Source organism: Puma concolor, chromosome B3 (genome assembly GCF_028749965.1).
Source record: "Puma concolor isolate L17-30 chromosome B3, mPumCon1.1.hap2, whole genome shotgun sequence".
NCBI classification, from domain to species: Eukaryota; Metazoa; Chordata; class Mammalia; order Carnivora; family Felidae; genus Puma; species Puma concolor.
Window position 1 is genome coordinate 10,939,454 of NC_141672.1, and position 69,127 is coordinate 11,008,580.

Genomic DNA, 69,127 nt, shown 5'->3' on the forward strand with positions numbered 1-69,127 from the left:
GAGTAGAAGTTGGCAAAATATTTAAGAAAAAACTGAATTGAATTATTATCATGTATGTCTGGATGTTTGGTTATGTAACAGAATGTATACACACAAAAGGCTTAGATTGGTATACATTTATTTCAAAAAATATTTTTATTTCTTTATTTATGGCTTCATTTCAGCAAAGTCACTGGCTCTATTGCTGTAATCAAGATTACTACACAATGTGTTCTAAACAATGTATTAAACGATGAAATGTAATTAATTCAAAGTATCAAAAATGTGAATGTACTTTCCTAAAAGTGTAAATAAAAAAATGTAACAGAAACTTAAACACTGTTCCTGTTTTCAAATGATTTTGTTTTCTAAAATATTGAAAATTATCTTTTATCAAATGACAAAATGCAAATTAAAATTATACAAATTAAGATGTAAAGTTTGAAATCATTATTCAGATAAGGCAGAACTTAGTTTTTAAATTTAGTTAAATTTTAAATTGTCTTTAAATTTAGTTAAATCTTACTAAATATTTTAATAAACATAAAATCATTTGCAAACCTAGTGCACTTGGCAATGTGAAAAGTCAGTCCATCCCACACTTAATGTGCTTTGTCTGGGCCTATGTTGTACAAATTTTGGAGTAATGTAAATTATTTAATATTGAAAAATATTACTGGGGCGCCCGGGTGGCTCAGTCGGTTAAGTGTCTGACTTCGGCTCAGGTCACGATCTCACGGTTCGTGAGTTCGAGCCCCGCATCGGGCTCTGTGCTGTCAGCTCGGAGCCCAGAGCCTGCTTCCGATTCTGTGTCTCCCTCTCTCTCTCTGCCCCTCCCCCGCTCACGCTCTGTCTCTCTCTGTCTCTCAAAACTGAATAAATGTTAAAAAAAATTTTCTTTAATTGAAAAATATTCCTCAGCTGTCATGAACAACTATTTGGGGATATTATGCTGATTTGCGAGTACTTCCAGAAGCACAAATTATAGCACAAGAAGAAGCAGGAAAGTGCACGTTTGTGCTTCCAGAAGATGCTACATCATGATGCAAATATCTGTTGAATTCTTGTTGAGGGAAAGAGTTAGCGAACCGATGTATCTGTCTTTCCTCTTACTCGCTCACTCGACTCGGCACTCGGAAACAGCGTCCTTCTCCAGAATCAACAGGGACACAACTCATAGTCCTTCCCAACATCTGGGCACCCCCATCTTTTGTTTTGATGACGTGACACAAGAGACCTGGAGACGCATTTCTGTTTTCCTAAGGCCTGAACGGTGTTAGTCACGAGAGCGGATGTTCAGACGTACACTGAGCGCCGAACTCCGAATGTTCGTTAATACATCCGTATGTGTGGGGACGCACGCTCACCTGCATGTATATGTGTGTGTGTCTGTGTGTGTCTTTATATGAATAGAGGGGGTGGGGGAGAGAAAGAGAGATACCACTTGTGGCAAAATGCTAATGACTGGTAAACCTAGGAGAGATGTGTATGTTTCTAAGTTGTGCTATTCTTTCAACTTTTCTGTGTTTGCTATTTTCCAAAATAAAATGGGGTGGGGGGGCGGATATTTCACTTGCTTCTTCCTTCTTTTACTTGTAGGCTGCTAGAAAGTTCTGATTTGATTCCAGCACTTGTATGGGAGTATCCCCAGAATGTCTGAGCTGTTCTCCCTTGGCGAGTGGTAGCAGGACTCAATCTCCGAGCACTGACTGGGTCTTCAGGAAGCCGTGGCGTATCCCCGGAATCAGCAGTCTCTCTGTGAAGTGATTTGGGTATCGGCGGGTTTGGGGGTTTGCCAGGTGCGTGAAGGGGGAGGGTGAAGGGGGAAACAACTGAAATGAAATGCAAGGGTGTTGGTTACCAAAATTGGATGTGGACTCTCAGCCGGGTGAGGAGGGAAATGAACACATGAGAGAGTCCGAAGGAGGGAAGATTCCAGATCAGTGACTGGATAATGTAATAGAACGAAGAAGTGTTGGAGTGAGCTTGTTGTCAAGACGGGGTAGTGGTTCAAGGGCGAGAGCCTCGTGTGGCTGACAGCATCATGCGGATGGCGGCCGGTTATCGGTCATGACCGAATCTCGGATGCAGCCATAGGAACGGGGGCCCCAGGGGGGTAGAGTAAAAGACCACTGGATGTGTAGGCATTGTTGCCAGAGAAGGAGAAGGAGTTATATAGCATGTTGCCTAAACACAATAGGAACGCACTACTAGCCGCCCGACTTGGGACAAGTCGCTTCACCTAAGACTCAGTTTCCTCATGTGTCAAACGAAGATAATAACCTTCCCTCCGCGGGTTCAAGCACAGAGCACAGCACATGGTACGTGACGAATGCCAATGAACACAGCCCATGACCATCGGAGTGAATCATCTGAAATTGCCAATAGTCAACCATGTTGACTTACAAAAGTGACAATTTTATAGGGTTTAATCTAACATTATAACATTTTATTCTTTTCAATAAAAGTCATGTATTGTATTTCCAATGCAGTAGGGTTTAATGTTTACGGAGCTGTTGTATAATTTCTTCATTTGAGGGTGGCAAAATGGTTTCAGTCAAGCCTTGAGGCTCAAGCCACTCGAAAACAGTACACGGCCTGCCTCTAGAGGCCCACGCGCCTGTGGCCCAGGCTCTGCGTGGCTTGAACTCAGGAACTGATTTCTGCCAGTTGTGGACGGGCTTCTCTGTCTGGATGTTGGTCAGCCTCAGGGTTGGTCCCCAAAGGCCTAGGCCCGGATGATGAGCTGTGCCATGGGGGTGAGGGAACCAGGATGGAAGGTTGGAGAAGGTCCTAGAGTTAGTAATGGGGCCTCGAGGAGGAGCTGAGCCATACAGATGCCTCCAGAATGCGGCTCTGCAGCCGGGGTCCGTGATCACGGCTTTTTGGGCAGACGGTTCTGAGTCTCTGAGGACTTCTGAGTCAGGCTGCGTTCTTATTGTGTTAGAGAACATCCCTGATGAGCTGATTGCCATGAGCACAGAACATTTTATCCTTGGCTTTGCAACTTTCTTTGTATTGTCCCACTTCCTGTCGAGTTCCTCTGCTTGCTGTCTGTCAAGACCCAGGATCGAAGAAGAATTTGAAGATGAACATTGTATGCACGTGAAGGCATTATATCAACACAGCAGGTGGTTTTCCACAACTGCATGGGATTAAAATATCACCTGTTTGTGTTTTGGAAGTCACTTAACATTTTTATGTATTTTAGGGGAGCAGAAGGAGATGGTCACGAGAAGGCGAGGGCCTATTCTTAAAAATCACCGATGTCTATTTGCCGAGGCAACTAACGTGTGCTAGATCTTGAAGGGTGGCACAAACATGAGACAATAATAATACTGGCTATAGTTTATGGTGTCCACTATGTGCCAGGCAGTGAACGAGACACCTCAATTATGTGATCTCACTCAGCACTCATGAAAACCCTTTGAATCACAGCCCAGAAGATGAGAAGAATTTGAGACCATCCGGACCAACTCGGATATGTGTCAGAGAAGTCAGCGAACAACAGAGCTTAAAAAGAGGCAAGGAGAACGTACCCAGTGTAATTTATTTGTTGAGTGGATGACTTACAGCAGTCACTGGAATTTTAAGAGGAAATGGAGCCTCCAGTAACATTCTATCTGAAAGGAATCTAGACATTCCCAAGTGCCGTTGATGAGCACTTCGTAATAGGGGCTCCCATCAAGATGGCGTCCTAGTATCAAAGGACAAGCTTGAGAAGGCCAAGCCAAAGGGCAGAGAATCTGCAGTGAGGGGTCCAGGGGTAGGAGAAAAGGGGTGCATGTCAGCTATAACAGAGACCGGTCTCTGGCAATCCTGACTAAAGGTTTCATTGCTTCCTTGATGGTGAGCAATGAAAAGCACCATGAGAAGTCCCCAGATGTGCCCGTGATGTATATATTTTTGCTTAAATTCACTGAATATAGTTCTTACTCCAAAACACAGGGTCAGTAGTTCCCAATGAACTTTATTCTTACATGCAAAAAATTCCAAGTTAAAGAACTTCTCAAAGTGGATTGGGTCCACCTCGTATGACTAATGTAGTAGAGATTTCAGCGCTCGGCATGGGCAAATCAGAAGATACTTCTGGACAGTCTTGGTCACCTGTAGGTTTTAAAACTGACAGATACGGGAGTGGAAATAACCCATAGGGGGATAGAGGGCAGATCTAAGGGACAGCGTCTGGGGGCAATAATGGTCCCATGATCAAGTACAAGTTTCAAGAGGAGCAAAGGTCTGAAAACAGTTAGTGGAAGGCAGAGGCTGCCAATGGAGCACCAGGCAGAGACCCCAGCTCTGAACAGGTAGGTTCAGGCTGGGGGGTGAGCCAGAGCCCAGGAGAGCCGCGTGCATGGACACACATTGTGATGTGAATCAACAGGTCGGGACATCCGAAAGACAGCATCTCCTGCAAAGTATTAACATAATAATAATAACAAGAAAAATGTAGTAGGTATTTATTTTATACCGCCAACTCAGATGTACAAGCGTTACGCTTCTTTATTTTAAGAATTCACATTTATCTGACTCTGTGTCCCCATCCAGCTGGCTGGGAATTCATTATCGATCATTATCAGGAAATGGGTGTGGGTAGGTCGCCCTCTCCCTTAGGTAGCTGAGGAGGAGGCTTAGGCGGGAGGCAGGACATCGTAGACAACCGTCAGCTCTTCTGTCCTAATGATGCTTCGGGGATGCTCATTGTCAAAATCTTTATTGTCATGGTCATGATGCCTGAACCCTCCAGCATCTGCTTGGGTGGGAATCCATTGATGGCTTTGGATTGTGAGATTCTGCATAAATCCTTCAATGACGTATGCAATCAAATCTGGGTCTTCCTGATTCTGAAGTTCCTTCTCATGCGGAGCCCTGGCACAAGGTCCTTGGAGTGGGCAATGTAGGAATGGGGTAGACCTCTGAGTGGGAGGCCTATCTTGGTCCCCCAGCCCCTGCTGAAGCACATAGCTGTCTGATGTAGCATGACCACTTTTGCCAGAGGGTCTCAGGTTGGAATTTCTCACTTGAAATTAGTGGTTTAAGCAGAACAGAAAATTCTCCCTTTGGGCAAAAGCCTTTCATGGCCTTAACTACCGAGAAGAGAGCTGTGAGTATAATCTTCACGGGACCCTCTGTCGAAGATAAGAAGGAGAAAAATGCATTGACATTCTGGAGCAATTTGATGGCTTTAGTTTTGGGGAAAAAAAAAATCTTTCAGCTGAAATGGAATTAGAGTTGACCTTTTAAAAAAAAAATTTGGTCTTGGCTTTTCTGAAGAAATGTCTTCCAATTCTGAAATATACAAAACTCAATGCAGCGGGAAAATTATGGGCAATTGCCTTGAACCTTCTTGGTATGAGATTTCAGAGCATCTAGGGTTACATAATTGTTTCCAATAGTCAGAAACACACAAACACTTAATTTCATTGTTTGATGGGTCTTCGTTGTGGTCCTGTGCTGGCGAATTCCAGAGAACTAGTTGCACGCAGAGTTTTTTGTTTTGTTATACATATATCGTTTCTCACCTGTGTAAGTCCACCAATGGGATAACTTCCTAGAAATGGAATTGCTGGATTCCAGAGTATGTGTACTTATATTTTGAGAGATTATGACATATCCCTCCACAGAGACTGCTCTAATTTATATTAGGACAGATCTAGGAATATAGGAGGGTCCCTATTTTCCACATTCTTATCAACACAGCGTCGACTTTTCTCATCTTTACCAATCTGACAGATGAAACAGAGCTTCTCCTTTGTAGTTTTAATTTGCATTTTTCTTAACCTGAATGATATTTTCATAAGCGTAAGAGCCAAGTTAATTTGCTTTCTTGTGAGAAATTGATTAATATTTTTGGTCAGTTTTTATATTGGGTCACTCGTCTTTTTCTTATTGATTTGTAAGAACTCTTTATGTATAAATGAAATTAGTCCTCTTTCCATGATATGAGTTCTGAGTATTTCCTCCAGTTTTTTCCTTTGTATTTTAACTCTGCCCATGGCAGTTTTTGTCATGCAGCAATTCTTTGTAGGAATTTAAACTCACTAATCTCCTAAAAGTTGGTTTGGGGGTCTTAGATGTTAGTTAGAAAGGTGTTCTCCAGTCATAGGCGTTTTAGGATTTCTCATGATTTCTTCTAGCATTTTTAGGGCTTCATTTTTTACATTTAAATCTTAAATGTCTATGAAATTTATCTTGGTGTATGCTGTGAATGCACCAGGTAGGGTAAGGTAATGTATGCTGCAATGTTCATTCATGTTCCATGTCCGTTTTGTATTAGCTCAGGGCTCTAGGACCCAGCGGACAGAGACCATCACTGGCTACAATGGCAAGAACATAGATATATGGCGATACAAAACCTGACTCTTTAAGGGTTCCTCTTGAAAGAAACACATTTACGCTCCCATTTCGTTGATCAAAGCAAATCGTATGGTCAGAAGGAGAGGAGAGCCAGAATATTTGTGAACAGATTCAGTGATTACTGCAAGAATTATGGATCCAACTCTTTATTTCCAGATGCCAACGTTGTTCTCTCAGCTGTATCTAATGACGAATCCACCTTTTCTCCACTGATCTGAAATGCCTTCTTTATCGTGGTCTAAATTCTGTTACGTATTTTGGACTATTACAGAGTTTCTATTCTGTTCCAATGATGGGTCTGTCTATTCGCGTGCTGTATGGTTTTGATATTATTCAATTATGATTTTCTAATTTATAATTAGAAGCTGTTTTAGTATCTCGTAGGACTAGTCTCCCCTCGCCAGCCCCCACCCGGCCCAGTATTCCCTTTTTTTTTTGAGGATTTTGTTATTCTCGTCTATCTTTTTCATATGAATGTTGGAGTCATCCTATTCAGTGACCATATCCTGTTGGTGCTTTTTGTTGGGTTTCCATTAAATTGGTATCTTAACTTGGGGAGAACTGTCATTTTTATGAGGTAGGCCCTTCCTGCCCAAGGCTGTGTTGTGTGTTGTGTCTTTCCTTCTGTTTGTTCTCATGTTCTTCAGCAGCATTTATTTTTTTTTTAATTTTTTTTTTAACGTTTATTTATTTTTGAGACAGAGAGAGACAGAGCATGAATGGGGGAGGGTCAGAGAGAGGGAGACACAGAATCCGAAACAGGCTCCAGGCTCTGAGCCATCAGCACAGAGCCCGACTCGGGGCTTGAACTCACGGATCGAGATATCATGAACTGAGCCGAAGTCGGCCGCCCAACCGACTGAGCCACCCAGGCGCCCCCTTCAGCAGCATTTAAAATTGTCCCCATCTACTGCCCACATGCTTCCCGGCTAGTTCCCGACCATTTTGTTATCATACTGCTACTGTGTGAAAAGGGACTCCTCATTCTTTTTCTTTCTTCTCCCTCTCCTTCTCCTTCTCTCTTTCTTTCTCCTAATTTGCGGGCATGAAAGTCCTTGGTTCCTCCGGTCCCTTTCACAATTATTAACTTGGAAACAACGATAAGGTGGGATATAGGCGTGACCCAATGGTAACATAAGGGCGAGTCAGAGTTGTGCACAGACATTTTTGCTTTCCCGTGTTTCACCTCTAGAGATCGTAGGACAATGAACTTGAGCCACAGGGTTGTTGTTTACAAAGTTCGTTTGTCTGGAAAGTTGGCAAGAGGGAGGCAGGTTAATCCCAAAGGAAGAAAAGCAGTTTACTTGACAACTCCCAGCTTAAGCCATATCAGGCGTGTCCTGGGTGGCGAAATGAAGGAGTGCTTCCCTGGGCCGGATGACTAATGCAGTGCCTGCAACCCACCGGGTGCCTTATCGGGTATTTTTGGAATAGAGTCAAGTCTAACCAGAGTTTAAGCACCGGAAGGGGGGCTTCAGATCAGCCAGAAGAGTGGTTCTCCGCTCTGCTAGCATGTGAGAATCACTAAGGGAACTTCTGGAAAGCACTGATGCACGGGCCCATTTCAGACCAGTGATGTCAGAAGCCGTAGGGGTGAGGCCTGGGGCAGGGGGTGGGGAGGTCAACACCTTGCAAACGTCCCAGGAGATTTTACTGTGCAGCGAAGTGGGGAACCACCGCTCTAGACCAACGTTGTTGCTGAGCAGATGAGGGGTGGGCAGTGAGAGGTGGTGAGGTGTCCGTGGTCAAGCTGAGAGCCATTACGAGGTCTCCCGGGTCCCCAGCCCAGGTAACGGGAGCTCTGCCTCCCGAGGCTGCCAGGCCTACGGGCTCCTAAGTGTTTGAGGGTTAGAACTCTTTTTACCCTGTCGACAACCCCAGGAAGGAGGCATCAGGCTATCCCCATGAAATGGGAAGCCAGTTGGGGCGCCTGGGTGGCTCAGCTGGTTGAGCATCCGACTCTGGATTTTGATCTCGAGGCTTGTGAGTTCAAGCCCCACATCAGGCCCCATTCTGACAGTGCGGAGCCTGTTTGGAATTCTCTCTCTCTCTCTGCTCCAGCCTCTCTCTCTCCCTCTCTCTCTGAAAACAAAAAAAATTAACTTAAAAACAAAAAAAGAAACAGGAAGCCCGTTCTGCAGCTTGCAGAAGGGTATGCAGTCAAAAAGGGCAGAATTCAGGAGGGAACCCCTGCCTGCCTGACCCTTGTGCCCTGGGCCAGCCTCTTATTTACTCGGGCCATGAGGCCTCGGGGCACTACCAGCCACATCCCCCTCCCTGGGGAAATAGTGAGTTATATAATACGGTCATTAAGAATTGTTTACATTTTAAATATGTTTAGCGGTGCAACCTCTTTGTCAGTTGAAACCTGACTTCAATAACGGGGAGCAGGGCCGCCCAGCTGGGGGCAAGCCGGGGTCGCCGAGCCACCCGCTGGCCCCCTCTGCCCTGTCGCGCCCTGGCGTGCTCCCCCTAGGGAAGCGTTGTGCTTGAAAAGCAGGGGCATCAGATGCTCTAACATTAGATGAGCAATAATAAAAGAGGAAAAGAACGAGAGGAAATCGTTATCCGTTCATCTGCCGGTGGACATTTAGACTGTTCTCACCTCTTGGTTATTGTGAAATAATCCCACGATGAACAAGGGAGTGCAGACATCTCTGTGAGATTCTAATTCCGATTCCGACCCAGAAGTAGGATCGCTGGATCGTAGGGTATCTCTACTTTTTTTCTTTTTTTTTTTAGTAAATTTTTAAGTTCATTTATTTATTTTGAGAGAGACAGAGAGAGCACGAGCAGGGGAGGAGCAGAGAGAGGGGGAGAGGAAGAGAATCTCAAGCAGGCTCTGCAAGGTCAGTACAGAGCCCGACGCGGGGCTCGAACTCACGGGCTGTGAGATCATGACCTGAGCTGAAGTCGGCCGCCCCACCGACTGAGCCACCCAGGCGCCCCCCCCCCCCATGGTGGTTTTGATTTGCATTTCCCTGATGACGAGTGGCATTGAACATCTTCCCATATGCCCGCTGGCCGTGTGCACATCTTTAGTGTCTTCTTGAATGTCTAGTCAAGTCCTTTGTCCATTCTTTAGTAGGGTTATTTGCGTTTTTGCTTTTGAATTATAGGAGCACCTTATATACTTTGGATATTCGCCCCTTATCAGGTAGATGATTTGCCAATATTTTCTCCCATTCTGTAGGTTTCCTTTTCGTACGTACAATGGAATATTATTCAGTCCTAAACAAGAAGGAAATTCTGTATTCTGTGACACCGCGGACGAACCTGGAGGGCATTATGCTGAGTGAAATAAACCAGTCGCAGAAGGACGACTTCCGTAGGATTCCACCTACATGAGGTATGGAAAGTAGCCAAACTCACAGAAGCAAAGAGGTGGAATGCAGCTGGCCAGGGGCTGGGGGCAGGGGGACACGGGTTACTATTGCTATCGAATGGGCATGACTTGTGGTTATGGAAGATGGAAAAGGCCCAGTGACCTGATGCACACTGCGGTGTCTACGGTTAACAGTGCTGTATGCACACTTCATTCGTTAAAAGGGTTGATCTCGCTCTAATAAGACAGAGACGGAGGGATTCAGCTGGATCTCCTCACTTTGCACCGCATTTCCTCTAGAGTAGCACGTGAGCTTTTTGTGTCCTTGTTTTGCCACCCCCAGATCTGGCAGACGGAGCCCCCCCCCCCCCCCCCCACTCAGGCTGAAGGAGGGCCTGGTTTTAAGGGCCACACCTTCGGGGCTCTCGGGTTACCCACCCGGCCTCTCCTAACGAGCAGATGGGCATCTGGGGTACGCGTGTGCACTGGCCATATTGGACCACTTTTCTCTGCCACCCCTCCCCCAGGCTCAGGGCAATCAGAGGCCCGGATGCCAAGCCTGGTTTGGAGAGATTTTCTCCAGCAGGCCCCGTCCGCCCCTGCCCACCCCCCTCCTCCCAGTGCTGGCAGCTGCAAGGGGACCTCTAGACCTGCTAAGTGATGGGACGGTAGGGGGCAGGGGGGCCCGCTCCAAAGTGCCTCTGGAAACAATTTCTTCTGCCCTGCTTTGGGAGTCTGTGAAATTTTCTCTCCTGTCTCCCTGTTGCCTTTCTCGGCCTCTGTCTCCGGGGTCCTGCTTTCCCTCTTGGCCCAGCCTGCTCTCCGTGCACGTGCGCGCGTGTGAGTGGAAGTCGGAGTGTGCTCTGTGTTAACATCTCTCTCCCCGACTTCCATCCCTCTCTTCTCTGCTCCTCGTGTGGGAACAGCCCAGGTCTGCCGGGGATTCCAGCCAGTCGGGGTCCCCCGATTGCCCACCTTGGCCTCAGGGTCTGGAGGCTCCAGGAGTGGCTCAGACACGGTCCCCTCTGCTATAGGCATGACAGGTGGGCGCTAAAACCAGAATGCCGGGAGAGATGGGTCACAGGGCCCAGCAGCCTAAATCTTTCCTCGATTCGCCCTCCGTCACATTCTCACATTCTGCCCCGGTGTGCCCAGCTCCACCATGGGCTCCTCGGGGGCAGGGTCCGTGTTAGACTGCCCTGCGCGTGGCAGGACGACCTACCCCCAGCATGGCCACTGTCGTGTGCTTGCTTGGCCGGGAAGGCCGACAACTTCAGCGAATTGCATTGTTGCAGGAATCTGGCATCAGAGGGCCGAGGGCCATGTCACCGGACAGCCAGAGGGCACCTCCCGACTTTGGTATTGCAGACGTCTGAGCTCATGCCGGGGCTTGGACCGGATCATCCATCTGGGTGTGGATGGGGGACAGGGACTTGGCCGGATCAGGTTCCTTAAACCCCAAAAAGGGGGGTGGGTGGGTGCATTGAGCAGGACACCCCCACTTCACCCTCTCACAGAGGCTTGGGGCTGTCAAAGCTTGGAAGGGGTGGCTCGGGGGTAGATGGAAATGCCCCAAAGCCAAGAGCTATGAGCTGTGGTCCCCCGGGACCCCATAAGCCTGGACAGGGAGCGGTTTAGCAGGACTTCAGAGGGCAGGGTCCCAGGGAAGAGCCCCAGATGGCCGGAGGAGACTGTCTGCCAACCCCGGAGGATGGGGCTCCGAACAGATCTCCTGCATCTGGGGAACTCAAGGGACACAGCACTGTTGACCCCAGGGGTGGGGATTCAGGTCACCCCTGCTGCGTCTGGAGCCCCACACGGGCCTTCATTCAACAAACATTCCCTGCTACAGCGTCAGTCCCAGAGTGCCTACACGGGGAGTGTACTCTCTCAGGGCTGCTGGGACAGACGACCACAAACAGGGGTGGGGCTTGGAACAAAAGAATTGTATTCTCTCACAGTTCCGTGGCCCGGAAGGCTCAAACCCCGATGTCAGCAGGGGCCACACGCCCGCCAGAAGCCCGAGGGGGAGAACCCTGCTCGTCTCTGGCTAACGCTGGCCGTCAGCATCCCGTCTCTGCCTCGGACTTCACGTGGCCTTCTCCTCTGTGTGTGTGTCTCCTCCCGTCTCCTAGACAGACTTGTCATTGAATTCAGGGTCCACCTGAAAAGTTCAGGATGATCATCTCAAGATCCTTGATGACATCGACGAAAACCCCGTTTCTACATAAGGGATGTTGACAGGTTCTGGGCGTTAGGACGTGGACGGGTCTTCTCAGGAGCCATTGTTCAGCTCACTCCAGATAGCGTTAACAGAATCCTTTTCCAGAGCACTTCTGTGGCCCAGGGACTGTTCTCAGTGCTTTCCTCCACTGGCCCACCTCACCTTCATGCTTGTGGGGTGGGCACCAACATTACCCCATTCGCAGGTGAGAGGGCCTCCAGTTTGCAGAGGTGAACTGAGGGGCAGGATTTCCCAACCCGCCACAAAGTGCAAGTAGAAATCAGGGAGACCGTGAGCCCAGCTCCTCCCCACTGAGCCACCCTGGCTGAGGCTCTGGTGGGTCCTTGGAAGGGTGCAGAGAGAAGCCCTCGTGACAGGCCTTCGGGCTGCCATCTCCCTGGGGACTGTTGACGTCTGGGTGTAGTCTAACCCGGTCCACACAACAGAGGAGCTCAGGCGAAGCAGTTGGTTAGAGGCTGAGTTTTCCTCCTGCTCACTCTTCTCTGGAAGGCTGAACTTGCCCAGGGGCATGGGGGTCATGGTGGGTGCCCCTATAAGCCACAAAACAGCCCCATCCCACAACATTTCTCCTTATATGCCCAGAGTCACTGTCCGAGGGGCTTTGGCCCTTCACGGCGGCCACCTGAGCAGTGAGTGGTGATGTCAGGGCCCCTCCTCACTGGGACCTCTGGCATCAAAGACCCCGTCTTCTCCACAGGGTGTCCTGCAGGGACAGAGCACCCGCCTCTGACCACGTAAGTGTACGAGCTCATGCCCAGTCCCAGCATACAGTGGGTACTCAATAGAAGCTTGGAGAATGAATGACGGATGAACCATTCGGCTGGGAAGGCCCTTCTCTGCTCTGGAACCCCCTCTGTCTGGCATGAGGAGTCCAGGCTTTGTCTATATTTTCTTCCTGACATCATACCTCGCATACCGTACACCCCACCCAGAGGGGACAGATGGGAGACCCTGGCTGCCTCCTAGCCCGGCCCTCTGAGGGCAACGTACAAAAGACGGCCAGTTTTCGTACGTATCTGGAGACTCACAAGCTCTCAATCAAGCCAAAACCAGCTGCAGAAGTAAACAGAAAAAGGATACGTTCAAAACAGTAGAATTGAAAATCCCACCCACAGCCGCAGTTTCGTGTGACTGCAAATCAGCAAAACACCGAAGGTGACCGAATTTAATTACTGTCGCTCATGTCTGGGTGTCTGTTGAGGCACCAATAACGTTTAGATGGGAAATAAAGACACAGGTAACTCACAAAGCTTTCTGTATTTTCCATAACATTGATCGTTTTTGCCTTCAGTCGACAAAAGTCACTAATTATCTTGTTATAGTAGTGATTTGTTGCACAAATTGGCTCTATTGGCAGAAATCGTCTAAAGGACAAGTCTTGAAAAGCTTTTGTAAAATCTGCTCAAACAATTTTGAACCGGGTGCTGTGATTTTAAGCTGCTTTGTAGCTGCCGCTTCTTCTCTCTGGGGACAGTCACATGTTTGCCTGGAGACTTCACAGGCCAGGGCTGGGTTTTAACCAGAGCTCCCGAGACTGGCTCCTTATCCTAGGGTCCAGCCTTGGGGGTCCTGTAGACTGCCTTCCGTGCTGCCTGCCCCTGTTGGGGATGATGAAGAAGCTGGTGACGTTCCTGGTGTGGTCCATCTGGGGGGCACGGAGGAAGGGGTGGAGGGACTTCCGTTTCATCGTGGGGACCCGCACAGCTCTGTGCTCATCCACAAAGAAGTCCCTTGGGCTCGCGGCATGTGGGTCAAAGGGTTGCATCCACCCAGCTGAGGGGAAGAGAAATACCGGTTCGCTCTCGGAAAGAGCCAAGAATGGGCTCAGGGGTCACCTTCTGGAAGCCCTTGTGAATGGGAATCCACACTCTGGACGCCAAGCCCAGCTTCGTAGCTCACTCCTGGCCTGTCCTTTAATACCCGTGTGATGCTGGGGGTGCAGAGCCCTTGGTGGCCCTGAGCGGCTGTCTCCTTGCTTGTAAAATGCAGATACTTCTAATACAGCAGCATAATAGTTTCATGCTAGTGTAATCCTACTGCTGGCATACTGTTGCCTCTCTGGTCTCCTCGACCTCTCTCAGAGGTGGTTAATATTTTTATTTATTTTTTAATGTTTATTTATTTTTGAGAGAGAGAGAGAGAGAGAGAGAGAGAGAGACAAAGGGGAGGGGCAGAGAGAGAAGGAGACACAGAATCGGAAGCAGGCTCCGGGCTCCGAGCCGTCAGCACAAGAGCCCGACCTGGGGCTCGAACTCAAGAAGCGGGAGATCGTGACCTGAGCCGAAGTCGGACGCTCAACCGACTGAGCCGCCCAGGCGCCCCAGAAGTGGTTGATTTTTAAGAGAAAAGACATCGCTGTGATACACGCCGCTCGGAATGCCAGTGCGGCTCTCCTGCCTGGCTTTGAGATGCCAGGCAGGTTGCCTAACTTCCCACAGTTCTTCAAGTTTCTCATCTCTCAAGTGGACGTGATGTCTACCTTGTCGGGCTGTGAAGAGAATTCCACGCAAATGACACATGCACTGGGCCTGGCATATACTTAGGGGTTTCATGCTTGGTGTGTGTGTGTGTGTGTGTGTGTGTAAACACGCTTACATATAACGTATGATAACTATGCCCAGATGTGTGTTTGAGTAATGCTTTATTGGATCAGGAAAATAACCTTCCTTCTTCTTCTTTTTTTTTTTAAATATAATGTATCGTCAAGTTGGCTAACATACAGTGTTATGTGTCCTCTTGGCTTCGGGCGTAGATTCCCGTGGTTCATCGCTTACGTACAACAACCCAGTGCTCATCCCAACTGTGCTGCTCAGTGCCCATCACCCGTTTTCTCCTCTGCCCCGTCCCCCCATCAATCCTCAGTTTGTTCTCTGTATTTAAGAGTCTCTTATGGTTTGCCTTCCTCCCTCTCTGTTTGAAACTATTTTCTTCCCTTTCCCCTCCCCCACGGTCTTCTGTTAAGTTTCTCAAGTTCCACATACGAGTGAAAACAGATGATATCTGTTTTTCTCTGCCTGACTTATTTCACTCAGCATAATACCCTCCAGTTCCATCCACGTTGTTGCAAATGGCAGGATTTCGTTCTTTCTCCTTGCCAAGTAGTATTCCGTGGTATGTATAAACCATATCTTCTTTATCCATTCATCAGTTGACGGACATTCGGGCTCTCTCCATAATTTGGCTATTTTTTTTTTAATGTTTTTTTATCTTTGAGAGACAGAGAGAGAGAGCATGAGCAGGGAAGGGGCAGAGAGAAAAAGAGACGCACATACACAGAATCTGAAGCAGGCTCCAGGCTCTGAGCTGTCAGCGCAGAACCCAGTGCGGGACTTGAACTCATGAGCTGTGAGACCACGACCTGAGCTCAAGTCAGACACTTAACCGATGGAGCCACCCAGGCGCCGCTAATCTGGCTATTGTCGATAGCACTGCTATAAACATTGGGGTACATGTGCCCCTAAGAACCAGCACTCCTGTATCCTTTGGATAAATCCCTAGTAGTGCTATTTCTGGGTCGTAGGGTAGGTCTATCTTTAATTTCTTGAGGAACCTCCACACTGTTTTCCAGAGCGGCTGCACCAGCTTGCATTCCCACCAACAATGCAAAAGGGCTCCTCTTTCTCCGCATCCTCGCCCACATCTGTTGTTGCCGGAGTTGCTCATGTTAGCCATTCTGACAGGTGTGAGGTGGTATCTCATTGTGGTTTTGATTTGTATTTCGCTGATGATGAGTGATGCGGAGCATCTTTTCATGTGTCTTTTGGCCATCTGGATGTCTTCGGAAAAGTGTCTATTCACGTCTTCTGCCCGTTTCTTCACTGGATTATTTGTTTTTTGGGTGTTGAGTTTGATTAGTTCTTTATAGATTTTGGACACTAATCCTTTATCTGATATGTCATTTGCAAACATCTCCTCCCATTCTGTCAGTTGCCTTTTAGTTTTGTGGATGGTTTCTGTTGCCATGCAGAAGCTGATCTTGATGAGGTCCCAATAGTTCATTTTTGCTTTTATTTCCCTCGCCTTTAGAGATGTGTCGAGTAAGAAGTTGCTGTGGCCAAGGTCAAAGAGGTGGCTGCCTGTGTTCTCCTCTAGGGTTTTGATGGTTTCTTGTCTCACATTTAGGTCCTTCATCCATTTTGAGTTTATTTTTGTGAATGGTGTAAGCCAAGTGGTCCAGGTTCATTCTTCCGCATGTTGCTGTCCAGTTCTCCCAGCGCCATTTGTGAAAGAGACTGTCTTTTTTCCATTGGATATTCCTTCCTGCTTTGTCAAAAATTAGTTGGCCATACATTTGTGGGTCCAGTTATGGGTCTCCATTCTATTCTATTGAGCTGTGTGTCTGCTTTTATGCCAATACTAGACTGTCTTGATGATTACAGATTTAACCTTTCTTCTTTAAAAAAAAAAAAATACGCCTTGGGGCCCTAAGTGGCTCAGTTGATTAAGCGTTCAACTGTAGATTTCAGCTCAGGTCATGATCTCGTGGTTTGTGAGTTCAAGCACCACGTTGGGCTCTGTGCTGGCAGTGTAGAGCCTGCTTGGGATTCTCTCTCTCTCTCTCTCTCTCTCTCTCTCTCCCCCCTTCTTCTGCTCTCTCTCTCTTTCAAAGTAAATAAAAATTTTAAAAAAATCTGTCTTATCTGTAAAATGGGAATTTTAATCTCAGTCTTGTCTGCCTCCTCCAGGTGAGAAATCAAGCGAGATCCTGGGAGGCAAGATCCCTCGAGACCCACAAAGCCCTGTACAGATATGAGGCGCTCTGGATTAACTTGCTGAATGAAGGGGTGTGATTGAGGAATGAGGCATACAATTCTCTTGGCTCTTTTGCAGAACATTAAGGACCTTCCTGCCCTGAGATTCTTCCTGCTCTAAGCCACTTGCCCAAGGTCAAGGAGCTAGTAAATGGTGGAGTCAGGAATTGAACCCAGAGCCTGGGGGTGGGGGGGGGTGGAGTCAGGAGGAGATGAGAGGAACACCCAAGCAAACATCTGCCCCCGAGGCAATGATCCTGCTCCCCCCCACGCTCACCCCTGGGTCCTGGAGGCGCCGCAGATCTCAAGTCAGCTGAGTCTTCTCCAGCTGCTTCCTGTGGGTTGGGAGGGGGCCCCCTTGACCTTTGAGGGGGTCCCTTTTGTCCCCTCCATCCCAACCCTCCTGCTTCCCGCTCACACAAAGAGATTGGGTCTCATCCGACAGCTCAGAGCACTTCCTCCAGGTGACCCCTTTCAAATCCTGGTTCCACCATCTCCTGGAGTGTGACCCTGGGTGACTCACTTAGCCTGTCTGAGCCCCATTGCTCATCCCTGGTCTTGGACTAGCAGAACCCTCCTGAGGAGAGCAGGTGCAGGAAGCAACCTGGCAACCCAGGCTGGGCTCAGGCTCTGCTTCTGTGTGGGAGCGAGAAACCTTGGTCAAGTCACTTTACCCCTTGGGGCCTCTGTCTGCTCTCTGCAGGGTGGAATTAAGAATCTCCTCGTCACAGCGCTATAGGAATTCGACGTGATTTTGCACCATACCGACCCAGCCCAGGACCTGGCACAGGGAGGACCCCCAGAAGACTTGAGGCCTCCCTTCCTGCCAGACACTGTGCCCAGCACAGGAGCACAGATGCCCGAGTCTTAGTTCCTGCCTGCGGGGAGCTTGGGCTATAAAGTGCAGGGAGCTGAACTTTGTAGTGTTGTTTTTGTTTTTGTTTTTTAATTGTAATAGCCAGTTCTCCAGGAAAGCCGATAGAACGTTCCACTTTAATGCAGCACGAACAGAAACAATATATACTCAGCAGAAAGTGTATTTAATGACACTGTTGCAACTCAAATGCCTTGTCCTTCCTGAGCTGCCTTGGTGGCAGGGATGGTTTATAAAGGTAGCCCGCCCACTGAGTGCGGAGACAGGGTTTACACGGGTTAAGATGTGTGAGCCAGGCTTAATTCTCCCCCAGATTTATTATTCCTTTACTTTTCCTGTGCTCATCCACTGCCTGGACATAAACACCCACACAGTCCCTTTTTATTGATTTCTTGGGGTCTTCAATTATTCTTCTTGATGTGCATTCAAGGGAAGATACAGCAGGGGTCTGGCATGAGATTCGTCGCATTCATTCGTTCCATTTTGAAGAATAAGTCACAGTCCTGCCCTCAGGGATTCTTCTGTTGCAAATTTTTGTCGTGGAAGAATTCAAACAAATACAAAAGGTCGAAAGAACGACATAAGGAAACTCACATACCTGTAGCAGCTTCAGTTACGAGGCATATGAAGCCAGTATCATTTTTTCCTCACCCCCCAATCCCTTTTCTCCCTTGGATTGTTTCGAAGCAAATCCTATCCATCATTTCGTTTCACTTGTGAGATTAAAAAAAAAAAAAAATCACAGCCACAGCAGTGTATCACACCTTTAAAAAAAAGGTGCTTACTTCCTTCACATCAAGCCATTGTTTCCCCTAACTGGTTCCTCAATATTTTCTTCTTCTTTTTTTTTTTTTTTTTTTTTTTTTTTTTTACAGTTGATGTGTTTGAATTCAGATCTCACACAGCCTTTAGTTAATGTGTCTCCAAGCCTCCTCTGTGTCTGGGGAGGTGAAACTCACATAACATGAAATTAACCATTGTAAAGCATACAATTCAGCCTCAGGTCCATCCACAATGCTGTGCATCCACCTCTGCCATCTAGTTGCAAACTATTTCAAGCACCCCAACAGAGACCCCATACCTGTTAAGCAGTGCTCCTCATCTCCCCTGTCCCCAGCTCCCCAGCACCTGGCAACCACTCATCTGCTCTCCGTATCTATGCACTTGCCTAGGCTGGACGTTTTGTACAAATGCAATTACCTAATTCGTGACCTTCTGTGTCTGGCGTCTTTCACTTAGCATGATGTTTCCAAGGTTCCTCCGTGCTTTGGCACCCCACGTATGCCATTCCTCTTTGGGGCTGGGTCCTGTTCCAGAGTGTCACCTCTATTTCACCGTCCCTCCCTTCCATGAGTAATTGATCACTCAGTCCTATCAGTGATATTTCCAAAGTGTGTCTGACAATGTCCCTTTTCCTCCGTCACACACCCATCTCCTGCTCGGTCTACTGCCGCCTTTCACCTCACTTCTTTCTATCGCCTCCTCGCCGTGAAGGCAGAGAGCAGTGTAGAAATGTGCAAAGGAAGTATTTGCTCCAAGGAAGGGAGTGTATTGAAGCCAGAGGTCTCAGCGCCGATCACATCTCTGGCTCCCACATTTCCCCAGAGCTTCACACACAGATCGTGGAGGTTCGGGGAGCACTAGCCAGCCTCCCTGGGTCACTCCGCACTCCAGAACTCAGTAGGGCTTAGGGACGAGGCCAGTCGTGAGCGGTTTTAGCTTTGGGACCCACGAGTCTGTGCAGTTACTCCTATAACAGCTGGCTGGGTCCTTGTCTTGGAACACATGGGTGTGAACAGGCGGCTGTAATACACTCTGGGCGAGGAGAGTGTGTGCTGTGGGTCACGGCTGGGTGCGGCGTACCTGCTTTGCAAGTCCCAGGACATTTTGCTTTGCAAATTGCAATTGCCACGGCATTGCTTACTGGGGTTGACAACTCTGTCCGGAAGAAGCGTGCTCTGGGTGGCTGGGGGATTGATGGCCACCAGGAAGGGCCTATTGGAACCCACCGTGGTCCACCGGGTCCTCCTTCCAGAGAACAAGCGACTCTTTTATTTTTAATTAATTAATCCTTTGAAAGAGAGAGTGAGCCAGCAGGGGAGAGGAGCAGAGGGAGAGAGAGAGAATCCTAAGCAGGCTCCACGCTCAGCCCGACCCGGAGCTCGATACCACGGCCCTGGGATCATGACCTGAGCCGAAATCAAGAGTCGGATGCTCAACCCACTGAGCCACCAGGCGCCCCGAGGACGAGGGACTCTCGGTGCCCATGGCTGTAGCTGCTGCAGTGCCCTCCTCGGCCAGCTCAACTGCAGCCGCGTGCATCTCCCTGGGGGCTGTGGAACTTCCCACACCTGGGTGTCAGAGTGGGCTTCTGGTGGGCAGTGGGGTGGCCGGGGAAGCCAGCCTGTGACCTGCGGGGGGTAGGGGAAGTGGCAGTAAGAGTCAGAGTGGTGGCAATAGCAGTCACTGATGGTCTCGTAGAGTAGATGCCCCCCCATCAGTTAGGTGCAGAGGCGGCGACAGTTAGTGACGTCAGGTAACGTGGCCCAGGCTATGTGACTCTGAAGCGTCAATCCAAGAGTTGAGCTGACTCTGAAGTCAGCCTGGATAGCTGCGTGGTGGGAGGGAAGGTCTGAGAAGCTTGAGAGAGGAGAACAAGATGTGTGGAATCTGTAGGCATCCTCCCTCCACTCCCCCCCATTTCCCCATCCTCCCCCCTCCCCCACATTTCCCCATTCCCCCCATTTCCCAATCTTCTCCCCTCCTCCATTTCCCCATCCCCCCTCCCCATTTCCCCATCCTCCCCCTTCCCCCACATTTCCCCATTCCCCCCATTTCCCCATCCTCCCCCTCCCCCACATTTCTCCACCCATAGATCTGTATAACATGCTGGGCAAGCGTAAGCCTTTCACCAGTAGACAGATCCTCCCACGTGCACGACTTCGCTGGACCATCACCTCTTCAAACTCCAAGCACCATCTCGTTTCCAGACACCCCTTCTTTCCCCATCAGCCTCCCTGTCATTACTTCCTGTTCCTGCAGCCTGGAGGACAACAATCCTATCATACCAACGACTCTGGGTCATTATTTTCACATGGAATCACTTTGCCCGTGGTTCCCCCATCCCTGCAGGCAGGGCAGACTTTGACTCTGGTAGGATCCCGCAGTCCACCCCCTTTGGTCTGTGTCTGGACTCCCGAGATCCCCGGCAACCATGCACTTGCACAGGTCAGTGACATGGGACCCAAGCCACCCTAATCACACCTACCAGAACCTGGAGATTCCCTGATGTCTCCTTGTCTCCCCCTGCCCAGACCTCTGGTTCATTTGCTTCCCCAAGATGGATTCAGTAGGGAACATTCCTCTCTGCGGCACAAGGGAAAGTAGGAGCCGTTTGGGGGGCGCTCCCTCACCTTCCCGCCAAGGTGCTTCGGGTCATGCTTTTGCCCTCTGTGTCTTCTCCCTAGAATGGCGTGCCACCCGTGGGGCCCAGGGCTCCCCCTCCTGTGCTTGGTGTCCCATCCAGCCCCCATTTCACCACCCACGACTAACTTCTATTTTCTGTCTTCAAACTCGCATTCGGAATTTTATTATTAAAACATGCTCAAGGAACACCTGAGTGGCTCAGTTGACTGGACGTCCAACTCTCGATTTCGGCTCAGGTCATGATCCCAGGATCCCAGGATCATGGGATCGAGCCCTGCCTTGAGCTCCACGCTGACCATGGAGTCCTGCGTAAGTCTCTCTCCCTTTCTCCCTCTGCCCCTCGCCCCTGCATTTGCTCTAATTAAAAAAAAAAAAAAAAAAAAAAAAAAAAAAAACAACTTTTTTTTTTTTTTTTAATTTTTTTTTCAACGTTTTTATTTATTTTTGGGACAGAGACAGAGCATGAACGGGGGAGGGACAGAGAGAGAGGGAGACACAGAATCGGAAACAGGCTCCAGGCTCCGAGCCATCAGCCCAGAGCCTGACGCGGGGCTCGAACTCACGGACCGCGAGATCGTGACCTGGCTGAAGTCGGACGCTTAACCGACTGCGCCACCCAGGCGCCCCAAAAAAAAACTTTTAAAAAGGAAAAATAAGCATGCTCAAGACTCTCATTATTTAAAAAAATGGAAAGACAATCCTCACGTTTTCTAAATGACTCTCAAGGTCCCCTCTTCCCTGCCTTTCGATGCCAAACAGCGGCGGAGCGATGTTGACGGTGTAGACTGCCCCACCCCCCCCCCGACTCCTCATCTGCCCAGCCTCCAACGCCACTTCCTGGTCTCACCCTCCCCCGTGGTTGTTCCTGCCAAAGTCGCCTGCGGACCAGTGTTGGGACGGTTCTAGAGGACGCTCTTCATCCTTCGCCCTGGGACTGCGCGGCCCCATTCCATGCTGGCCATCCGTCTCTGCTGTGGCACCTTTATCCTTGGGCCTTCACGAGACCACCCTCCTTTGCGGCCTCCCTTGTGTGCTTGTTCCCTCAGACGTTGGCGTTTGGTTAAGGGCACCTCTGGGCTCTCGGCCCCGCGCGCGCTCCCTGAGATATCTGTCTCCGCTCACTGTCTCAGTCAACACGCCTACCGTGCCGTCCATCTCCTTCCCTCTTACCGAGCTCCAGATCTACACGGACATCTCTTCTGACGTGACCCACGGGCATCTCCAACTGCACGCGTCCGCATCTGAGCTCATCGCCTTCCTGCAGAAGAATGTTCTTTCTGTAATCCCGAGCGCCCAGAGCAGGGTATCGTTTCCAGCTTCCCGAGCTCCCGACCTAGCAACCTGGGTGTCAGCCTCGATTCTTTCCTGTCCTTTGTGCAATCAGCCACTAAGTCCTCGTCATGGCATCTGCTGACATCTCTCCGGGCAGCCCCCGTTCTCTGCACGCTTCCCCAGTTCCGTAGCTCGGGCTACAACATCTGGCCATCCTGCTGCTCCTCTCCCCCCCCAGCCCTCCCCCAACCATGCATCCTCCCCTGTGCGGGCAGAGCGATGGCGCTGAAGCATAACCTAGTCAGCGAGTCGCCCGTTTGTGATAGGGCCCTGTTACCCACCACTCTTTGGACAGACTCCCAAAGCATTGTGGGTGACGTCAGTGAGATGGCCAGATAAGGTGCCCCTCGCTTGTATCTCTCTTTCGACAGCAAGACTTGGCACCCTTCCGTGGACCGAATGCCCTTGGGGGGACTTTGGGGTCCTGTGCCATACCCTGAGGGGCCCGGGAGGCATCTCGCCCACCCGTGTGTCAGGTAACAGTCACGCCGACCTCGAGCCCTCTTGGCTGCGGTCTCGGAGTCCCTGGAGAGCGCTGACCTGGACCATCACCCACAGACGAGAGAGTCTTTGTGAACAGTCTAAGAGTCCAGTGGGAAAGCTCCAGAACATCCTTGGAGCAAAAAAGAAATCCCAGTTTGGATGCACCGGAGGCAGGAAGAGGGACGAACGACTCCTCTCCCACGGCGGCACCGCTTGGTGCCTGGAGAGCCCTTGTCAGCCTGTGATTTCTCCCACGGGGCGAATGAGAGCTCAGGAGGGATCGCCTGGCTTCCCCACCTGCATGGGGTGCTGTCGAAGAGGCCGAAGTCCCATCTAGAGGACTGAGTCACAAGTGCGCAATCTGGGGGCAGAACAGTCAGGGCTTAGGACATGGGGGGCCTGCTCACCATCTCCTCCCCTGGGTTCATTCATTCCCTGCTTCACTCCTCAGCCCTCCCCCCTGTCCTCTCCGCAGCTCTCCTCTTGGTCCTGGGGTGACAACTCAGGCCACTCTCCCTGCCCTTCTCTTCACAGTCCGTGGCACTCACTCTGGGGGGGGGGGGGCTCGTCCCCTTCAATGTTCCCTTGCCCATCCAGGGGGACAGATCCTGACCACTTGCTACGCCCCAGCCCAGATTTCTCTCCCAAACCTCTGAAGCGAATCCCTTGGCCATCTCCTGCGAATCCACCCGTAACGTGACATCGGCTGTCATCACAGCCTGCGAACCGTCCCTGTTCTCTCTCTCCAGCCGTGCCTTTGTCCCTTCGAAGCACCTGCCATGCCCAGCCCACACCCCTGTCCCAGGCCGCTAATCACTTCTCTGCACAGCAACCAGTGTCTGCGTTCTAGTGTGCAAACCTGCTCCCGTCAGCTCCCTGTTTAAGCTCCTTTAAAGCTGCCTGCGGCTCTCAGAAACCATTCCAGAACCCTCGCTGAGCCGCCAGGCCCTCAGCAGTCCTGCCACAGCCCTCTCCCCTTAGAAGCCCCTCTGCTCGCTGGTCCAAGCTGTCCCACAGCCTCCGGTTTCCTGAAAGTGCCTCCATCACCTTCCCCTGCCCAGAACACCCTCCTCTCTGTTCACTCAACCGCCTTCTACTCTTCCTCCGATTACAGCACAGGGGTCACCTCCTCCAGGAAGTCTTCTCTGACTTCCCTGAGTTCGGTGCTTTGTTCTTAGCTTCCAGAGCCTTGCTTCACCATCAGTCTTGCCCAGCAGATTCCAAGTCTGTGAGGGTCATCACTGTGAGAATCTTTTCTTCTTTGTTTATTTTATTTATTTTTTATTTTAGATTGAAAGAGAGAGAGAGGGAGAGACCATGAGTTGGGGAGGGGCAGAGGGAGAAAGAGAGAGAATCTTTTTTTAAAATTTTTATTTTTTTAAGTTTATTTATTTATTTTGAGAGAGACAGAGAACGCATGACCGGGGGAGGGGCAGAGAGAGAGAAAGAGAGAGAGAGAGAGAGAGAGAGAGAGAGAGAGAGAGAGAGAATCCCAAGCCGGCTCCATGCTGCCAGCACAGAGCCTGACACGGGGCTTGAACTCACCAAACCGTGAGATCGCGACCCAAGCTGAAACCAAGAGTCGGACGCTTAACTGACTGAGCCACCCGGGCCCCCCATCACTGCGAGAATCTTCAAGGGCAGAATCTCTTTGTGGCTCGGAGCGGTCCTCTTGACATCTAGCAGGTTGGGATAATACCCCGCTGGCAATAATTCCTAGCTGTGTGGGCTTGGGGGAAATTACTGAGCCTCTCCGTTCCTCAGTTTCCTCATCTGTAAAATGGGGCTCAGAATCACCTATAGGTTTTAACTGCAGTTGTCCTTTTATGCCTCATTTGCTTGCTGAGGGTCTCATCGGTTGGAGAGGACTCAGGACTGGTGAGGCAGGCGAGGAACTCCGGCCGGGAACCTACAAAGCAGCTATTCTCCCTGGATTGGGCGTGCTGGGGGGCGCAATAAAAGGAGACATCCTGGAGGAGAGAAGGCCCGGGAGCCAGAGGTCCAGGGGCTATGCCAGATGTGGTCAGGGTTGGGGGTGGGGGTCCATGCGTAGACACATCTGGGCCCAGGGGAGGGAAAAAAAGCGAGACTGGAACCCGGGACAGGGGAGCCCACAGAAGAGAACCAGGCCACAGGCTCTCCTCCCGTCCCGGGCCTGAGGTCCAGGTGGGCTTGGCCACGAGTGCCGCAAGCAGAGGGGCCCAGAGCCTGGGTGAGACTGAGCCCAGTGGAAGGTTCTGGGGCTTGGCCCCTGGGCACAGGCAGCTGCAGGGCCGTGGAGTCAGGCAGATCAGGGTAGAAAGGCACAAGGAGAGCGTCCTGTCCGAGAAAGGTGGTTTATTGCTGTCTGGAGGTCTCAGAGCCTCCGATCAAAAAGTCCACAGGCTCCCTGTGCAGGTGGAAGCCACGAGGCAGAGTCACTGTGGCTCCTTGGTGCGCAGAGGCCAGGCTGCGTCTGGAGGAGACCCGGGCGCCCGGCACCTCAGAGGGGGGGGCCCTAGGCTTGATTGGGGTTGGCGACCTTGCCCCAAAAGAGGATGTCCTGGGTGTCTTTGCTGAGTATGGACAGCAGAAACGGTCTGTTGAAACTCACAGTGGTCAGTGGGCCAATTTTTCCAGACATCAACATAATTTTGCTTCCCGTGGCCGCTGCTGCTTCCGTGCCCACCTCGGTCACATCGAGCACGGTCTTGTGGACCACCTGCGGGAACGCAAGACCGTCAGCCACCGCAGATGGGGTGGGCAAGAGGTGAACAGCCTGCTCGAGAGTCCCGAGGGGGCATCTACCCTGGCCTGTCATTGTGCTGCTCAGCCGGATCCATTTGTTTGCTCCTCCCGACGACCGTGGCAGCGGTCTTGCACAGACCCAACGCACAGATGCACAAACTGAGGCTCAGGGTCATGGAGACACAGAGGGAGGGCACCCTGATCTGAGTGCCTCTCTATCTGAGTCCAGGGACTGTGCTGCCCCCCAAAACCACTCCATATAATGTAGAGGGAGGGTCAAGGGTCATACGAGGCATTTTTCTCGCAAGCAACTTTCTGGCAGCTTCTCGGCCTTGAAGCAGCCGCCGCAGACATCCCTGCAGACAGGAAGGGCCCCACTGGTTTTAGCACCTCTCCTGCTCCATCTGAAATGTCCTCGGGACCCTTGGCGACTTTGGGTGTCATGGGGCTTCACATCCCTGGACCGCATGGACCCCTCTGCACACGTCTCTCCATCACCGCACCCTTTGGAAAGTGGGGCGCGGAGGAGAGCGGAAGGCTCAGACGCCCCGCTTCATCTGGGGACCTTGTTTCCAGAAGCGTAGCGCAAGGGTCCCTGTATTCTCCTTTCACACCCTTGGGGCATTTCCATCACCATTGCCCGGTGGCTGTGATTATCTAGTGCCTCTCCCCTACTCTGTCGGGCACTGCACACTGGCCAAGAACCATCACCCCCATTTACAGATGAAAACTTGAGGGTTCCAGCACTGTAATTATTTGCCACTGTTGGCAGTAAAATGTGGGGCACGGGGGGCGCCGGGGTGGCTCAGTCGGTTGAGCATCCGACTTCGGCTCAGGTCACGATCTCACGGTTCGTGAGTTCGAGCCCCGCCTCGGGCTCTGTGCTGACGGCTCAGAGCCTGGAGCCTGCTTCAGATGCTGTGTCTCCCTCTCTCTCTCTGCCCCGCCCCCGCTTGCACTCCGTCTCTCTCTGTCTCGAAAATAATATAAACATTAAAAAAACATTTTTTTTTAAAAAGGCGGAGCACGGGATGGGGTCCACCTCTCATTCCGTCCCAGCGCTCCCCCACGCGTGGCTTCCGTGTCACATTATATGGCAAGGGGAGGTGGGGACCGGCTTTCAACACGGTTGCGGCCCAGCTCTCCCGGGCTTGCGCAAGTCCCGGGGAGGGGAGGCGGATAACGAGAAATGCAGTGATTTATGCAAATTCAAGAGGACCCAAACGTCCGCCGGCCTTTACCATTCGAGCTCAGATATGGAGGATGAGTCACCTACAGTTTAAAGACTCACCTGGGGGGCGCCTGGGTGGCGCAGTCGGTTAAGCGTCCGACTTCAGCCAGGTCACGATCTCGCGGTCCGTGAGTTCGAGCCCCGCGTCAGGCTCTGGGCTGATGGCTCAGAGCCTGGAGCCTGTTTCCGATTCTGTGTCTCCCTCTCTCTCTGCCCCTCCCTCGTTCATGCTCTGTCTCTCTCTGTCCCAAAAATAAATAAACGTTGAAAAAAAAAAAATTAAAGACTCACCTGGGACACTGCCAGGTTCCTCTCCCCCGTGATTCCCGACAGGTCGGCCTGGTTGGTGAAGACTTTCGTCACGCCCAGCTGGGGGAGTATGGCTTCCAGATTATAGCTGCTGGAGATGGAAAACTTGGGCAGGTACAGGTTGTCTATCCACCTGGGAAAAGAGAAAGTTTAAGGTGAACCTGCCTGACCCAATGCTCACCTTCTCCCGTCTCCCAGCGAGGTCTTCCCTGCTTTCCTTTCTAGCCACCTTGTTGGAAATAAGTACTCATCTCCTCAGTTTCTTCTTCTTTTTTTAAGTTTATTTATGTATTTTGAGGGGGAAGGGGAGAGAGAGAGAGAGAGACAGAGAACCTGAGTAGGGAAGGGGCACAGAGAGAGAGAGAATCCCAAGCAGGCTCTGCACTGTCGGTGCAGAGCCCAGTGCGGGGCTTGAACTCCCGAACCGTGAGATTATGACCCGAGCCGAAATCCAGAGATGGACGCTTAACCGACTCGGCCACCCGGGCGCCCCTCTTTTCCTCAGTTTCTTGACCCCTTGTGCTGACTCTTCTTAATTCATTAATTAGCCATGCACATCTGCGAGTGCCTACGTGTGCCAGGCAGGGGGCCGGGGCCGGGGCCGTGGCGGCACCCGTGCCTGCCCTGGTCCTCCCCCGCAAGCTTGCAGGACAGCGGGAAACACACTGTCTCCGACAGGGATTCCACAGAATGCTCCACGGGCACCAGGAGGGCTTCCTGTAGGAGGTGGCGTCAAGCCTGAGTCCTGAAGGGGAGGAAGGAGCTCGCTGGGTGGAGACGGGAGCAGGAGGCAGGTGGATGGACTTGTAGGAAGGCAGGAAGGAGAGAGGATGCTTCACAGAGTGGAGGGTGGCCTTGGTGTTGGGGATGAGCGGCCGGGGCTGGGGCTGGACATGAAGGGATTCTATTCGAGGGGATCCCGAAACGCGCAACTGAAGGCCCCCATCTTGTCTGTCTGGCGAGCTCCCCGAGGGCAGGGGCTTCTTCTCCTTCGGAGCGGAACTGGTGGGGAGTTCTGGCAGCAAAAGCTCCCCACCTTCACACTTCCCTCTGTCTGTTTATATCCCTCCAGGCTCTTGTCACCGTCTGGTTTTACAGTTGCCAGACGTGAGGAGGCTGCGTCTCCCATTGAACCTTGAGTCCCATGAGCAGGAAGGATATCCATTTCTCTCCAAATTCATTCATTCGTCCATCCATCCAGGCATCCATTCATTGACTCACCCATTCCTAGCACCCATCATGGGCTGGGAATGTGCAGAGGCGTATATTTCCTCAGCGCTTTGTAAATTAAAGGCATGTGATGAATATTCTACCCGTCGACACCCGATCATCAAGCCCCTGCCGTGTGCAGTGGTTATTTGCTGTTGGAGGAAGGTAGCGTTGAAACATGCAACGTGGGTGAGAGAGCGGGGTCTCTGTGTCGTGGGCCTTCCAGGGATCTGACCTGCGACTGCCACCCCGTGTCCCCACTGCGGGGACCGGGCCCAGGACGCTCCTTGCCTTGCTTGTCCCCTTGGCTTTGGTCTTCCGCATTCCATGTCCCAGCCCGTCTCGACCCTCAGGTTGACCTGGCCCCTGACCACTTCTCACGCTTATTGTGGCACTGGGCTCCTAACAGGTCCTCCTGCCTCCATGCTTGTCCTCGACGGTCAGTTCTCCACTCACCTTCCTGGGTGGTCTTTTTAAAACAGTACTCAGGTCACTCCCTCTTCGGCACAGACCTTGCCATGACTCCGCATTGCACTCAGAGGAGGGAGAGTTGCGGTTTCCCCGGCGTCTGCATGGCCCTGCTTGACCAGAGCCGTCCCGCGGGGCCCCCTGACTTCTCCTAACTCTCACTCTGCTCCAGCCTGTCTCGCCTCACCAATCCTCAGGCAGACCAGGCTTTGCACGGAGGCTCCGCACTGGCCGTTCCCTCTGCCAGGAACGCTCTTCCCTAACATACCCACAGGGCTCGGTCCCTCATGCCTGGTCATGCCGATGCTCAGATATTACCTGCTGGCGATCCTATTTCAAATCACTAACCACCTCCTGGTGGGTTCAGTGTTCCTAATCATTTTACCCTGCTCTATTCTCCACCCCCACACCTTCATTTCTTCAGGTCCAACATATTGAACAATTTACCTATTTAAAATTAGTGCCTTGGGGCGCCTGGGTGGCGCAGTCGGTTAAGCGACCGACTTCAGCCAGGTCACGATCTCGCGGTCCGGGAGTTCGAGCCCCGCGTCAGGCTCTGGGCTGATGGCTCAGAGCCTGGAGCCTGTTTCCGATTCTGTGTCTCCCTCTCTCTCTGCCCCTCCCCCGTTCATGCTCTGTCTCTCTCTGTCCCAAAAATAAATAAACTTGAAAAAAAAAAAATTAAAAAAAAAATAAAATAAAATTAGTGCCTGGCCCATCGTAGCTGCTCAATTAACCTATGCGATGGAGGAGTAAATGGGCCAAGGGCAAGGTAACCCCGAGCCCCACGTGTGCTGGGACCGGTTCTCCCAGCGCTGCAGCCCCGGCTGGGGACATCAGGGGGGTCCCGCGGCGCTGGGGACACGGGGAGTGGGGGAGAGCGACGGAGGAGGAGGGAGGGGCAGTCACCTCAGCCGCAGCGAGTGTCTCCACCCCCTCAGCGTCTCTGGTTGCAGCGCGGCCTCCACGGCCTCCATCCTGCCCTGGTCCGGGAGAACAAAGAGGGCGCTGTCGTTGCTGGCGTACTGGAGCTCTACGACGGTGCAGGCCAGCCGCTCGTCCCGGAAGTAAGGCACCTCCACGTCCTCGAGGTCCATCATGGGCACCGTCACCCTCCTCCTCTTGCTCACGTGGAACTTCGCCTCGAACGTGTTGTGGGGGTCGAAGGGCGTCTTCCATTTGGCTGAAGGTCAGAGGACTCCGTGAACACGGGGCTGCCGGGCCTCTACCCCTTCCCTGCCCGGGTTCCCCGGGGGCGCACCGCCAGGCACCCCACTGGCCTCTTAGGGGCGGCCAAGCGGGCGGGGCGCCGGAGACGGCGGTGAGCCCCACAGGTCGGGACGGGGAAGGGGCCGCGGAACGAAGATCCGGTTCATTGTGGTGAGCGAGACACCTGCCGGAAGCCGGGAGGAGCAGGTGCAAGAGAGACGGGGAGGGGTCAGGGCGAGAGGGGGGAGGGGCCCCGGAGCGCTGCCGCCGGGGGAGGAATGGGAAACCCCTGACCCCCTTAAAGGGACAGTGCTGGTAACCGCCAGTTGGCCACCCGGTCGTTGGCCTCGCCCGGAGGTCCGCACACACGCACAACGGGCTGAAACGAGGGGCCAAGTGGGGACGTGAGGGCAGCGCGGAGGTCAGCCGAGGAGAGGGCACAGGTCTCTGTCCCCAGGAGGACTGGAGCACTCAGAAGGGTGGGTGGGAGCTCCTTTGCTGGGAAAGTGAGCCACCCCCTCCCCTCCCCCCCCCCCCCCCCCCCCCCGGGGCCTGAGCTTCACTGATAGAGGCGCCAGAGTGGGGGGTGGGGGGGAAGCCCACGGGCTGGTGTGTCCCTGGGAAGGAGAATTTGGAGGAGAAAATCCTTGGACAGGGCAGGGTGGTAGGAGGGGAAAACACAGGAGACACAAAGAACAGACAGGGCGCATCCGGCCCACATTCGTTTTATAGAGAAATCTGGTTCCACGCCTTCACCTGCGGGGGCGGGGGACCCAGCCAGAGCCCCTCCTGCAGACTTGCTGTGTCTCCCCTCAGCTCTTGTCTCTCAGACACCTGATGGCTCCCTGACTCCATGATCAGGCTTTGGGTCTCGTCTGTTTTTCGTCCCCATTGGGACTGCTGCTCCCCAAGGCTGACTCTGTTTGCACTCCGTCTCTCCCGAATTTATGGGCTGAGGTCTGTGTTTGCTGGGTTTCTACCCATGGGATGGGGCACTGGACCAACCAGAATCTGGGAAGGGGTCCTGGCTGGGATATTGCCCTCCCCCAAGGCGCTTCCCCAGAATGGTGACCCTGCTGGTACCACCCTCAAGATCATAGAGGATTGGGGGTGCCTGGGTGTCTCAGTCGGTTAAGCGGCCGGCTCTCATTTTCAGCTCCGGTCATGATCTCACGGTTCGTGAGGTCAAGCCCCGCGTCGGGCTCCACACTGACAGTGCAGAGCCTGCTTGGGACTCTCTCTCTCCCTCTCTCTCTGCCCCTCCCCTGCTCTGTCTCTCTCTGTCTCCCAAAATAAATTCATAAACTTAAAAGAAAAGCTTATAGGGGAGCATAACCTCCCCCGTTATTACAGAACCCTGGGTTGGCCAGGCTCCTTACACACTGTCTTCCTGTGTTCATGGCCCCCAGACGGGCTGGGACTCCCAGAGGCTGAGTCCCTGGGCAGGACCCAGTCCAGGTCAGAACGGTCCCACTGGTGTGGCACTGGCAGAGGGCTTCTAGAGCATGTCCAAAGGCGTCTCTTCAGGGAAGAAGCTGAAGTTCCCACCCACCCAAGAGCGACTTGAAAGGGCAGCGCCTGCCTTCTTGTGAGCAGGCAAGTTTGAGTCTGACTCAGTCCAAGGGTTACTGGGCCCGTCCCAGCGTCGTTTGGAAAACCTTAAGAGAAGACCATGCTTACAGGCAAGGAGGGACCTTGGTGCCACGCCTCCTCCCCTCTGCCCCCTCTGGACCAAGGGCACCTGCTGTGTGAGGGTTTCCCTAATAACATGGTTTGCTACACCAGGCCAGAGACGGCCCCACCGGAGCAGAACTAAGAGATCAGATCTGATCCGTTTCCTTCCAAACCCCAAGCCGGGCACTCACCTTTAAGGAAGATGTAGTTCACCAGGACCATTGCTGTGTGCAGGTCAAGGTCCTTGACCAAGTCCACAATTTTCCCCTGGGTCCTATTCTTCACGAAGTCGTTGATAAGCTTCTCGGCGGCAGCCGAGTCCTGGAAGTTGGTGGAGAAGGCCTCGGAGGCGTAGAGCGCCCTGGCATCTTCCCTGAACTTCTCCAGCAGCTTCCGCCCCTCGCTGACAAATATGGCGTTGCCCACGCTCAGCTGTAGCTCGTCGCTGGGCCGGCTGAGGCTCTGCAGAAGGTGCCGGAAGCCCCGGTGGATTTCCGTGTCGGGGGTCTCCGTGAGGTTGAACTTGAGGCCTTCGAGGATCTCCGTGAGGGTGGTGCCGCGGGCCCCCAGGGATAGGAAAGCCAAGGCGGTGGAGATGCTCAGCGGGGAGAAGATGACGTTCTTATTGGGGGTCTTTGAAACCAACCGCTTGTAGAGGCTGAAGGTGAAGGCAGTGTTGCTGGAGGCCAGTCGGAGGCTGTCCAAGGGCGGCCCAGTGTGTTGTACCTCCTGGGTGGCTATCTCGGGGCCAAGGCTGCCCCCCAGGAGGCAGCGGACAGTGGGGCAGAGCCCAGCCACCAGGAGCCCCAAAGCCAAGAGGGGTGACATTCCAACTGCCCTCAACTCTGGAAAACAAAGCTCTTTTAAGTCTTGGAGGGCCCGATGGTGTCCCGACCGCCTCCCCCTGCGTCCCGTGTGGCCTGTGTTCTAGTCTCTGCCTCTGTTAGCTTTGTGAAGCTATGGAGGGGCCTGGCTCATAGCAGGTGCGCCTCCCCCCACATGCCACCCCCAACTCTGAAACTACCAGCTAAGCCAGAGCAACGATTCCACTGGGAGAAGGAATGGAGGAAAGATCAGAGAGAGGCGGGGTTCAAAGCCGGTGACCACAGCAAACAGGATTATGTACCTTCGGGCTCTGCCCACTCAGTCCCAGAGTCCAGAGGAGAAAAGGGCAGCTTCTGAGATGGGGAGGGGAGCTGGGGAGGGGAGGAGAGGGAGGGGCGGCCGAGGAGGGGGTTGAACCCCTTTCCATCGAGAGGCCCGGAAACACCTTCAGACAGGCACCAGGGGCGGTGGCAGTTGAACTGCCTCAACACTTTGTTTACCCTTCGGCTGCTGCAACCGTTTCTTTGGAAGCGTTAAACAGCCCAACCCCTTCCCCCACCCCCTTCCCAAATTATTTCTGGAGAAAAAGAACTTTGTTTGGGCAAGTTAGCAGGCTGGCTCTGTTTCTGAGCAGCCCGTCCTCTCGGTTGCTGGACAGACACAGCCTGCCTGTCTGGCCGGGGACGCTGGAGGGGAGAGGAACCACGAAACAGCCCCCACCGAGACCGCGTGGCCTCTGCCCGGAGGGACCCCGTACAACAGTTCTGTCTGCGCCACGCGGTGAGGGCAGTGCCCTGTGCCAGACAAGGGGAGGCCCCTCGGGCCCCTCGGCGGAGTTGGGGCCCTGTCGGTCCCGTGTATGGGGGTGCCCAGCTGGCTAGAGTCAGAATCCAAGCGTATTGGAGGCAGAAAGGGCCACAGAAGCCCTCGTGGTACCCTTTGCAGGGGTGAAGACCCAGACCCAGAGAGAGGACTTGTCTTCAGAGTGCGTGGCATGCGGGGCCAGCGCCAGAGCCGTCCCTGGCTCCCTCCTGGCTCCCTCCCGCCTCGCAGGCTCCAGGCCAACGCCTAGAACCACCCTAGAAAAGTGGGTTCCTTTGCTCCCAGCACGCACAACATCACGGATTACCTGCCTCTGAGCTGGATGTAGTCGGCTGATCCCAAAGCCACACGCCCGGAGTGCTGGGTTTTCGTGGGTGCTGACACATTTATCCCTGCAAAGAACTCCTCCCCTCTCTTGGGAAATGTTGGCAGGGACACCCAACTGTTCCGTTTTGGAGTGGGATGGCCAAAGAATCATTTCTGGTAACCTGGGTTTATTAGTTCTACTGGAATAATCCAGTTACGGGAATGGTTCCTAACTTGTTCCTTTAAAAAAATAATAATAACACCCCCCCACACACACACCACAAAAAACAACTTTCCTTTTTCACTGTTATCTTTTACGAAATATTCGTTGAGGAACATGTGAAAACCCAGAAAATATACAGAAGGGCATGGGAAAATACTCCCCCCCCAGATTTCATCGCCCCACTAACACGGTGCTGTATTTCTTTTATAAGGTCACTTTTCTTGGAAAGGTGTAGGCATGTGATGTGAATCTTCATACGCAAACTCAGATGTGTATTTTTAAATGCAACACCCCGGGCGCCTGGGTGGCTCAGTCGGTTAAGCACCCGGCTCTTGATTTCGGCTCAGGTCGTGATGTCATGGTTCGGGGGTTCAAGCCCCGCGTCGGGCTCTGCACCGACAGCACGGAGCCTACTTGGGATCCTCTCTCTCTGTCCCTCCCCTGTTTGTGCTCTCTCTCTCTCTCTCAAAATAAATAAATAAACTTAAGGAAATGCAACACTCTTTTCTTGCCAGCAGACTGATTTGCGTTTTGAGGCACCCCTCCCCCACTCGCAGATCGGGGGTATTGGTCTGAGGACCCGGAGTGCGGGGGAGCACGTCCGTCTTTGGCAAGCTCCTCTTCGTCCTGGGGTTCTGCCACTGAGAGCTGTTGGCACCTCGTGGTCTCCTCGGATCTCTCTCGAACCCCAGGCCTTTCTTGGGCTCATGAGAAAACCTTCCCCTTGATCCCTCATGGTCCCAACCTTCCCTCCATGACAACCTCTGACAGACTACAGGGTTCCGAGGAGCACGGTTGGGAAACCACTGGCTTACCGGTAAGGGTGCGGCTTTGGCGAGCCGTGAACCCGAGTCCTGAATGTAACCTCGCCAGCTGCGTGGCCTCAGGCAAGTGGGAATCCCTCAGGCTTAACCTCCGTGTCTCTAAAACGCTGAGAGCAGCAGCTTCCTGACCGGGTGACACCAAGGGTAAGTGTCATGACACCGAGTGTCAGCTCCTTTAGGACCAGATTGTACCATGCTGTGTCCTGCTGGCCGTGAAGCACTGAGGTCGCTAAGAGTTCCGGCCCCATCGTCCCTGAGATGGTGACCTAGTGCCCTTTTAGGTTCCAAACACTTGCAGAACTGAATACATATTTTATTTTATTTTTTAATTTTTTTGAGGTTTATTTATTTTTGAGACAGAGGGAGACAGAGCACGAGCAGGGGAGGGGCAGAGAGAGAGAGGGAGACGCAGAATCCGAAGCCGGCTCCAGGCTCCGAGCCGTCAGCACAGAGCCCGACACAGGGCTCGAACTCACGAACCTGAGCCAAAGTCAGATAGGCCTAACTGACCTAACTGACCAAACCACCCAGGCGCCCCTGTCCCTTTATCATGTTGAGTGTTGTCACTAAACCCTGGTCCAGAGAGGCGGATTTGGGGGAGAGGAAAAATTCTAGCATCTAATCTTGTGACTTGCCCAAGGACCCCTAGCTGTTAAGTGGTGCAGCTAGCAGAGGTTGGGCAAAACCACCCCAATGCCAGATCCAGCCCCTCTCTGCCTTCCCATGCTCCAAAAAAGAGAGAGAGAGAGAGAGAAGGGGAGCATTTCCATCCTTGAACATAGGAGGGAAAATGCCAATCACGGGAGAATAATTCTCACACGGGTGCTGGGGCCACTATTTTTAGAAGGCATCGCCTGTCTCTGGATCCGTGTCGGGAAGGCGGCCTCCTTTATGTGGGACGGGGTCCCAGCTGGATGGGAGCTCTGTCCCTGTCTGTCACCACCTCCCACCTGTGGCCGCGGATGGGCATGTTTTTCGGACTTGAAATGGACCCAGGTGAGCAGCCCTAGGGGAGCTGACCCTAGGGGGTCAGGGCCAAGGTCTCCAGGAGCCTACTTCCCAGCCTCAGGAAACCTGCCGGTACAGAGCAGAGACAGGCAGAGGCCAGAAGTGGTGCTAGGCTTTGGGGCCTGCACGGCTGTGCCTGTGGCACCTGCCTCCAAGGGGAAGATGTGGAAGTTGTATGTCGAGTGCTCAGCCCCAACGCTGGGGCTGGCGGGTGCTCCCTCTGTGGGACAGTCACCCTTTCCGTCCCCGCCACAAGCTGTCGGGACGGGATTGACTTGGGTCTTGCAGGCTCGGCCATTCTGATGCTGTTTACTGCCTTCTATAGTTACAGCCTTCGCAGCGTTGCTTCTGATTCCTGCCTTGGTGCAGGCGGTTAAAGAAAACCATAGGAAAAAGAGTTGTGTCCCCACTTGGGCCGGGATTGCAGATGGAAAAGAGTATACTTCTGGGGCTCGACGGGGGCCGGGGCGGATGGCGGGAATCCGAGGGTGTCCCACCTCCGCAGAGCAGGGAGGGACCAGAGCAGCCAGTTCCTTCCAGCAGAGAGTTTCTTCCTGGAGACTGGAGAGGCGGCGCTCCCGGGAAGGTCCCCGCTCGGCCAGGCCCCTCTGGCGTCACGGCTCTGTCACCACGTACTGGCTGGGTGACTCTGGGCTAGTTACTTCACCTCTCTGAACCCCCTTAAGTTGATTGTAGCTCCGGAAAGAATTCACAGGAGGAAGAAATGGAATACTGGCTCCGGTCCAAGCCGCAGAGCGGGTCCTGCCTTCTCCCTTCCAGGCGGAGGGGCCCCTGCTCTCGGCTGGAAAAGCGCACACAGATGTCCCGCTGCCGCTCGCTGTCTGCGTTGGCGCTGACCCGGTTCTGTGCGGCTGGGGAGATGTTGGCTGCAGATCTCAGGCCCCTTTGCAAAGTCCCTTCGGCACCACCGCCCTGGCTGTGCCCCCGCGAATCCCCAGGCGCCCGCGGGGGTATTTGGCAGAGTAGGGAGAATGCCCGCCTCTGCTCTGCGAGCTGCTTGGTCATCTAATGCTCCTCCTGTCCCTTTGACGAGGGAGCCGCTTGCCATCATCGGCTCGCATTCCCGCCAGGCCCTCCCCGTGACGGGTGGCGGCTGAGAATTCCTGATGAACAAGGACTCTGAGGTCAGAGCAGCCCAGGCCCCGACTTACCACCCACACCCGTGATGCACACCAACCTTTCCGAGCCGCACACTCTCCCTACCGCCCCCCACCCCCTCCATGGCGAGTGGGGCAGGAAGGCCCTTCTCACGCACCTGTTCAGTGTTTCCTGTCGGTCAGTCCTGCCGCTTTTTATTAAGATGCCTCTATGAGGGCAGTTCCTCTGCCCGATGCTGGGGTCACAATACTCTGGTCACCCTAAAGATGTGTCCTCAAATCCTCTGATAACACTCCCTTCAAGAGCCAGAGTTTAATTACCCGGCCCTTGTGTCGGACTGGGGGAGTGACTTACTTATTTGTAACACGGAGAATGCGGCAGAGGGGGGAGGGTGGCGTTTCTGAGAATGGGTCATAAAAAGACAGCGGCTTCTGTCTTGCATGCTCTGTCAGTCTGTCTGTGTCTCTCACATCCCCCACCCCCACCCCCCCACCCCCCCGCCGCCATGGGAAGCGTGTCTATGCAGCCCTGCAAACAGATCCACTCCGAAGAGCAGAGAATAAATCCGGACGTCCAGCTCCAGCCCCTGTCCGGCCTTCAGGAACGGCAGCCCCTGGCCCGGGGCCGGACCACGAGCTCAGGAGGGACCGTGAGCCGGAACCTTCCAGCTCGGCCTCTCCCAGATTTCTGACCCTTAGAAACTGGGAGGTGGTACATGGTTGCTCCCGGCTGTGAACTTTTAGGGTGATTTGCTATGCAGCCAAGATGAACCCCAGTCCACATCCTCGACCCACTGAGCTCTTAGGATCCAGGGAAGAGAGAGCAAACAGGGAAATCCGAATATTATATAAGGGAGCAATTTCAGCTTCATACTCCAGCCTGTGGCACAGGGCTGGTGCCCCAGTTAGCGGGAGTTCCTTCTCGCTCCCTGTTTTCAGGTAAATGTACCCATTCCTCCTTGGCCCACAGAGGCCCAGGCGCCCACACACGCCTCCTGGGAAGGTTGGAGTACCCTATTTTCCATCTGAGGAGACTGAGGCACAGAGCGATGCAGTAGGTTCCCGGTCGCAGGGAGCCCACACTCCTGCCCTCTCCGAGACACCGAGCGCCCGTCCTGGCTGGCCCTGGCAGTACACCGACCCCAGCCTCCGGGCTTTGGCCGTGCTCTGTGCCAGCCTGTGGACAGGTCCCGGCATTCGGTCTGGAAGACACGGCTGGCGGCCCGGCGGTGATAGGTTTCTGAGTTCAGCGTCAAGGGCTGTGAAGGTGGCCGCAGGCTGCAGAGCTCCGTGGCTGAGGGGAGGCCCTCGCGCGCGCCCCCCGCTTGCTCCCATGCCCCCCTCCGGCGGCCTTGTCTGGCCTCAGACCCTCTCCCGGGCCACAGGGACTTTCCACTCCTCCGGCAGGGGGTTGTCCGCCGGCCTGTTTCAGTCGCGTCCATCACCTCGCACCTCTCACCTGGGGTGCCGTGGCTCTTTCCAAGTTTCCAGAGATTTCCGGTGAGCAGAATGCGGACACCAGTGCCTGCTTGGCGTCTCTCCTTAGTGACGTCTCACACGGATCACACCCTAAAAGGACCCCCCCCCCGTCCCCGCCTCCCCACAGTCTTCCCACGTCCCAGTACAAGGGGCCTCTAGCTCCCCAGCTCAGCCAGGACCTGGGGCCATCCCCGTCCCCTCTTTCAGTCCCCTCCCCTGCTCTCTCTCTCTCTCTCTCTCTCTCTCTCTCTCAAATAAATAAATAAATAAACATTAAAAAAAAGAATTTGAGTCATTCAGGGCACTCTCCTGCTTGGAGCCCTGCTGGCCTCCTTGTGGCCTCCCTGGTGCAGAAGCCCCCACGTGGTCTGGCCCTGCCCACCTCCAGGCTGGGACAGCAGACAGCGGGGGCCCGAAGCTCACTCCTGGAACACAGCTGGCCCTGCAGCACCCACAGCCCCCAGCTTGTACCAGGAAAAGGGAGGGTTTTGGCTTCCTTTACAAACAAGGGAACCTCCCAGAACGTTCTGTCTCGGGCTCCGGTCTGATGCAATCACGGGTGAGTCCGCACCTTTGTTACACTTCTGCCTGCACGTCGCGTGGCAGGAGGCCTCCCCTGGTCCTTCCTGGTGGAACCGACCCTCCTCTGACTCGCCCAGATGCGTCCCCGCGCCTCTTCCCTTGCTATCCCTGCGACTGTCACTTCTCCCATCTCTGCCGTGAGACTGTCGGCTTCTGGCCGGGGGGGACGCACTTGCTGCTGGCTCCCTACAGATAGAGCTGAGAGTGAGCAAGCAAAAATGCCTCCAATCCCTCTGGGGCATACTTATCCTAAGAATCGATTTATTACCTGGGGTTCATATTAATCGGGGCATCCTGGATGTTATCAGCAGCCCCACCTGCAGGGCGTGTAAAGGGGCGTCCCACCCAAGGAACAGAGAAGTCTCCGGCAGTGACCTGAGGACTTGCAGAGGCACAGAATCCTGTGGAACCAGCTGGCCATCCCCTCATTCATTCATCCAACAAGAGTCCACTCCGGGCCAAGCCCCGTGCCAGGCACTGGGGTGTAGAAATGATTCAGGGCCCTTACGGACCTCGTGGTCTATAAAGAGACCCAAACACACCGAAAGACGGTACCTGTATGGTGTGGAAGGTGTTAGGAGGAGGCATGGGGAGCTGGGATTCCAGGGCCGGGCTGGGGGGGCATCCGGAATGCTCCCCAGACAGGGACCTCCGGGCAGAATCCTGCGGAAGTGTTCTTCGAGCCGTTAGATGCCCAGCCCCAAACATTTCGATTCCTTGGGTGGAATCAGGAATATGAACTTTCTTTTTTTTTTTTAATTTTTTTTTTTTTCAACGTTTATTTATTTTTGGGACAGAGAGAGGCAGAGCATGAACGGGGGAGGGGCAGAGAGAGAGGGAGACACAGAATCGGAAACAGGCTCCAGGCTCCGAGCCATCAGCCCAGAGCCCGACGCGGGGCTCGAACTCACGGACCGCGAGATCGTGACCTGGCTGAAGTCGGACGCTTAACCGACTGCGCCACCCAGGCGCCCCAGGAATATGAACTTTCAACCAGCTCCCTGAGTTATGTTTGAGAAACGCTTCTGCAGGGTCAAAGCTGCCTCCCTTGCCTGATCTGCTTCTAGCCTTCAAACAGCCTGGCCACCGGGTGTCATTACAATCGTTTCTTCTGTGCAAGAGAGGCGTGGCCTTGCTGCGTGGGCCTTGCTTGCCCACGACCACCTTGCTCAGCACTTGTGGGAGCAGAGGCTCGGACCCCCATGTCCCGACCCACCTCTCATACTCCTTCACCACCCCACTGCCCCCCCCCTCCCCCAGATCCACCTTCCCACCCCGGCCTGGGGCTCTTACCATCTGGGAAGGAATGAGACACGTGATCAAATCCACAGATGGTACCCGGCAGCCTCTGTGGGAGGCTGAGGGAGGAGCAGGGTCTCAGAGAAAAGACTCTGGGGGACCCCCCCCCCCCGACCCCCAGGCATAACCGTGAATGCTCAGCTCTCAGTATAATGGCGTTGGATCAGCCACTGCCCAGCCACCGCTCGCCAGCAGGCTGGGTGTGCGCGTGCATGCGTGTGCACATGTGTGTGTTTGCGTGTGCAGACGTGTGCACAGAAGGGTGTAGGTAGGAGTGTCTCATTATCTGTACTCCGTGTGTCTCCGTGGAAAATCACGCTGGATTCTCCCAAGGGGTCCAAGGACCTGGAATTTGGGGTCTGTAGCTGTTGCTAACTTAGTGCCACCTCCCTCCCACCTCGTCGCTTGTGGAAAGGTGGGAGATGGTCTGTTTCGGGGTGCGGTTCCGCGGAAAAGTGGAGAAGGGCACTGATGTCACCTGTTTGCCATCCCCAGTCCCTTGCAGCAGGTGACTCTCTGACTTTCTGTTAACTGAGACGAAACTTGCAGGGGGTGGAGAGCGGTGTCAGGCACGCGGCAGATGGCTTCCAAGTGCTACCTGGTATTATCACTGTCCCCCCACCCCGCTCTCCCCCCCCCCCCCCCCCGCCGCCAGCACCTTGCACAGGGACACGGGTGTTGGTGGAGGCGTGAGACTCAGCTCTGTGAACAGGACACACTCTCCCACCTCTGGGTCGTTGTTCATAGTCCTTGCCGCTTCCACCCTGCTTCTCCCTCGGATCTCGGCTTCAAGGCCACCACCTCGGAGCTCCCTCCGGACCCCCGGCTGCAGAAGGTCTCCCCAGCTGTCTCTCTGGGCACCCCTTGTCTTCCGTAAGTGGCCTCCTGCTTCTGTCTTTACAACCCCGATCCCATTTCTATCCCTTCATCTGCTTTTCTTTTCTCTCTTCTTTCCTCTTTTCTCTTCTCTTTTCTTTGACTTTTTTTCCTTTGCTTTTTTTGTCACATTTTTCTAAAATTTTTTTTTTTCAACGTTTATTTATTTTTGGGACAGAGAGAGACAGAGCATGAACGGGGGAGGGGCAGAGAGAGAGGGAGGGAGACACAGAATCGGAACCAGGCTCCGGGCTCCGAGCCATCAGCCCGGAGCCCGACGCGGGGCTCGAACTCATGGACCGCGAGATCGTGACCTGGCTGAAGTCGGACGCTCAACCGACTGCGCCACCCAGGCGCCCCTGTCACATTTTTCTAAAGAAAACAACTTTTTACGTTGAAATGACTTGAGATGCATGGAAAAGGTGTAAAAACAGTGCAGAGAGTTCCGGTGACAGAATCGTCTTGTGTAACCATGGCATATTCATCGACGCGAAGACGCGAACGTTGGTATGGTGCAGGTTTATTTGTATCTCACCAGTTTTTCCACTAACGCCCTTTTTTCTCTTCCCGGATCCCGTCCAGGAAACCGCATTACATGTAATTTCCACGTCTCCTCAGTCTCCCCTGGGCTGTGACAGTTCCCCGGGTGTCTCCGGCGTCTCGGGCTGCTGCTCAGAAGACCACAGACGGCGGCTTGTAAACAACAGAAATGTACTTCTCACACTTCTGGAGGCTGGAGGTCTGAGGTCAGGGCCAGCGTGGTCAGATGAGAACCCTCTTCCCGGTCACAGGCTTCTGGGCGTGCTGTCCCACTGGAAGGAGTGAGGGGGCTCTCTGCGGTCTCTCTTATAAGGGCACAAACTGCTGGTCGCCTAGGTGGCTCGGTCGGTTAAGCATCTGACTCTTGGTTTGGCTCACGGTTCATGGGATCGGACCCCGGGTGGGTCTCTGTGTTGGCAGTATGGAGCCTGCTTGGGATTCTCTCTCTCTTTCTCTCTCTCTCTCTGCCCCTTCCCATCTCTCTCTCATGCTCTCTCTCTAAGTAGGTAAATAGATAAATAAACTTAAAAAATATACGTGTATATACAAATGCCATTCATGGGGGCTCCACCCTCGTGATCTAATCACCTCCCAAGGGCCCCACCTTCAACCCCATCCAGTTGGGGGTTAGGGTTTTGACCACTTAGTCAGGGTAGCGGGCGTCAGATCTCTCCACTGACCATGACTCCCCATCCCTCCCTGGGCTCTGTTTGTAGAAGCAAATCGCTCAATCAAGCTCAGGTTCCTTCGCACCTAACACCAACGAACATGCATTGTTTACTCTTCTTTCCTATTTTATTCTTTGTTATTTTTTTTATTTTATTGCCTGTCCACACAAGAATGGAGCCCCACCAGGGCAGGGACTTTTGTGGTGTTCTTCGCTTATTTCCAACACCCCGGACGGTTCCAGATACACAATGGGCATTCATAAACACCTGTGGACGAACAAATTGTCCTCGCCAGTTTACAGTCCTATTTATCTGGTTGTTTACCTGGTATGGCCAGAGCCCGCGTCTGCTGGATGCACCGCTGTGCCCTTGTACGGCTTCCATGCCCGAGTCCCCTTCAGCACCCTTGGGCTGAAGGGTGCTGAAGGCACCAGTGGCCTTTGGGTGAAAGAGCTAAGTAAGCGAGAATGGGATGGGCAGGGCTGCTCATTGGGTGGGAAGTGTTTCCTCTTGGAGCCCGAGGTCATTTTTCTGGTCTGAGTCTCTACAGGAGAGGTGGGGGAAGGAGTCCTCGGCTTAGCATGGTCCTCCACGTTCCGGTGGCAGGGGGGTCGCAAGGGGGAGGTCCTGAGAGTCCATGTGGCCGGAGGGGGGGAATAAAAGTGCGTTCCCAAGAACAAGACTGACTTGGCAATAGCTGCAGGAACTCAAAGGTAAGCGACTGTCACGGGCTACGTTGTGTCCCCCGCCAAGTTCATCTGTTGAGCTAGCCCCCAGCACCTCAGAATGTGGCTGTACTTGGAGGAAGGCCCTTTCAGGAGGGGATTGAGTTAAAGTGAGGCCGGTAGGGTGGGCTCCGATCCAGTCTGACCGGTGGAGGCCGCGAGACGGAGGAGGAGGTTAGTACACCGCGAGGGAGGACCATGTGAGGGCACAAAGAGAGGAGGCCATCTGCGAGCCCAGCCAAGGAGAGGGGCCTCAGGAGGAACCCGGATCTCAGACTCCAGCCTCCAGGACTGTGAGAACATTAATTTCTGCTGTTAAGCTGCCCTGGTCGTGGTACTTTGTTACGACGGCCCTGGCAGCCTAACACAGTGGCTAAGAAAGAGGGTCCCGAGGAGGACGGTCATGCCTGCATGTGAGGTCCCGCAGACCCATTCATCCCCTTAGTTCACCAGACAGGATGGACGAGGCCAAGAGAAGAAAGGGAGGGCGGGGCTCCGGGGGTGCAGGTGTATGGGTGCGCGCGCGCCCCCTAGAGGGCCTAGTGGGGGCTTGCGCTTACCTGCCGGTGGGAGCCTGAGGGACACAAGGGGTTCAGGGGGCGCTCAGGGTGTGGCCCGGGTATTCATACGACCCTGAAATCGGAACGAGAGAGAACAGACACCATCCTGGTGGTCCGGGTCCCTGGGGCCCGACCACAAGCGCCTGCACTGGTGGCGACCGAAGTCCCGCGGTTCCCACACTCTGCAGCTCGCTCAACACCATTCCCCAGCCCTTCCCTCTGCTGGAGTCCCACCCCTGCGCCCAGCCTGCCGTCTGTTGCAGACCTACTTACTCCTCCAGAGCAGCTCTGCACCACCTGTTCAGAGAGAGCTTTCCTGACCTCCCCCCGCCCACCCCTCCCCCCTTACTCTGTCTCTCTCTGTCTCCCAGTTGCCATATCATTTGTTCAACGATCCCAGGATCGCGAGACAAATGGAGTTACGTGGCCCGCGATGACGGTCAGCGGGGAGCTTCAGCAGTGACAGGCAGCAGCCCCGGAGCCCATCCCAACCTCACACACAGTACCCGTTCGGTGGCCATGTGCCCAGTGACCTTTAGACAATGCTGGACCTTGGCCTTACACTCATCAGCCAGGCAGGGCCTACCCCTGACCTTGGACTGGCAGGGCAGACAGTGAGAGAAACGTCTGCCGGGGCAGAAAATACACTTTGCAAGGGAAAGGCACACAGGAGCAGGCGTGACCCCATGAGGAGGCCCAATCCTAAAGCGCTGTCCTGAGTTCGAAACACAGAGGCAGGTGAGCGCTCTGGGGCCAGCTGCAGCCATCTGTCCCACCATAAGCCACCACCTGTGCCATCCAGGTCCCAGAGCCTGAGCCTCTCGCCGTCCTGGGTCTCGGGGCAAACCTTATGTCCTGTCTGCGAAATGGGTGCCCTGATATGCTGTGCAGGGCTGTCGAGGGATTCAGGAGCTCACACAGATGCAAAGTGTCCCCAGGGGCTAGTGTCTCCATTCCCAGAGTTACTTCCATCGGACATCCAGTGTTTGCAAAATGCTTTATTGTTATTGCTGACACTAAAACGCACTCTCAGTCACCAGTATCTTCAACTGATCCCTCTAGTATTTGCAACAGGCCTCCGTCCTCCCGCCCCCAGCCGACTCCAGGAGGTTGTGACTGAAGCCACAGGATGGTTTTGGTGCTGTGATGGGCCATTTCCACCCTGCGGTCCACTGGCTTTTCTTCAGTGACAAGTAGCACTTGAATGTATTAAAATCCACCGTGACTGGCACGGAACACCCCAGCCTCCTTATATGATGTCAAGGAGCCTTCAGCCCTTGAGCTGACCCTGCGTTGTGTATATGGGGGAAATAGAGGCCCAGAGAGGGACACTATTAGCTTTATGTCCTACAGCTGGTTAGCTGGGACAGAAGCCCCATTCCGGACTCCCATTTCAGTGTTCTTTCCAGCAGATAAATGCAACCACGCACGGGAAGCATGATGGATTTTAAACCGTGATGAGTTGATAGCCCGTATTACTAGCAGGTGGAGGACTGGGCTTGGAAATACGTTTCTCGGTAGAGATGTGAACCGCAGCAATCCCACAGAGCTTTGCGGCACCGGGCTGGGCGTCAGGTGCCTGGGCTGTGGGTGCCTCTCTATCGCTAACATGCTGTGTGACCTTGGGCAAGTCAACCAGCCTCTCTGGGCCTCAGTGCTAGACTCCGCTGATGAAGGGCGATGGCAAGACCGAACGTTCTTCTTCAAGGCACCCCACGCCTTGCAGTTGTGTGAGAAGAAGCAAATCATCAGCATATCAGTGCTATTATCGTTATTACTTGTAAAAACTTCAGTAGTCAAGGAAACGAAACCTGTGTGGATCAGCTCCCAGCGGATAGATGCCACAGAGCCTTCACCTGCCACCACGGAGGCCTGTGGCCTTTCAGGGGAAACACCCACCTCAGGGGTGGGCCACTTTGCCAAGGAAGAGAATGTTCGTGAAGTTCTCTACAATGAGCATGATAAAGGGCCTGTTGAGGATGACCCTGGGAGAGCTAACTGGGGCCGACCTGAACATGAGGACCGTCTCTGTGGCTGCAGCCGCTTTGGTCCCCGACTCGTCCACCTCCACCACGGCCTTGTGCACCATCTGCGGAGGAGACATCGGGTGTCACCAAGCCACCGGGGCTGGAAGATACCATCACGGGAGCCCGCAGAGCTTCTGCCTGTGGCGTCACCGTCAAAGTCTCCGTGCGGCTGCGCCCCAAAGCAGGCAGCACACGGGACGATTGTGTGGCTAGGATCTGTGCCTGGAGGTGACTGCACATGGGCCTCCCATTGAATGCTCATGGCACCTCCCGGCAGGGATGTGATTGGGCCTCCAATTTTATGTAGAGAAAAGAGGCTCAGAGAGGTCACGCAATTGTTGGAGGTCACACAGCTAAGTGAGTGAAGGAGGTAGCACCTAATTCTTAGTTTTGATGGCTTCACTGGGGGGCTCCTTCTCCTAAGACACATTGCAAACAGGATAAGACACAAAGGGTACCTTTGCTTCTTGAAGGAAGAGAGGAGAGTGAAAGAGAGAGGGAAAATATGGAATGGAATGGAATGGAATGGAATGGAATGGAATGGAAGCGGTGGAGTGGAGTAGAAAGGAATAGAATAGAATAGAATAGAATAGAATAGAATAGAATAGAACAGAAATCTCTGAAAGCAGGGGCTCAGGAGCTTCTGAGCTCACCTCAGACACCTGGATGTTGGAGTGGTTGGTGATGCCAGTCAGGTCAGCATGGGAGGTGAAGACGTCATTGACGCCCAGCTTGGGGAGGACTTTCTCCAGCTGGTAGGAGCCCTCAATGGAGAGCTTGGGAAGGTAGAGCTCAAGCTGCCTGGAAAGAGGAGAGGAACTTTCTTAGACTCTTCCAGAGCATCGGCTCATTGAGCTCATCTCCCCGCTATCTCCCCTCGGCTTCATAATGACCCTTCAGCCCCCCGTGTAGAGCTCCCCCCCCCACTCTGCACTGGGACCTGGGCTGCCCCCAGAGTTCCCCGCCCACTCCGATGGCACCCTGGGACACTGGGCTTCCGGCCCTGCTCCCTCCAGCTGGGCCAGGGCCCCGGAGGCTAAGACTTCACGTGGTTTCCCTGGGCTGGGAGGCAGCCCCTGGGCTGGGAGGAGTCCTTCCCACTCCCCCCGTGTCTCTGTGGCCATGTGCAGGGTCAGGCTGGCCCCACGTCATCTGAGGAATACCTCTTTGTGGACATCTTGAGCCACGTCCTCAATGTCTTCTCATTCAGTCCATTCTCCAGCCGCCCCATGCTGCCCTGGCTGGGGAGAACGAACAGGGCGGTGGCGTCCCCTTGGTAGGGAACCCCCACCACCCGGCAGGAGAGGCTCCGGTCCAGGAAGTAGTAATACAGGTCTTTGTGCTTCATCATGGGCACCTGCACCACCGTCTCCGAAGTCACGTGGAAGTCCTGCTTATGAGTGTTTTTGTGGTCGAAGCTCGTCTCCCACTTAGCTAAATATTAACATGGAAAAAAGGGAGCAATTCTCAGCCACAGACGAAAAGCACAGAGACAGCAAACGCCTCCCTCAAACAGACCTCACCCTCCTCGGCAAAGTCTCCTCGGCGGCGGTGACCGCCGAACCCTGGGGAAAGAAAGGCTCGCCTTTCTAGAACTTTGGAGGCATGCCTGAACTTTCTGTGGGGCTTTTCCTTCTGCGTGTGCAGAGCCAGGAGGCTGGTTTCCATGTCTTCGGAGGCCCTTAACCGCTAAGGTTGTTTGTTTGATTCTCTGATGTTACTCGAGGTCAAACATCCAAGGGAAGAGGGTAAAAAATATGGACGTCTGACAAAGCGACACTCTATCTGGCTGAGTTATTCTGTTCTCCGCTCTTTTCCCATTTGTGGATTTTGATCTAAGTGTGGGAGGGAGGTTTGTAAGGTTCCTGGAAATACATGATTCTTCCTACTGAGAAGCCTTCAGGTATAGTTACTGCTCTGTCTGATTCCTGCACTCTTGCATCAACGGGATACAAGTAGTTGTTTCCATCTTCTTCATAGTCATCAAATACGGAACCCACCCCAGTGCCCCACTCGGCTTCTGTCACACCTGTCCCCTGCAGCCTGGTGTCATAGACAGAGCCCTGCACTAGGGGACAAGAAATCTTGGAATCCCAGCTGGGTGTTCGCCATCCGTGCTCGTCGGAAGAGGGGAGGTGTTTAACAGGTTAACTAGCTTCCTCTTTCCTCTCTCCCTCCCCTCCCCTCCTCTACCCACTCCTGCCTTCCCACCCTCAGCCAGGCCCCATACAGGCACCGAGGGGCTCAGCGTGTAGAAGGAGAAGCAGACGTGAGCACCGAGTGGGGGAGGGGTGTCCCCGAGAAATGTCAGGGAGGGACCAGCTGTTATGGAAGCGGGGAGAAGACTCTCCAAAGGGACAGGTGCTTGTTGAGAGATTTCTCCGGCCGAGGGAATGGCCCCGAGGAAGACGCTCCCCAAGGGAAGGTATTCCAAGCCCCCCCAAGACCCACAGTCCTGCCCTCAATAGCAGTACGGTGGCCATGGCGATCTCATGCTTTAGAACCAGTGTGGATGCTATGGACCGGGGCCCATGGACAGGACCCAGCACTTCCTCAGTGGAGGAAACAGCGGCCTGGTGTAGCTGACATCACCTTACACCATAAAAAGATGCTTGGCTTCCCCTCTCCTGCTTGTTGGCCTCACTCTGTCAACAGGCGCCAGAAGGGACTAAATCTACGCCCACTCCTGTATGTGTGGGAACGGGGTGCTCTCTTGACCAAAGCAGCAGAAAGGAGAGAGTTCAGGCTGGAGCGCAGGGGTCTTACCTTTAAAGAAAATGTAATTCACCATAACCATGACCTCAGTGCTATCCAGGTCCTTAACTAAGTCCACAATCTTGCCTTCAGTTTGTTTTGCCACGTAGTCGTTGATCTGCTTCTGGGCCCCTGCGGGGTCCCCAAAGTGGGCGGGGAAAGTGTCTGCCAGGTACAGAGTCCTCACGGCACTCAGGAAGGCGTCCTGGACGGGCACCGTGGGGCTGATGAACAGAGCGTTGCCAAGGTTCAGCCGGAGGCCCTTTCTGGGCCGGGCGAGCTCCCCCAGCAGTTGGCAGAAGGAGTTGTGGAGCCCCTGCTCCGAGCCCGCCTGGGGACCGAGGCCCAGGCCTTCTAGAATCTGTGCCTTCGTGTCGGACCGGGCCCCCAGGGACAGCATGGCCAGGGACGCGGAGATGCTTAGAGGGGAGAAGAAGATGTTCTGGTCGGGGGCAGCTGTGGCCAAGGCCCTGTAGAGGTCGAAGGCAAAGTCCCCGCTCATGGGGGCCACCGTGCTGACCACGGGCGCCTCCTTGACCCTCTTCTTTGTCTCCCGGGAGCCGTGGCGGTGCAGGGTGGCCCCGGGCGGGCTGAGGAACATCAGGCAGAAGAGGAGGCAGAGCGGCATTGTGGCTGAGCCCCGTCCTGAAAGGGAAAGTGGGAAGGTGTCCTCAGAGAGGAGACCGGGGGGGAAGCGGGTAAGGCCGGTACCCGAGAGATGTCACCACCCAGCGCACAGCATCCACGGAGACGACGAGCCCGCGAGGTTGGGAGCGAGGGTTTAAGAAGAGCCACAGGGGCTCGAGGACAGAGACCGGGGGACGTGGGGGCCTCATGGCGGGAGAGGAAGGGGAAGGCGGAGGGTGCAGCCCCGAGGTGGGGGCTGGCCACCGGGGCGAGAATGCTCTCATCCGCACCAGGGTGCGCGTCACGGGGAGGGGGGGACGTGGGGCTGGACGGCGTTCCTTGTTCTGCCTGATCAGCATCTCTGAGATGGCCACGGCACGAGACGCCTGCTTCCAAAGTGGCCTGTGACTGTCACTCCAATCCCCTGGGGGTAGCATTTGCAAGGCCTCATGGTCCTTCCGTGAACTCAGACCAACTACGCCCCACGGACCCCTCAGAACTGCTGGATTTATCCCTGTTCGCTCAGCAAACGGACATCGAGCATCATGGCGGGCAGGGGCCAGGCTCCAGAGGCTCATTCGTGACCACTCGGATGCCAATCGGCCCCTTTTCTCCTTCCCCCCCGGGGGGCTGCTCTAGGACCCTGCGGCCAACCTTGCTCCTCATCAGAGCCCCTCCCCAGCTCCCTCCACCCCCCCCCCCCCCCCCCCCCCCCCGTGAGGAAATCCTGCCCTCTTAATGTGAGCACCCAGACTCCTCCCCTATTCTGTGATGGCCGAATTGTGTTCCCCACACTCCTGGGTTGAGGTCTTAACCCCCAGCACCTCAGGACGTGACTGTATTTGGGGAAAGTGCCTTTAAACAGGTAATTAAGTCAAAATGATGTCTGTGGACGGGCCTTGATCCCATCTGCCTGGGGTCCGATGAGAAGAAGAGATGGGAACACAGCTTCACACGCACACGCACAGAGGGAAGGCCGCGAGAGGACGCAGGGAGGACACCGCCGTCTGCAAGTCGAGGAGACGGGCCTCAGAAGGAACCGGCCTCTCCGGCACCTTGACCTCAGACTTCGGGCCTCCAGGCAGCGAGACAGGAACCTTCTGTTCTGTGGTGCTTTGTTGTGGTCGCCCAGCCGACACCTATCTCCTTCCTTCCGCCCCCTCCGTGGGCCCTAGAGGGTCTTCAGTCCCTCTTCCCCCTTTCCTCCCTCCGGTCCATCTACCTAGACCCCTTCCCTCCAACCAGGAGCACTTCCTGTGCCCCAGAGGCCTCCCGAAGCCCCCTGTGTTCACAGTCCCCTGCAGCCCAGCCTCCTGGGCTCAAGTCTCAGCCCGGCTGCTTCTTGTGAGTGTGGTTTGGAGCAAGTCACCTACGGCCCCGTGCCACTGTCCCTCACCTGTACAACGGAGGTGATGACGTTAACCCGTGTCGGCCGTGGCTGGGGGCTTTAAGGACTCGACATGCCTGAAGTGTCGCAGCAGGGCCCCGCGCGGACCTGGTGCAGTAGAGTGCGAGCTGTGGCTGTGGCAGCTTCCAGCCACCCCCCCCACCAGAGGTCCCCATTTCCTCTGCTGTGCGCGTGGGGTACGCGCTCCCAACGCTCTCGCGCCGGCCTGCCTGACCGCTGACGACAGCCTTTCTCCGGGGTGAGAGCTCCCTCCAGCTGGGTCTTCTCCCTCCTCGGACACCATGTCATCAGGTCCCCAGCCTCAGGGCCCTGCCGGAGTCCCGTGACCCACGCAAACCCAACCCCCAAAGGGCCCCAAACATCTGCATTGGACGTCGCGTGCAAAGTGGCCCGCTGAGGTGGCGGCCGGGGCGCCAGTGAGCTTGGGCCAGGCGGACCTGGGCGGCCGTTGTCTTTGAGCGAAGCCCAGCGACTTGAGCAGGCCGCGCTCACCAACCCTGGCCTCCAAATTGCCCCTGAGCTCATAAAGGAAGCCCATTTAGAATGTTGTCTGTGGAAGCTGTGGCCACCCAGGACCAAAGAGAGCAGCCTTTGGTTCCTCGACCGGCGCCATTCTGCAGATGGGTAATCTGAAGCCCAGAGAGCTTGAGTCACTGGCTGATAGTGGCAAAGCGTGGGCCCAGACCCGGTGCTGATGCTCAAGGCCGATGCTCTAAACCACCACACCATTTGGTTTCCCCACATCCCTGCCCCCCCCCTTCTGTGTCACAGCCTCTCTGTGTCACAGTCCTTGTCTTCCTGGCCTCAGCAGCCACCACTATAGCTGCTAATCTGCAGATAATTAAGAAACAGGTCCAGGCTTCCCAGGCTGACACTCCCTTATTGTTTACACGCTGAGAATGCCAGTCTTTCAAGGACACGGGTGGTTTAATCTCGGGGCCCTTTAAAACAGTCTGTTCTGCAGCACAATATGATCCCTCCTGCAAAGTGTTAGAACCATCACCGTAGCGAGATCCTGGTGGACAAGATACGCAGCTCTCCTCCCCTTTATTATCAAAGATTAACCCCGAGCTCATGATCACCCTAAAAGAAAGGCCTTCAAAGAATAGTTGCAGGCACAGAGGGAGTTTCCTGCTTGGCTGGGGCCTAGAGGCAGTTGACTCCTGCAGGAGAGTTCTGGCCTCCTGTCCCTCGGCCTGCCTGGTGGCCTTGGGCCAGTCCCATCCCCTCTCTGGGCCTCAGTTTCTTCACAAATAACTCAAGGTCTGTCAGTTACTGTGGCCGGTAACCCTTCTTCCCTCCACTGCCCCCCACAAACACCAGGGGTCTAGGCCTGATGGGCCAGAGCCCACAGAGTCTCCCTGGGGAGTGGGGTCTCTCTGGAGGGGACCCCAGCCTCACTCACTCTCCTCCAGGCTGCAGGTGGGGACCTAGAAACCTCTCTCCATTTGGGCCCGCTCTTATCTTTTGTTAAAGCCAGTATTTAGAAAGGCCACTCTACAAATATCACTACATTCAACCGTCAACAAAAGTGAACATTATGGGCACCGTTTTACAGATGACTAAACTGAGGCTTAGCAAAATGGAATAGCTCGTGCCAGCTGGTGAGTGATGATGGAACCAGGATTCGAATCCAGATTCCTGAGTCTGGTGGATCCACTGCCTCTTGTCCGCCTTTCGTGGCTCTAAGAAGTAACAGCTCTCGTTCCTCTTCTCCTGTAGCTCCTGGTGAGCTTCCCGGGGTCTCTCGCAAGCCGTTCACCTGTATTAGCTCATTTCTACGCCTCCACAGCAACACGGAGTTGGTATCATTCTCATCATTGGTACAGAAGAGGAAACGGAGGGTCAGAGAGATCGCTTCCGAGAAAGTGGAGGCCTCGGGGTGGTCATTTCATGTTTCTTACGTTTAAGCCCGGGCTGTGCCATCCCGCTGCTGGGCCTCTGGTGGAAATGACAGAGTTGACAGAGTTTCATGCCAACCTGGACCCGGGGGTGAGTCTGCTTCGGGTCCTGGGAGCCTGGCTCTTGGGAGACCAGCTCTCCGCCAGGAGACCGGAGCCGGGCCTGGCCGACCCCCTCCTGATGCCAGCGTTTCTGCAGCAATGCCCCACGGGTCCGAGGGCGGGGGGCAGATCAATCAAGTCCATCTGGCATCCCGGGCCAAAGTGACTCGAGCCGGCTGGGGAGGGCAGGGGGTGGGCGGGTGCTGAGGAAGTCCTCCCATGGAGTCCACCCACCGTCCAGGGATTCGAAATCTGTTGCATTTACTCCAAAGGTGAGGCCACAAAGTCCTACCGGGTCAACTTTGGACTCTGCGGTGGGAGGTGTGGCTGAGGAGGTCTGTCCGCTGAAAAGGGACACGTACGACTGAGAGCCCAGGCAGGGAGGGAAAGACAAAACCCCAGGCTCCCCTGGATGCCTAAGGACGGGACGCCGGAGAGCTTCCGGGGAGCAGTGACCTAGGGAACGTTCTTCGCCTCCCTCCCCGTCCCCAGACCACCTGCAAGGCTTGTCGGTTTCTAGCTCCAGAACAGGTCTCACGCCTGCCTGCCTCTCCCAGTTTTCCGTGCCACGTCCTTATAGGAAACCTGCCGCCTTTCGCCCCGACCACCCCACACCTCCTGCTGCCCCCAGACCCATTCTACACACGGCATCTGAAGGATTCTCCCTCAGTCCCCGACTGGGTCTCAGCGCCCTGCTGCCTAGGAGTGCCATTGCCAGCCTCCGTGTGCGGGGCAGGACCTAGCCGATCTGTGCGATCACCACCGGGCCCCGTGTGGTCTGGCTCCGCCCGGCTCTCCCCAGCCTCAGCCTGATCTGCTCTGTCCTTGCTCACGTGTGTCCTCCGGGTACAGTTCTCAGCTCAGCAGACAAGCCCCGTCACAGTCCTGAGGCTTTGCACGCCGTGCTGTCCCCTGGAACCCTCTGTCAGCCTCCCTGACCACGGCCAGCTTCTCCCTGGGCCTCAGGCCCCTGCTTGAATGCCACTTCTGGGTGATGCCCTGGCCCTGCCTGGCCCTCCCGCTGCAGTAGCATTCTCTTATCACGGCCCCTCCGTTTCGCCCACTGCTCCATCAGCGATGGAAATGCAACCCCACATCATGGCTTCTTGTGTCCCGGCCTCTCTCCCCGACTCGAACATGTGCTCCTAACAGACAGGACCCGCATCGACACCTGCTCTTGCCGTGAGATTTGCAGTCAGCGATGGTGCTCAGACACCTTTGTGGAATGAATGAATGAATGAATGAATGAGTGAAGTCCTTCTCTGTGGCTCAGAGGTTTTAGAGCACACACGCTGGACGCGGAGCCGGGCTGGGCACCCAGGGCTGAGCCCTCCTGGCCCCAGGGCTAACTCTGCCAGGTGACCTTGAACACCTCCCACCCTGCTGTTCACCTTCTGTTTTCCTTTTTCTTTTTTTAAGACCATTTTCCTGAGGCGCGACTGCCATACGAGAAGCCACTCCTATTTACCCTGCACACCTGCGAAACCACCTTCACCACAAACACCCACCACGTCCTGACCCCCCCCCGCCCCGCCCACCACCTTATTCTTCACGCTGCGGCTTCTTGATCAGTGAACGGGGACGTTGGTCAGGGGTGCATCGTCCCCTTTTATGGTTACATTTCTTGCCAAGGGCCCCGTCCTTACAAACACTGAAAATCACACTCCTTTTGTGTCTACGTGTTGCCTATTTCACCAACAGCCAAGCGGCGTCTGGCCCTCGAGGAGCCACTGTGGTCATTCTGGGAGGCAGCCCTCCGGGCAGGGCGGCCCCAACTCGGGGAAACAGGTAAACGGGTACGTGATCGCTTCTCGTGATTGCTAGAGGTCCGAGATTGCAGGCACAGAAAACAAGAGAGAGAAGCGATGGCCTCCGGGGAACCCGCCTGTGTGCCGCACACTCTGTCCCCACTACGTCATTTCTGAGTTTGTCTGCCTCGGCGCTGTTGGCATTAGAGGCCGGGGTATTCTTTGTCGTGGGGGCTGTCCCGTGCCCTGTAAGGGGTTTAGCAGCGCCCCCGGCCTCTACTCTACTCGCTAGATGCCAACACAACCCTCTCTCCAGTTGTGCCAACTAAACATGTGTCCAGATGTTGCCAGACGTGCCCTGGGGATAAAGGCACTCCCGGGTGAGAGCTACCATATCACTGGACCCTCACGGTCGCCACGCAGAAGATGTGATCATTTGCATCTCACCTACAGGGAAACTGAGGCGCAGGCAGATTTAGAGTCGTGCCTGAGTTCACACAGCTGGGAGAGGGGCACACAGGCCCTGGCTCCTTTCCCCTCACTGCGGGGAATTTTCCTGTTCACTCTGGGACAGCACCAGAGCTTTGAAGCCCTCCAAATCCCATAACCCCAGCCTCCTGTCCTCGCCGTTCCACGCACACCCTCACGCCCCCGGGCCCTCCGTCTGCCCACGGCATCTGTACTCACCCTGTCCCATGGCCGAACGTGCACACGGCGCAGGTGACAGTCCCTCACGCTCAGTGTAAAGCAGAGAGCCTATGGGGCAGGAACCAGCATTTGTCACTGACCACAGTCGGGCTCTGACTCCGCCCCCCCTTGGCCCAGCCCTGTCCTGTCCCGTGGGTATTCTAGCCAACAGGCAGGCCTCAGGGACAGCCACCTGAGCTCTGACCCGGGCTCGCTTCCCCACCGGCCCCACACAGACCCCCGTTTGCCTGCAATGGCACAGGGTCCCCAGGGGAGCGACCTGCTGCTGGCATTCCAGACACAGGGAAAGGGACACCCTCTGGCAAACATCTCTTTCTCCGGGCTGATTCCTCTGTCTCCTGCAGCCGCTTAGCTCTACATCGGGGGGAGTGTGGTGTGAGCCTAAGGTCCCCACAGCCCCCCACGTGCTTGCCGGATTCCTGGGCAGTGCTTACCAGATCCATTCAACGGTGAGAGTCTGGTGGGACCCAGAGGGGCTGACCGTGTCACAACGGTCCCCTCTCTGCACTAACAACTGCATCGAGGTTCGAAAAGATGAGTGGACTTTTCAGAATCAAGCATCAAATTAGGGACAAAGTGGGTCCGAGGGCCCAGGTCGCCAACTTCAAAGTCAGGGCTCTTACAAAAGGGCCGTATCTAGGATTTCCGTGGGCTCATCTGGACTGCCCTTTTCGACCTTGAAACTGGGGCTCTGAAGCACAGCCCCACCCTTTCAAGAGCATTTCCAAGATGCTGGGGCAGGTGCTGGCTCAACCCTTATTTCATTCCCAAGGTCCCCATGGCTGCGGCTTCCTAATACCGAGGAGTCCCGGGTATGGCCACGACCCAGAGGTTTTGTGGGTGAGCTGGGGTGTGGAGCTGGCAGAGGAGACGGGGTGATGGGGGTGGGAGGGGGCAGGTATCGCCTAGGGACGCCATCTTGGTGTTCGGCAAGCAAGGGTCCCTCTACAACCTCTGTGACCAGGAGGGGACTGAGCTCGGCCTCAATCTGGAGATAAACACAGTCACTACCAGACGTCAAGCACTTGCTTTGGGCTCAGCGCCTTCCGCACGTGCAGGAAGGTGGGTACCAGCACCCCCATCAAATCACTGAGGAGACAGAAGCAGAGAGAGGTTAGGCAATCAGCCCACAGGCACACAGCTAAGGAGAAGCGTTAGCAAGGGGGAAGCTTGGTGTCGTCTGTCCCCAGGCCATGTGACCTAGCGAAAGTCTTTCCTTTCATAACCTAGAGATTCCTAAACTATGTTCTGCAGGGTGGGAATCATGTGAACACCTGTGCCGGGATGGATACCGTGTCCCGCAAAGACATCCCCGTCCTGATACCCAGGACCTGTGAATGTCGCCTCCTGTGACTAAAGGGACTTTGCGAGTGTGTCCCTAAAGGCACTTTGAAATGGGGGTGGGGAGGAGACTGTCACAGATTACCCAGGTGGGCCCTAACTGTAATCACAGGGGTCCTTACAAGGGAAAGCAGTGGGAAACCAGAATCAGAAGAAGGCGACGTGATCACGGAAACAGGAGAGAAGGCTGCGACGTGGGGCCATGGGCCAGGGACCCTCAGAAGAAAGCCCTGCTGACTTCTCGATGTTGACCCAGCAAGACCCATTTTGGACTTTGGACCTCCAGAACTGTCAGCGAATAAATGCTTATTGTTTTAAGCCACTAAATTTGTAATAATTGATTACAGCAGCGACAGGATCCTGGTACAACCAATACTCCCAAATGGGCTCCAGATGGAAGCATTGGGGAAAGATGGGGTTAACCAAGACAGGAAGGACTTTTCCAGCTGTTCATAGACACGTCCCATGTATCGCTTTCTAAGCCTATATTGTAAGGAATCTCTTGAGAATCTGGAGAAAGTCTGTGGCAGCCCCTGACTCTCCTTGCCACTCAGGAAGGGGGCAGAGGCCGGGTAAGTTCCGAAGAGAAAGGTTTGGGGGGCACGCTGGTCTCAGGGCACGATGCCCCGTGCATTAGCCTGCTAATTAGGCTACCATAACAAAATAGCATAGACTGGGAGCTTCAACGGCAGACATTTATTTTCTCCCTTTTCTGGAGGCTGAAAGTCCAAGATCAAGGTGACATCCCATGCGGTTGCTGGCGAGATCTCCCTTCCTGGCTTGCAAATGGCACCTTCTCACCTTGTGCTCACATGGGCTCTTTGTGCATAAGAGGGACACAGGCGGTTCTGGTGTCTCTGCCTCTTCTTGTAAGGACATCATTCCTGTGAGGTTAAGACCCAACCTGTATGACCTCATGGAACTTTAATTAACTTCCCTAAAGGCCCCATAGTCACATTGGGGGTTAGGGCTTCAACATGTGAATTTGGGGAGGGGGCACACTTAAGTTCATAACAGCCACAGTGAGAGGGTAGGAGGGGCCAGTGACCAGAATATGGGAATTTAAAGACCCGTGTTATTTGTGACACATTTATTTTTTGATTAACACCAAAAGCGACAGAGAATGCCATCCCCAACAGGTGAGTTTCACGCGGGGCAGAGGTGGGTTCTGCTCGGCCCAGCCCGCTGAGTGTAACAATGTTGAGGAGAAATGTCTTTCAATAAACAGGGGCCTTGGGGCGCCTGGGTGGCTCAGTCAGTTAAGCGGCCGACTTTGGCTCAGGTCACGATCTCACGGCCCGTGGGTTCGGGCCCCGCGTCGGGCTCTGTGCTGATGGCTCAGAGCCTGGAGCCTGCTTCGGATTCTGTGACTCCCTCTCTCTCTTCCCCTCCCTTGCTCATGTTCTGTCTCTCTCTCTGTCTCTCAAAAAATAATAAATAAACATTAAAAAAATAAGAAAAAATAAATAAATAAACGGGGGTCTTTACTGACCTACCCTCCTGGACCCCAACACTGTCAGCCCACTTTACCAGTTCAGGTGACCCGCCAGCTCTGGCTGTGACTGTGTTCTAGAGGATAGGGGAGGACAGGGTTGTGACAAAAGATGAAATGCGATAATAGTTAACAGTCGTGGAGTGCCAGAGGTGTGTGCTTTACGTGTAGTAACTCATCCAGTGCTCAAGATGGGCTTCTGTGTTAGGTAATGTCTCCATTATACAGGTAGGGGAACTGAGGCTCAGAATAGCCCATGTTGGGAACGTCTGGCTGGCTCAGTGGGTTAAGTGTCCGACTCTTGATTTTGGCTCAGGTGATGATCTCATGGTTTGTGGGTTCGAGCCCCACATCGGGCTCTGTGTTGACAGCTCAGAGCCTGCAGCCTGCTTGGGATTCTCTCTCCTTCTCTCTCTGCCCCTTCCCTGCTTGTGCTCTTGCTGTCTCAAAATAGATAAACTTAAAAAACGTTTAAATAAATTAAAAAAAAAAAAGAATAGCCCATGTCACATACTGTTATGGGTTAAACTGTGCCCCCCCAAATTGAAATCCTAACCACCCCCTACCACAGAAGCTGACCTTATTTAAATATATGCTCACTGCATATAATTAGTTAAGATGAAATCAGGCTGAAGTAGAGAGGACCCTTAATCCCATATGACCAGTGTCCTTATAAAAAGGGGAGGGGCGCCTGGGTGGCTCAGTCAGTTAAGCATCCGACTTTGGCTCAGGTCATAATCTCGTGGTTCATGGGTTCGAGCCTTGCTTAGGGCTCTGTGCTGACAGCTCAGAGCCTGGAGCCTGCTTCGGATTCTGTGTCTCCCTCACTCTCTGCCCCTCCCCCACTCTCTCTGTCTCTCTCAAAAATAAATAAACATTTTTTGAAAAATAAAATAAAATAAAATAAAATAAAATAAAATAAAAATGGGAAATGTGGACACAGACACGGCCACAGAGAGAATGCCCCAGTTTGCCAGCAAACCACCAGAAGCTAGGAGGGAGGCCCGGAACATTCTCCCGCACGGCCCTCAGAAAAGACAACCCTCCCAACACCTTGATCTCAGACTTTCAGCCTCCGGACTGTGGGATGATACATTTCTGTTGGTTAAACCGCTCAGTGGGCGGTGCTTTGTTATTCTGGCCCCAACAAACTAACACACTCAGTCACGGGTGGCAGTCAGGTTCGAACCCAGGCATTCCGGCTCCAAAGTCTAGGTTTTGTACGTGCGTGTTCTATGGCCTCTTGATAAGTCCTGGAAACACATGTCCCCGTGCCCTGCTCACTGCAGGTGCTCAGAGCATGGGAGCTATTGGCCTTAAATCACCGCTTCTCAGAAAAGGACCCCCCACCTTCCCAGGCAGCCAGGGATGGGGTTGGCGCCTTCCCGCCACAGCGGGTCAGAGCCGGGGGGTCCCAGGTCTGCATCTTCAGGGGATCCCGTGTCCGTTCTCCGCTCTCCGCTGCTACAGCGGCTATGGGGTCTGTGCCCATTTACGGGTGGGGTGTGGAATCTGAGAGCCAGACAGGTGACGTGCCCGCCCCACAGCACAGGGCTGGTGGGAAAGCTGGGACCGCACCCCTCCAAGCTCCAGTCCAGATCTCACGCACCTCCTCTGCCCCTGGGGAGATGCCCCAGTTCCCGGGCCAGTGGCCAATCCCCGCTTCGTGACTATTTGTTGAATGACAGAGCGAATAACCAAAAGAACCCATGTTGCATCTCCCAAGGGGTGTCACGAGGGCCACACAAATCAGGGACCCCATAGGAGAGCAGCAAAGGAGACGAGAAGGAGGCCCAGGCACCGCTCTGGGGGCGGAGGGGGGATTAGGTGTCCTGCATGGAGTCTTTTTATGTATCGGTTTAAGGTTCCAAAAGGGCATTTCGAAATCTGAGGAGTTGGAATAATAAATATTTACCCAATCAATTCCAGGGATGTGTCAGGGGGTGGTGATGCTGAGCAAACAGCTCGGGGACCTTGCTCAGGGCACAGCCTTTTTCATTCATTCATTCATTCATTCATTCATTCATTCCCCAAATATCATTTGAGCCTCAGCCACATGCCAGACCATACAATCAGCTCTGGGGCCAGGCTCTGGGGTAAGTGCAGGAAATTCGGGATGAACAGGGCCCTGCCTCCAAGATGTTCTGTCTAATCGGGGCCAGGGGAGCAGAGATGAATCAGCCAACCACATTTGATGGGAGAATGGCCATCTGCCTTGCGGAGGGCGTGAGGCGTTTGTAGGAGGTTCCGGAAGATTCTCAGGGATGAGGGAGGGGGAGCTCTGGGCCATGGGGGCCTGCAGGAGCAAAGGCCCAGGGTGCAAGCTATGGACAACCTGGGGAAACAGCAAGTTTCCTTGGCTCAAGTCACTAGGCACACGAGTGCAGGAGGAGGGACCGAGGCAGGAAAGGCAGAGGGGGGAAGAAGAGCAGGTAGGGGACTTTGAGCCTTAGTTTGCAGGCAATAGGGAGCCACTGAGTGCTCCTGAGTCGGGGAGGGGCAGGCTTCATCAGAATATGGCGGCGTCCCTCTCAAGGCTGATCTGAGGGCGACTGCTCCCCTTCCCTTCCCTTCATCCCACTGAGCCTCCCCCTTCGCACACCACCCAGGGAGCGCCGGCCCCAGTAACCCCAGGCCTCAGGCTTCCCTCATCTGAGGGGCTTCAATCCGCCCACCCACCTGCTTCTATAGGGGCAGAGTTGGGAGTGTCAGGCTGGGCCGGGCTTCATTTCTTGCCTGATTATTAAAAAACAGAATTCAACTTCCCGACAGGTGCAGGGGGACATGGGCCAATATCTTCAGTAACATGTGTGCCTTTCAGCCAATCAACCCAAGGGATGGATAGGAGGGTCTACATTCCTCCCGGCAGTGGGGGGCCTGGGGTCCTGCAGCATTTCCAGGTCCCTGTCCACGTAGCTCGGGGCTGGTGTGACAGGCACCTCATTTGGGATCTTTCTTTTATCAGGGTTGTCCTGGGGCTGTCCTGTCCAGCCCAGGGCTGTATTTGAGAGGCGAGGGGGAGAGAATCCCGAAGTCTTCCCTTCCCACCCTCTCTCGCTTCCTTTCGCAACGGCTTCCTCCACCATAAAGAAGCGGTCTGTCTCTTGCTCTGAATATTGGTTTCCTGGTTTCCCACAACGAGCCTATTCTGTCCTTGTAGCATTATTTGGACCAGGGACCATGTCATACAAACCCTGCAATGTTGCGGCCCTTGATCAATCATCAATGCTGGAGGTGGCCTTCAGCCTGTCTCTTCAGTCACCAGTGGCACCCTCCTGCCTCCGACGCACTGGCCGACAAGAATATCCACAGGGCCCTGCCTAGGGAAGTGCATCTGCCCCAAATCACTGAGGTTTGGGACCAACACAGCCAGGTTCTGTGGGCCCCCCTCCTCCTGGGGGAGGGAGAGAGGTTGATTCTCTGAGGCTCTGGATGGACCCTGCTCAGAGAATTCAGCCCACACACCACGGATGTCTGAGCTGGACCACCTGGGTCAGCCCGTATTACCCAGCTGGGGAAACTGAGACCCAAGAAGGGAAGCATTTGGTGGAAGCCCTGGAGCACATCAGTAGAAGATGGAGATATCAACACAGGCGCCCGGGCTCCAATCGCACACTCTGTCTTCTTCTTCAGTGCATCCGTGACCATGGCCATTGATCCTGGGGGACTGGCCACATCTCCACAGACAAAGGAGGGGGCAGTGCCTTTTGTCCCCAGGTGGCTACCCGCCTTGCTGGGCTTTCCTCATTAGGTCCCTGTGGCAGCCGCCTCGACTGGTGTTCTCCCAGCCGAGGCCCTCCCGAGCCCCCGCTCTGAAACCAGGCGCCCACCCTGCCCAGGACGGCTGGCTGCCCACATTGCTTCTCCCTTGCATACACTGGAACTTGGAACATCTCACTCCCATGTCTGGGACCAGATATGCCAGGGCCATGCAGGGCAAACCCTGAAGGGATGGAAAACGAGGATGCGTTTATTGAGTATCTACTACGTGCAAGGCACCAAACCAGGTTCCTCATAGCCATCGTTTTGTTTAATCCCTTCAACCACCTGGCGGGGTGTCTCCCACTCTCCCGGGTGGTGCTTGAAGCAGCCAGGCGACCTGCCTGAGGTCACACCGTCCTGAGGAGCTAGGTGTCCGGGTCACATGTCGCTCTCCTTCGCCAACAGCTTCTGCCCCGGACTCTTAGGATCTTCTGAATCCCTTGCTCCAACGCGGAGCTGCTCACACCAAGCCCCCCAGGCCACATCCTCCGGCTTGTAACTGAAGAGCCGGCCCTGGGAAGGCTATGGTTTCGTGGGGTTGACAACCTTGCCCAGAAAGAGGATGCTCTGGGTATCGGTGGAAAAGATCATCACAAGGAAGGGCCGGTTGAACCAGAGGACTCTGCGACTGCGACGGGCAGACAGAAAGGTGGCGAAGCTGCCAGTGGCCGCTGCAGCCTGGGTGCCAGCCTCGTCCACCTCCAGAATGGCTTTGTGGAAACTCTGGGAAGGAAATCACAAGTGTTTACCTCCAAGAGAACATGAGCCAGGACTCAGGGAAGCCCGGAAGAACCAGAGATTGCTGAAGATCAGCACTGCAGTTCACTGCTAGCCAAGCCCCTTGTTGGGGCTATCACAGCAAGAATGTCTACACTGGGTGGGTTGTTGAGTTGGATGCCCTCTTATTTATGGAAATAATTATTTCTATCAGCAACTGAACACTTACTACGTGCCCTGGGGCACTTTTTAAATCTTCATAACCACCCTAAAAGGTTGATGCATTATGGCTGGTTGACAGATGAGGAACATAAATCCAGACACTAGATAGCCCTTGATTGCTGTAAGGGAAGGAACCGGAATTCAACTCTGCAACTCAAGGCTCTACCTTATAATGCACTTTTGTCTTCCTCACCGAAGTCCTAGGTCTCTTTCTCTCGTCAAAGGAATCTCTGATACACACACCCAGCCCAGCCTGGTCTGTTATCCTTTCTCTGTTTCTTTCACTTTGTCACTTTCCATTGTCATGATCTATGGAGCCCACTTGGCCGCGAGAGCTCCCTGAGGACAAGGATTGGGTGGACACTGTATCCCCAGAGCCAAGCACATGCCAGCACGTGGTGGGTTGCTTCCTGGAAACCCTTGCCTGTGGATGGTTGAATGACTCTCAGCCTCTGGTGGCAGAGGGAACACCCATCACCTAGAAGCTTCCAAGGGGCAGACGTTCCCCACTGCGTCTCCAGGCATCAGTGACCACCGATGACTTACTTACCTTGGACACCTGCAGCTTTCGCTCTTCAGTGATGCCGGACAAGTCAGCCTGTTGTGAGAACACGTCCACAAAGCCCAACATGGGCAAAATCTGATCTAAATTATAGGAGCCAGAAATGGAGAACTTGGGGAAATGCAACTCGAGCTTCCTGTAATAGTACCTGGAGGAGATACGGGGTTAAAACTCTGGACTTAGAAACAAGCGAGGGACCCCAGCGCACTGTTCTCGCCTTGCCTGCACCCTCTAGCTGGCCCCACTCCATCTGACTTCTGCTGCCACAAACACCATTTGCTCAGTGCTCCCAGGGGCTTACAGCCAGGCTCCTTTGCTTCCAGGGCCTACTGTCTGCAGGACCTCCTCCCTTGGGAGCTCGTCTTCAGCGGAGATTGTTTTCCATGGGCATGCCAGGTGCCCAGGGAGATGCAAGTCTCCCTGTGTGGCATTTTTGCCTTTGCCTGTGTTGGGGTCCTGTGGTTTTCACTTATTTGGGACCAGACAATTTCTTTGGCTAGAATTCCTCTCTCCCATGAGCTGTGCGAATTTTCCGTCCACATGTGGCCTTGGGTTGAGGCCTTTTTCTTATACGTGGATGGAAACTTTTCCCACTCGTAGCCCCAGAGTGATATAAAGCTTCCTGGCTATTTCCTTGGATGGGCAGATGGAGTTTTCTTAAGTCCCTCTGTCCCAGTCATCTTGACCAGAGGTCTACGCATTCACTACACAGGGACAGACCCTCAGAGAGCCAAGGTCACATCACCCAGGTCTTGTGCTATATGAGGGTTGCATCTAGAACCAGGACTCTTAACTCCTAGTCTGGTTCTCTTTTCACTGATAGGGGCAAAATCTTATCTCAGATGTAAGAGGAGAGTTCATTATTTGAGGAAACCCATGGAAAGTCTTAAAGCAAATAAGAATTCCTTTGTAATTTGGCAATCACCCCCGTTTTGGGCATTGGCTTCCATCAGAAGGGTCCATTGGAAAGGCAGTGCTGCAGAAGATTACCTCTTCTGAAGCAAGCTCATCCACCTTTTTAGTATCTCTGGAGTCAAGACTTCCTCCACCTGCTTCATTTTCCCTCGGTTAGGAAGGATGAAAAGGGCCATCGCGTTTCCTTTGTAATCCATCCGCAGGACTGAGCAGGGCAAGTATTTGTCATGAAGATACCAGTGGTCCTCTGTGTCCTGCAGCATCATAGGCACCTTGACTACTGTATTCTCATCAACGTAGAAGTCTTGGGGAGTGGTCAACGAGAGAACGAATGGTTTCTCCCACAGAGCTGAAGGGAAGAAGGGAAGAAGGTACAAAGCACCTGTGGACCAACAAGCCAACCGTCCAGCCAGGAAATGCCTCTCCAACAGTCGCGGAGACGCCACCTTACTCTTTCATCACGGTGTATCATTTAGACCATTCAAAGCCGGACCTGCCTGAGACACGGATCTCTCAGGGCTCATTTAGACTCTAAAATATGAGATACAAAGGGTATCAGCTAGGTTGTTTCCTGTCTTCGCCATTGAATTTACATGGCAGCGCTTAAATTTTTTTGCCAACCTGATGTTTATGTAATGTTAGCTCATTACGGCTTTGTAGTGCACTTTCTTGGTTAAAAATGAAGTTGAACAACCTTTTGCATGTTTACTGACCTGTTGACCATTTGTATGTTTACTGACCTGTTGACATAAAAAAATGTCCTATTTTTTTTTTTTTTTTGTATCAGTGCCAGGTCATGTTTTTTTTTCCTGTATTTGTGGAGGACTGTTTCTTAGCGATTTGTAGGAGTTCTTTCGAACATTAGTTGTGTATCAATTGTGTGAGTTGCAAATACTTTCTGTCCCTCTCTGCCTTGTCTTTTCACTCTCATGATGGTGGGTTTTGATGATTGAAAATTTTTTTTAAGTTTATTTATTGGTTTTTGAGAGAAAGACAGAGAGGGAGGGAGAGAGAGAGAGAGCCTGGGGCAGAGAGACAGAGGAAAACAGAGAATCCCAAGCAGGCTCTGTGCTGTCAGTGCAGCGCCCGGCATGGGGATAGAACTCAAGAACCGTGAGATCATGACCTGAACCAAAACCAAAAGTCAGATACTTGACTGAGCCATCCAGGCGCTTTGGTATTGAAATTCTTTAATGAAGTGAACATATGAGTCTTTTCCTTTGTGATTAGGTCTTCTGTTGTTTAGGACAACTTTCCCTCCATATGTATTATATACATATAACCTCCATATATATTATAGAGAGAGAATAGGTCTTATATTCTAGAAGCTTTAGTCTTTCCTTTTACAAAAAGCACTCTACTCCACTTGGAAGGAATACTTATGATTGATAGAAGGGAGGGGCCTAAACCCATCTGTTTCCCCCTGTGGGGACCTAGTTGTCACAGTGCCATTTTTTTTGTAACCCACTTTCCCCAGTGCTCTATCACAGTGGTGAGGGGGGGAAGCCAACATTGACAAATATCAAATGCCCAGGTATCTATCCACGGGGCCATTTCTGGGCTCTATTCTGGCCTCACCCTTCTGTGGAATTGGTCTATTTGTACCACCAAGTCTAAACTAATACAGATTTATGATGAGTTGGGCTCTCTGGCAGCCAAGTTTTCCCATCATAGCTATTCATGGCCTTTTGCTTTTCTCATATACATTTTAGACTCGGCTTGTTAACTGCCACCAAAAAAACACAAAAAACAAAAAAACAAAAAAACCAAGAAAACCTGTCAGGATTTTGATTGGGATTACATTAAATATTTAGATTTATTCATGGGAGAATCCACATCTTTAGCATATTGTCTTCCTTTCCATGACTATGATATATCGGTGTTTTTTATTTATTTTATTTTTTTCATGTTTACTTATTTTTGAGAGACAGAGAGCAAGTAGGGGAGGGGCAGAGAGAGAGAGAGAGAGAGAGAGAGAGAGAGAGAGAGAAAGATACACACAATCCAAAGCAAGTTCCAGGCTCTGAGCTGTCAGCCCAGAGCCTGACGTGGGGCTTGAATTCACAGACCGCGAGATCATGACCTGAGCCGAAGTTGGACGTTTAACGGACTGAACCACCCAGGCAGCCCAATGTATCAGTGTTTTTTAAAGTTGAAGTCTGCCTTGGGGCGCCTGGGTGGCGCAGTCGGTTAAGCGTCCGACTTCAGCCAGGTCACGATCTCGCGGTCCGTGAGTTCGAGCCCCGCGTTGGGCTCTGGGCTGATGGCTCAGAGCCTGGAGCCTGTTTCCGATTCTGTGTCTCCCTCTCTCTCTGCCCCTTGCCCATTCATGCTCTGTCTCTCTCTGTCCCAAGAAATAAATAAACGTTGAAAAAAAAAAAAAGTTGAAGTCTGCCTTAACATCTCTCAAGAGAATCTTAGCTACAGAGTACTTGTGCATCTTTTGTTTTCTTCTAGGTGCTTTTCGCTTTTGAAGATAAGCCACCATTTTTCCATTCTCTTACCATGTGACCTACAGCGAGGCCCGGGCTACATTCGTGTCCCCAAAGTGTAGGGCAGATGTGTCCGTGGGCAGGATGTCTCTATCTCCCTTCTGTTTCTGGAGAACCTCTCTTTCTCATGCCAACCAGCCTGAGCTAGGTTTCTTTCAGATGAGAGCACCCAAACCCTTCATTATCTGTGATCAGAGCTTTGGGTGGGTCGATGGTGTGTATTATACATTTAAATTATATTTCAAAGGGAATGGCATCAGTAGACTATTGTGCAGGCATTAGGTAAGATCTAAATAAAGTCTTCAATAGCATAAAACTACACACACACACACACACACACACACACACACACACGAACGCATGCAAAACCTGGTGAAATCTGAGTTAGTTCCATAGATTGCACCAATGTCAATTTCCTGGTTGTGTTACCATACTACAAGTTATATAACATGTGATGTAGGATAACCTGCATGGAGGGTGCATGAGATCTCTCTGTACTACTTTTGCACCGTCCTGTAAGTTTGTGGTTATTGCAGAATTAAAAAGGTTTTTAAAAACGTTTTCGATGGTAGGTGACACATTCCCTGTGTAAAATGCAAGTGATAACAAATCTGGCTGGATCGTTAGTCTGGCTGGGGCTGTTTCCCAGAATTTGCTCTCTGTAGAGTCTGGGTTCAAGGTGGTCACAAGCGTGAGATGGGGAGGTAGACGTGAGGCAGGCACCACACTCTGAAGATCTTCGCAGGAAGATGGAATGATGGGCAGACCTAGAGGAGCCCTGTGTGCCCCGGCTCGTCCGTGCCGTCCTCCAGGTTCATCGTCCAACAGTAGCCCTCCTGACCAACGGTGTCCCCAAGCCACCACCAGGTGCCCAGCATGGGCCTCTCCACAAGTTCCCCTTACACAGACCCACTGGGGTGGCCGAAAGCACCTGTAGTATAGTATAGATTCCCGATAAGCTCCAAAATTGCACCTGCCCCCAGGACTTCACTCTGCCCCTCCTACCCTTGCTTCCTCCAGACCTTCACGTCCCCCCAGTTATGCAAGGTCCAACTCCTATAGCAACCTCCTTTCCCTTACCACTTATGATGGCTTTGCTTCCCTGATGGAACACTGATGGTACACACAGCATGAAGCTGTCCTCACGCTGTGATTTCAACGGTTAACATATGTGTGTGAGTGGACGACTGGAATGAATTCAGTGAAAACGTTAACATTTTGGGTTGTCTCAGTGTGGTAGGATTAGGGGAAATTTCTTTTTTCTTTTTAAGTTTATTTATTTTGAGAGAGAGGGCAGGGGGGAATGAGCAGGGAAAGGGCAGAGACAGAAGGGGAGAGAGAGGATCCCAAGCAGGCTCCACACTGTCAGCGCAGAGCCCCACACGGGGCTCGAGCTCACGAACCCTGAGATCATGACCTGAGTGGAAACCAAGAGTCAGATGCTTAAACGACTGAGCCACCCAGGTGCCCCTGGGCAATTTCTATTTCCTTTTATACCCTTATGTGTTTTTAAGGATCTTCAAAATGAGTATAATCATTAGATTAATTACAATTACTCTAATTATTTATTGACTATATATAATGGTCAGGGGTCGCCAAACTTTTTTTTGCAAAGGGCCAGAAAGAAAGCAAATATTTTAGGCTCTGTAGCAACTGCTTATCTCTGTGGCTGTGTGAAAACAGCCCAGGGACAATGCACAAATGAGTGGGCATGGCTGTGTGCCAATAAAACTTTATTAACAAACACAGGAAGCCCATCAGATGTGGCTGGGGACTGTAATTTGCCTATCTCTTTAGGCCGTCTTCTAAGGAGGACACAAATATGTGCCATGATTTGATCCTCAAAACAGAACTTCGGGGGTGCCTGGGTGGCTCAGTCGGTTAACTGACTTCAGCTCAGGTCACGATCTCATGATTTCATGAGTTTGAGCCCTGCCAACGGGCTCTGTGCTGACATCTCGGAGCCTGGAGCCTGCTTCGGATTCTGTGTCTCCCTCTCTCTCTGCCTCTGCCCCACTCCTTCTCTGTCTCTGTCTCTCAAAATTAAATAAACATTAAAAAAATAAAACCAGGGGCGCCTGGGTGGCGCAGTCGGATAAGCCTCCGACTTCAGCCAGGTCACGATCTCGCGGTCCGTGAGTTCGAGCCCCGCGTCAGGCTCTGGGCTGATGGCTCGGAGCCTGGAGCCTGTTTCCGATGCTGTGTCTCCCTCTCTCTCTGCCCCTCCCCCGTTCATGCTCTGTTTCTCTCTGTCCCAAAAATAAATAAAAAACGTTGAAAAAAAAATTTAAAAAAATAAATAAATAAAAAATAAAACCAGAACTTTGAAGGAGGTATTCTTCAGCAACCACCTCCCTGTTTACACTGTTGATAAGTGGCAGTCCTTCGTCATGAATCCAGAAGTTCAACTTGTACATTTCATACATTACCATTACTAAAAAAAAAATAAATAAATAAGAAAACGTATCTAAAGATAGGAGGGTACGGAAACCTCTAAACTACATGATCTTAAATATCTGATGCTCTCACATGAATCTTCTAAGGGTTGCTTGGCCCTATCTGGCCCCATCCATCCACTTTCTCTTTTTTTTTTTGTTTTAAACATTTAATCCATCTGTAAATCAGGGGGAGAGGGGAGATACAGGACCCACCGATGAACTGACTCTTACCTTTGAAGTAAATGTAATTCACCAGCACCATCGCGATGTCTGTGCTCAGGTCACTGACCAAATCCACAATCTTCCCTTGAGTTTCCTCCTTGACATGGTCATTGATCAGCTGGGTGGTACCCACAGAGTCGTGAAAGTTGGTGAGGAATAATTTGGAGTCATAGAAGGCCACACTGTCATTTAGAAATCCCGGAAGGATGGGCAGCTCCTGGCTCAGGAACAGGGC

The 69,127-nt window shown here is 53.4% G+C and overlaps 3 protein-coding genes across 5 annotated transcripts in view; all 3 read right to left on the bottom strand.

Moving 5' to 3' along the window:
• Positions 1-25,094: 25,094 nt before the first annotated feature.
• On the bottom strand, positions 25,095-33,650 carry SERPINA3 (serpin family A member 3). 2 transcript variants are annotated; one of them, XM_086708888.1, is made up of 5 exons: positions 33,558-33,650; positions 31,791-32,444; positions 29,626-29,899; positions 27,022-27,172; positions 25,095-25,473 (listed from the first exon to the last, which is right to left on the bottom strand). In XM_086708888.1, exons 2-5 carry the CDS (start codon positions 32,425-32,427, stop codon positions 25,270-25,272), a joined length of 1,266 nt encoding a protein of 421 aa, XP_086565014.1. In that variant the 5' UTR covers positions 32,428-32,444; positions 33,558-33,650; the 3' UTR covers positions 25,095-25,269. The 2 variants fall into 2 exon arrangements, with proteins under 2 accessions (XP_086565014.1, XP_086565013.1); XM_086708887.1 differs by having other exon boundaries at positions 33,554-33,628.
• Positions 33,651-44,437: 10,787 nt separating this feature from the next.
• SERPINA5 (serpin family A member 5) lies at positions 44,438-54,821 on the bottom strand. 2 transcript variants are annotated; one of them, XM_025919716.2, is made up of 6 exons: positions 54,709-54,808; positions 50,259-50,357; positions 48,248-48,880; positions 46,645-46,915; positions 46,135-46,282; positions 44,438-45,543 (listed from the first exon to the last, which is right to left on the bottom strand). In XM_025919716.2, the coding sequence occupies exons 3-6, from the start codon at positions 48,861-48,863 to the stop codon at positions 45,355-45,357; spliced, it is 1,224 nt and encodes a 407-aa protein (XP_025775501.2). In that variant the 5' UTR covers positions 48,864-48,880; positions 50,259-50,357; positions 54,709-54,808; the 3' UTR covers positions 44,438-45,354. The 2 variants fall into 2 exon arrangements, with proteins under 2 accessions (XP_025775501.2, XP_086565015.1); XM_086708889.1 differs by lacking the exon at positions 50,259-50,357 and having other exon boundaries at positions 54,709-54,821.
• Positions 54,822-61,514: 6,693 nt separating this feature from the next.
• SERPINA4 (serpin family A member 4) overlaps positions 61,515-69,127 on the bottom strand; it is a 10,238-nt gene continuing 2,625 nt past the window's right edge. Inside the window, exons 2-5 of the mRNA XM_025919816.2 lie at positions 68,902-69,127; positions 63,816-64,089; positions 62,814-62,973; positions 61,515-62,047 (exon numbers count right to left, since the gene is read on the bottom strand). The exon at positions 68,902-69,127 is cut by the window's right edge and continues 440 nt beyond it. Coding sequence (XP_025775601.2) covers positions 61,847-62,047; positions 62,814-62,973; positions 63,816-64,089; positions 68,902-69,127 — 861 coding nt within the window. The 3' untranslated portion in view covers positions 61,515-61,846. The remainder of the gene's footprint in view (positions 62,048-62,813; positions 62,974-63,815; positions 64,090-68,901) is intronic.

Bases quoted from the DNA above. Each gene is read 5' to 3' on its own strand.
- SERPINA3 (XM_086708888.1), bottom strand. From the start codon at position 32,427: ATGTCACCCCTCTTGGCTTTGGGGCTCCTGGTGGCTGGGCTCTGCCCC. The intron at 27,173-29,625 runs GTGACTGCCCCT...CTCTTTTCCCAG, and splicing joins AGACACTCGCTGCGGCTGAG to GTGGATAGACAACCTGTACC. The intron at 25,474-27,021 runs GTGAGTCTTTAA...GCGTTCCCGCAG, and splicing joins GGAACCTGGCAGTGTCCCAG to GTGGTCCACAAGACCGTGCT.
- SERPINA5 (XM_086708889.1), bottom strand. The intron at 46,916-48,247 runs GTAAGACCCCTG...GTTAATATTTAG, and splicing joins GAATTACATTTTCTTTAAAG to CTAAGTGGGAGACGAGCTTC. The intron at 46,283-46,644 runs GTATTCCTCAGA...TCCTCTTTCCAG, and splicing joins CTCAAGATGTCCACAAAGAG to GCAGCTTGAGCTCTACCTTC.